The 66,357-nt window shown below is 44.8% G+C and overlaps 1 protein-coding gene across 2 annotated transcripts; it reads right to left on the reverse strand.

The window, feature by feature from the left end:
• Positions 1-5,551: 5,551 nt before the first annotated feature.
• Positions 5,552-60,201, reverse strand: HHATL (hedgehog acyltransferase like). Of its 2 annotated transcripts, XM_068238522.1 has the most exons (13): positions 59,974-60,201; positions 38,819-38,884; positions 28,096-28,231; positions 25,326-25,393; positions 25,093-25,206; positions 21,570-21,764; positions 17,025-17,234; positions 13,995-14,166; positions 13,165-13,309; positions 10,756-10,791; positions 8,653-8,854; positions 7,855-7,996; positions 5,552-5,811 (listed from the first exon to the last, which is right to left on the reverse strand). In XM_068238522.1, the coding sequence occupies exons 3-13, from the start codon at positions 28,199-28,201 to the stop codon at positions 5,690-5,692; spliced, it is 1,512 nt and encodes a 503-aa protein (XP_068094623.1). In that variant the 5' UTR covers positions 28,202-28,231; positions 38,819-38,884; positions 59,974-60,201; the 3' UTR covers positions 5,552-5,689. The 2 variants fall into 2 exon arrangements, with proteins under 2 accessions (XP_068094623.1, XP_068094624.1); XM_068238523.1 differs by lacking the exon at positions 38,819-38,884.
• Positions 60,202-66,357: the final 6,156 nt, after the last annotated feature.

Below are 66,357 nucleotides of genomic sequence, written 5' to 3' on the forward strand. Positions count from 1 at the left end.
AAACTGCAAAGGATTTGAAAATGACTGATGTCTGCAGTCTGCATATCAGTTCTACTGGAATTGTTCTTTGTAAATCAGCAGAGTGCCATCTAGTGGGAGAATTAGTTACTGCAATAAGTAAGCGCTGTTTTTAACTTAGAGTATACTGTAAGAGTACAGTATATGATATTCCTATATTACACTACACGTGACATCTCTTGGTATGAGTATCTGTGTGTTGAGGGAAACATTGTGCCTGGAATTTGCCTGTACTCGGTTGTATATACCTATCCAAATCTAATGAGATAGAGCGAGGCATTGTTATGAGTCTCTCCTGGAACATGAGGTGAGAAAAATATAAAGGCTGCCATATTTATTTACCAGTAGCCTGGCAGCCCTGCTGATCCTCTGCCTCTAATACTATTAGTACATAGCAAGGAAATGAGCAGCGCTACTTAAAAACAGACTAGTGCCTACCTGCAAAAGAGTGCAAGCCCCACTTGTGGGGTCGAATACACACCGAGCATACACATGACCTGTCTACCACTGGAGGAGGATGTTGGTTTCCATAAACAGCTTGCATGCAACCTATTAAGTACTCGTCCCTCCCACTGCGAAGAAGTCAATCCTCCATGGGAGGGGCCTAACACTAACTAAATCCTAACCTATGTATATGCATAGCCTGGGTGCGGCTAATCAAATAAGATCGAAAATTGAAAATTGCGCAAAAAGGTGGATCAGCGCAACACCAGGCCGCCTCCGAATGGCCTCCATCAGAGATGCGCTGAGCCCCCCCAGGAACTAGTACAAACGCACCTTGAACCCAAACAGAAGCTCTGCATATACACCAAAAGCATGGCTGTTAAGTGGGAGCAGCTGACAAAAAACGAATTACATTAGTACATAGCAAGGAAATGAGCAGCGCTACTTAAAAACAGACTAGTGCCTACCTGAAAAAGAGTGCAAGGCCCACTTGTGGGGTCGAATACACACCGAGCATACACATGACCTGTCTACCACTAGAGGAGGATGTTGGTTTCCATTAACAGCTTGCATGCAACCTATTAAGTACTCGTCCCTCCCACTGCTACTACAGCCAAATAGATCAGCAGGATAGCCAGGCAACTGGTATTGTTTAAGGCTACTTGCACACCAAGACGTTGCGTTAGGTGCCACGTTAAGGTCGCATAACGTGCACCTAACACAACGTATGGTGCTGCAAGATAGGACGGTAGTGTGAGGAGCCGCGTTAGGCGGCTCTATCCCTATAAGGTCTCCCAGAGTGGCGCTGATTGGCCGGCGGGACCACGTGATGCGGAGCGAGACACTCCGCATCACGTGGTCCCGCCGGCCAATCAGCTGCCGCCAGTGCAGTGAATATTAAGTAGCCATGTGCGCGGCTACTGTAGCGGCATCTCCCCGCCTCCTCTCTGCCCCCCACTGAGCATGTGCAAACAGTCTAACGCGGCTATAGCCGCTCTAACGCCGTAGCATGCTGCACTTTCGGCAGAACGTGCAGCGTTACATGTAACGCAACGTGGGCAGTGTGAACAGCCCACTTGTGTTACATTGCTGTGCGTTGGGGGAGCGTTACAGGCTGCACTAACGTGCGCCTGTAACGTCTTAGTATGTAAGCAGCCTTAAAGGAAATAATTATGGCAGCCCCCATATCCCTCTCACCTCACATTCACTTGAAAGTCATGGGAGAGTATAATGCTAGGTACACACCATACAATTTAATCCAGAGTAGATAGATTAACCCTTACAGTTAGGTGGAAGAAGTCTGCAACCTTCACCAAGTCATCATGTGACCACTGCAAAAACATTTTTTCTTTTTAATAGTTCCAGAACTGTTTTGGTTTATAAGAACAGAAACATTCTTTGTGTGGGTGCTGCAGGGGATGCAATTACACAGCCACTCAATACCATACCATACTCATTCAAAGAGAAAAACGATACATTTAAATGCCGGTCAATGACAGATCGTGGGAAATATTTCCCAGTAGTTAATAGCAAAGGCCCCTTACTTCCTAGCAACAACAAATTTGCAGGATATGTTAAAAAGATAGTGGGAAACAATATTTAAAACAAAAAAATTTGTATTTTGAGAGAATGTTCTGAGTGTGGGAAATCTGAAAAAAAAAATGGTGTGGGGCCCCCCCTCCTGAGCCTCTGTAACACCTTGCCCCCCATGCAGGCTGGGATAGCCAGAATGCGAAGCCCCAGCTGACTGGGGCTTCGCACCCTGAGCTATACCAGCCCGCATGGTCCATGGTATGAGGGGGCTCTGGGGGAAAGGGGCAGCCAAGCCTTCCCCTCTCTACCCCCCCATCCCCGGAGCCCTTATCCAATCCATGGACAAGGGGCTCTTCCCCACCTCCGGTGCCCCAGGAGGAGGTGGGGGCGACGACTCCCTGGGGTGTTCATGGTGGTGTCTAGGAGTCCCCTTTAAGAAGGGGATCCCAGATGCCCACCCCCCCTCCCAGGAAAATTGGGTACCCCTTACCCATTTCCACAAAGGGTTAAATGAAATAAAAACACAACCACGAAAAAAGTATTTTATTATTCTAAATTAACCATAAATACTTACCTGTACCTTTTTTTTAAAAAAATTCCCACGCCAATATATCCTCAGAAATAATCCAACGTATACAGTATCCTCCAATCTTGCGATCTTTAATTAAGTTGATTGAAGATCTCCCACGGCAATTACCTATACTATACCTTAGAATGCGTCTTGCTGACGCATAGCGCCGACTCCCGCTGTCCTTCCCACCTCCTCACCTGTCACCCTCACCTAGCCTGGCACCTGGTGCACCCATGGTTGCACCGGGTGCCAGCATAGGTAAGGGGTGACAGTTGCGGGCAGGTGGGGAGACAGCGGGAGCCGGCGCTATACTTCCGCACAGGATGCATCCTAAGGTATAGTAACTGGCTCATAAATGAGCCAGCTCTTTTTGTATTGAATCGAATGAACCGGCTCTGAATCGATTAATTGGATTCAATACAAAAAAGAACCCGCTCATTGATGAGCCGGTTACTATACCTTAGGATAGCACCGGCTCCCGCGATCTCTCCCCACCTGCCTGCACCTGTCAACCTCACCTAGGGTGGCACCCGGTGCACCCATGGGTGCACCAGGTGCCAGGCTAGGTGATGGTGACAGGTGAAGAGGCGGGGAGGACTGCGGGAGTCGGTGCTATGCGTCCCTATGCAGGACGCACTGTAAGGTATAGTATTGCTAATTGCCGTGGGAGATCTTCAATCAAGGTAATTGAAGATCGCAAGATAGAGGATACTTTATACGATGGATCATTTCCGAGGATATATTGGCGTGGGAACATTTTTTTTAAAGGTACAGGTAAGTATTTGTGGTTAATTAAGATTATTAAAATACTTTTCTCGTGGTTGTGTTTTTATTTCATTTAACCCTTTGTGGAAATGGGTAAGGGGTCTCATTTCTCCTGGGAGGGGGGTGGGCATCTGTGGTCCCCTTCTTAAAGGGGACTCCCAGATGCCACCATGAACCCCCCCAGGGAGTCGTTGCACCCACCTCCTCCTGGGGCACTTGAGGTGGGGAAGAGCCCCTTGTCCATGGATTGGACAAGGGCTTGGGGGGAGAGGGGAAGGCTTGGCCGCCCCTCTCCCATGGAGCCCCCCCATACCATGGACCACGCGGGCTGGTATAACTTAGGGTGCGAAGCCCCAGTCGGCCGGAGTTCCGCATTCTGGCTATCCGAGCCTGCATGGGGGGCAAGGGGTTACAGAGGCTCAAAAGGAGGACCCCACTTCATTTTTTTTTCAGATTTCCCACACTCAGAACATTTCCCAAAAATAAAAAAATATATATTTTTTTAAAAATATTGTTTCCCATTATCTTTTTAACATATCCTGCAAATTTGGTGTTGCTAGGATGTAAGGGGCCTTTGCTATTAACTGCTTGGGAAATATTTCCCACGATCTGTCATTGACCGGCATTTAAATGTATAGTTTTTTCGTTGATCTTTTAAAATCGATTTTCTCAAAAAGTAAAAGTCATAAGTCTTTTTGGAAAAAAAATTCCCCTTGCTCCCACTTTTCTTCTTAACATAACCTGCAAATTTGGTGATTCTGGCATTTAAGGGGGCTTTGCAATTAACCCTTAAAGTCGGCGGGTTTTGAATCACGACTTTGTGATCATGGCCGAATTTTTCCCTGACCCAGATTGGAATCCACCCGTATCGAATTCGAGTCCATTCGAACCGGCCGAATCCGACTTTTGACCCGGACCCAAATTCGAATGTACTCGAATCGAATTTGGGTACATTCGAGCATCCCTGTTCAGGACCTCTGGGATTCTTCCAGTGGCATAGTTAAGGAGTTGTGGGCCCCAATGCAATTTTTACAATGGGGCCCCCCAAGCACTCTATACATAACAATTGATACGGCACCCCAAAACATGCCAATGGCAACTACAGTGTCAGAGGTGCAAGAAGGGGATGGGGAACAGTTTGTTAATGATAATTACAATTCAAAGTATCTATAGAAGTGATTATGCGCACAGGACCAATAGAGAGCTGATACTGTAGTTGAGGGAGGGCCCCTTTGGCCCAAGGGCCCAGATGCAGTTGCAATCTCTGCAACCCCTATTGCTATGCCCCTGGTTTCTTCAACATAGCCTGGGGTTACCTCACACACCACAAAATACATTCTAGTAGGTCGTGGCAGTTTCCAGGCTAAATAGCTCCGAGAGGGAGGTGGTAAAAGTCCCTCCCCCACTCCTGTAGACTTGATCATGCTGTTGCCAGAGGTGCCCCATTAGGTAGCCCCCAGTATTAGGTAGCCATATGTAGCCCCCCCCCATGCCCTCCCCCCACTATAAGTGGCCTGGCCAGATCTAGCCCCACCCCACCCCAGTATAGGTAGCCAGACTTAGCTCACAAAGTACGAGTTGCCAGCTGTAGCAACCCCCCCTCTGCCACCCCAGTATAGGTACCCTGCATTATAGTTAGCTGGACCTAGCCTTGCCCATAGTATAGGGAGCCAGATCTAGCCCTCTTCCCTCCCCCAGTAAAGATAGCTAGATGCCCCTCCATCCCAGTATAGGTAGCAAGATGTCCTACAGTATAAGTGGCCAGATCTAGCCTCCCGCTCCCCCTGGTATATATAGCCAGACGTAGCCCCCAGTATAGGTAGCCAGACCTAGCTCCCCGATTATGGGTTGCCAGCTGTAGCACCCCCCCCCCCCTCCCTCCGCAGTATAGGTAGCCAGATGCACCCCCCTCTGCATAGATAACCAGGTGTTGCACCCCCAGTATTGGTAGCCAGATGGTCACCCATACTCTAATGCCCCTACCATAATCATACTCTAATGCCCCTACCATAGCATAGGGCCAGCTTGAGGGACGGCAAAGCCAATAAGCTACCAGGATGTTTTGGGGATGTGGGAGGAAACCAGAGGAAATCTCACACTAGTGCTGCAAGGTGAGAGAACTAACCACGTCGCAACAGCACAGCTCCTCAAGATAGAACTTACAGATATGAAAAGAAAACGCAGCTGGGATTTCCCATTGATAAAATAAGAAGTCGTGTGTCCTTATAGAAAATATTTATTAAATCTACACAGCTCTCTTTGATGGGTATTGTACATCAGGTTAAGTTGCAGCAGGGCTCTAGAGCAGGCTAGGCTGCAGGTCTCCAGCACAGGATGGCGGGAAGAAAGGCAGGTGGCTCAGGCGGCTTTCAGCTTCTGGCCCCTGTCCGCTTCGATGGCCAGGACTCTCTCGCGCTCTTTGATCAGCTGGATTCCGCAATACGTCACAAACCAGATAGACAGCGTGCTGATCGGGAAACCTACAAAGGCAGAAAGTGGTGATCAATGACCAGCGGAACAGAGGCCTGAAATTGGGCACTTTCCCACTAGAAAATGCGTTTCCTTCCATTTCCACTACCATGATTGTGCCACAATCACCCTCTATGCCCTCTTTCCCTGGATGTATGGAATAATTGGTAATGAGTCAGATAGGTACCCTATGCCTAAGCCCTCTTTCCATGGACATATGGAATAATTACTAAGGGGTCAGATGAATACCCTATGCTTATGTTCTCTATCCCTGGACATTTGGAATAATTAGTAAGTGATCAGACAAACACCCTTTACCTGGACATTTGGAATAATTGGTAAGGGATAGATACCCTATCCCTCTATCCCTGGACATATGGAATCATTGGTAAAGGGTCAGACAAATACCCTTTACCTATATTCTCTATCCCTGGACATTTGGGATCATTGGTATGGGGTCAGATAGAGACCCTATAATGCTCTCTATTACTGGACATATGAAATAATTAGTAAGGGGTCAAATTGATATCCTATGCTTATGTTCTCTATGCCTGGACACTTGGGATAATTGGCCGCCAGTATACATACAAGGATAAGTACATAATAAATCATTTGAAGAGACCAAAACGTTTTTCATAAAGATGAGCTTGAATTTTTAATATATCCAAAAAGTGCAAAAAATTATTCACAAATCTTCAAAAAAAAAAGGGACTCAGAGCTCAGGAAACTAAAAAGATTTATACATACCTGGGGCTTCGTCCAGGCCCATATGCTCCGATCGGTCCCACTCCATCGTCCTCAATCTTCTGCAGCGCCGGTACCGGGTCCCGTCACTTCCGTCATTCGCAGCCCGTCTACGCAGGAGAAGTGCGCTCTTTACGTATCTCGCCAGCAGCTGCTGGAGCGATACGTAGAGGGTGCATTTCTCTTACGCCAGACTGACTCAGACTGACGGAATGCAGGGACCAGGTACCGCAGCTGCAGAAGGCTGAGGACGGCGGCATGGGAGCGATCGGAGCAGATGGGGCTGGAGGAAGCCCCAGGTATGTATGAATCTTTTAGTTTCCTGAGCTCTGGTACACTTTAAGACACGACATCCTATAAAAAAAATGATGGGATGTTATGTCTTAAGATGAATTTCTTTTGATGTTTTGAGAGTCAATTTTTTTGCACTTTTTGGAAATATTAAAAATTCAAGCTCATCTTTATGAAAAAACTTTTTGGTCTCTTCAAATGATTTACTATGTAATTATCCTTGTATGTATACTGGTGAATAACTGGTGTGGTGGTGCACCGCTAAGAATACATTTTTTTCTGGTCTCCTAATTTACACAAATGCATTTGGGATAATTGGTAAGGGGTCAGACAGAGACTATATACCTATGTTTTCTATCCCTGGACATATGGAATAATTGGTAAGGGGTCATATGGAGACTCTGTGCTCTCTATCCCTGGACATATGGAATAATTGGTAAGGGGCCAGATGGAGACCCTATGCTTTCTATCCCTGGACATATGGAATAATTGGTAAGGGGTCAGATGGAGACCCTATGCTCTCTATCCCTGGACATATGGAATAATTGGTAAGGGGTCAGATGGAGACCCTATGCTTTCTATCCCTGGACATATGGAATAATTGGTAAGGGGTCAGATGGAGACCCTATGCTCTCTATCCCTGGACATATGGAATAATTGGTGAGGGGTCAGATGTAGACCCTATGCTCTCTATCCCTGGACATATGGAATAATTGGTGAGGGGTCAGATGGAGACCCTGTGCTCTCTATCCCTGGACATATGGAATAATTGGTGAGGGGTCAGATGGAGACCCTGTGCTCTCTATCCCTGGACATATGGAATAATTGGTAAGGGGTCAGATGGAGACCCTATGCTCTCTATCCCTGGACATATGGAATAATTGGTGAGGGGTCAGATGGAGACCCTATGCTCTCTATCCCTGGACATATGGAATAACTGGTAAGGGGTTGGATTGGTACCCTTAACCATTGTTTAGTGATAATAGTATTTTGGGCTGAAGAGTCGCCTCTCTGCCCACCTGTGATGATGATCCTCCTGGCCACAAGTATAGCAAAGTCCAGACTGTTCAGGGCTAATATATTGTACAGGATGATGGCCCAGAAATTAGCGGCACCGAATACTCCCCGGATCCTCCGCGACATGGACTCCGGTAAGGAAGCCTGATGGGAAGCAGAAGACAATGTTAGGTTAGTGTTACCTTCTTATTCCATGGATATAGATATAGATATAGATATATATTGTGTTTTTATCCCAGAGTAAAATGCACCAAAAATGACTTTTTTTCCTATGTAGCTGTCAATTACATTAGGTAGTAAAAATCTGTCAAATCTGAGTTAGGTTTTGGGATAGTTCAACTCCTCAGGGGGGATTTTCAGGATTGTATTTACTTTTAAAAGTGAGATGGATAATAAGATATAAATTATGAATTAAGGTAGATACGGTGGGATAATTCATGAGTTAAGCCTTTTATTTAACATTTTTAGATATTTCATGAACAGATAGAAGCCCCTATTCAATTCTTCTAAGTTTTCTCTCAGGAAATACATTTTCATCTTATCCAAAATAATTTTTAGCACTTGGCAATTGAAGAAATATTGAAAAGTGGGTAAAGGTCAAATCTATTTTTATCTTCTGTCTTTTCTGGCTTGCAGTGGATTTAGAAGATGTTTCATTAATAAGGTGTGAAAACATTTCTTGTGAGAAGACTGTAAAAAAAACTAATTCAATAACAGCAACAAAGAGATAAACCAGATAAGAAGAGAGATAAATCATGAGTTAAGTTAGATAACTTGTGGTTACCCTGAGTTCCTCTCACCTCCAGCTTGGCAAATGGCCCCAGCTCAAAAAATTTCTGTACCCAGAGTTCAAAGTTCAGACCAAAGCAGTTGAAAATGGACCAGATGTAGACGATGTCACAGGGGCCCAACCACAGCGTGGTGACCAGGAACGTGGAGATGGTGGCCAACAGCTCCTTCTTGATGTTGTCATGTCCCTCACCGAGGAAATCATAGACGTACCTGAGTTAGAAGGCAGAGGAGTTATAGTATGATAAACACGTGACCTCAGTAGTTATCAGAGAGCATCCCACCAGTACACAGACTATTCTGTACAAATCCGCCTCCCATATTTATGAGAACAGGACTTCTAGGGAGCTTCTCTCATCACCCCCCCCCCCCCCCCCGGCTCTCTTTATTTCCTGTTCGAAATGGTGTGCAGCCAGCCAATCACCATGCAGCTTCAGTCCTATGCATGGTGATTGGCTGTCTGCAAGCACTTGTAAACTGGAGAGGAAGTGAAGTGGGCCTGTATCATCTGCAGGGACCTCTGTGTACTGTGTCAGAGCTCAGATCAGGGTAACGTGCTTAGAGTTTGACCCCGGGATTTATACTTGCTGTGCACACTGATATTAAGTGCAAGAACGCACTGGCAGAGGATGGGTTAAAGGACTGGTAATATTTTTCAGAAAAACATCCAAATGAAAAAAAAAATGTTATGAATTAGAGGTCTATTTATAAAAACAGGTGCAGGAAATATTCTGCCTAGTTGGTGAAATGAGTTTGACCACTTCTCATTTATGGTTAGAGTTGGCAAATAATTCTAGCTTTCATGTAAATTGAATGCAAAATGTATGCAGCTCAGAACTGGTTATTTACTGGTTCGATTTAAAGCTGTAGATAATATGCATACAATTTGAAGACAATCCAGAATGATTATCATCTTATTGACAATCTCTGGTTATGAAAGCACGCACTCTTGTTGGGTTTGGCTATTTAGAAACATTCCAAATGGATTTAGAATAAATCTGAATTAATGTTAAATGAATTAGAACATGAAAGATGTGTTCCCTGAGGTACCGTACTATGATGCTCTTTATAAAGGTATAGTTAGCGTTAGTTATTCAGCTCCAATTTGACACAATTGGGAAAGCATTCTTTACACATTGTCTCCAGGAATGGAGGGGAAGTGACCTCTAGTCTCCACAAGTGATATCACAGCTTCATACAAAATATTTTTGTATAAAGTTCTAAATATTTGTTTTCTACATGGTTTGTGCATATGGCTGTTTGTGTTTGAATAGTCACTTGATTTGCATTTGAAAAACATTTGCTTTCATTTTCCTGTCCACCATTTGATTCCAAAATAATCGGGGAAGGAATTCAAAGCAGAATAAGACAGATTTACGTAACCGGAAAGTAAAACAAATGAAAAGTCAAACTGAATTCAAACACAAGTTTACACTGCTCCGGAAGATCTTATCCTATGTTTAAACTCCACTCACATACATGTGCACATGCACACTTTCAAATTAATAAAGCTATTGAAATATATTTAGGGAAGAGCTGTTTTTTCCCCCTAAACTGACCAAATAAATCCATTGTTGTTCCAGAAACACATAAAACTATGAGAAACGCACAATGCTGCACAATGCTTACAGATTCCCTTTATTCGGCCACTCCCCTTCTGAAGGACCTATATGTGGCCACTCCCATTTTGGAGGACCTATATGTGGCCACTGCCCTTTTGGAGGACCTATATGTGGCCACTCCCCTTTTGGAGGCTCTATATGTGGCCACTCCCATTTTTCAGGACCTATATGTGACCACTCCCCTTTTTGATGACCTATATGTGGCCACTCCCATTTTTGAGGACCTATTATGTGGTCACTCCCCTTTTTGAGCACCTATATTTGACCACTCACATTTTTGTTATCGTACTTGAGCTAGGCTCCATTTTGGTTCCGATAAACCAATAGAACTGTTCCTTCCCAGTGATAAGGATGCAAAAGTGCAACGAGAAAGGAGAGGTCGACTTCCTAGACCCCCAGCGATCTGACCGAACATCGCTGTCCAATATCACAGCACACCCCAAACCACACAGACAGCATGACAACATAGCAGCCACCAACACAGCTACTTACTTGCACAACCAGTCATTAATTCCTCTGTCAAAGTGCCTGAAACAGCAGAAGAGAGCGATTTTATTTATGATGAACTGTAGTGAAAATAATGTAATGCACTTATTTTTTTTAACAATATTACTTTATACATTTTTTAGTCAGTGTTTGCCCATTGTAAAATCTTTCCTCTCCCTGATTTACATTCTATAATTGATCATAGGTGGCGACTTTGTCCTCGATCTTTAGTCCTGTCAGGTGATTTCTCTGGAATTGTTATTTACTGAGAGTTCTAAAGCCAGAAGAAAATATACCTGGTCTCTATACCAGTTTGGAGAAAACCCTTTCTACTTCCATTTTTTTTCCTGATAAGATAAAAAAGACCAAACTGTTGGCTTTTTGCAAGGATCTGTAAAGCAAGGGGATTTCCTGCTGCATGCTAAAAGAATACTTATAAGTGTACCCGAGGCGCAGGGCCGGGCCGAGGCATAGGCTGGAGAGGCTCCAGCCTCAGGGCGCAGTGTAGGAGGGGGCGCAGAATTCATTCAGCTGTCATTCCTAATTGTGTTTGAAGCAGAAAGAAATAAGAAAAGGGGATACATAGCAGTGACTGCAAGCCAGATAACTAGATATTAAGGTGTTGGGGAGGTTGGGGGCCTTGTGGCCCTCTTAGTCTAATAGCAATCAGTGTGTGATGGCTGGGGTGGGAGGGATGGAGGAGGGGCCTCTTAGTCTAATAGCAATCAGTGTGTGATGGCTGGGGTGGCAGGGATGGAGGGGCGCACTTTGGTGTCTCAGCCTTGGGTGCTGGAGGACCTTGTCCCGCCTCTGCCGAGGCGACATGTGACATGATGAGATAAACGTGTATGTATAGTACAAAACATATCAATAACCAGGCTGGTTTACTTGTTTTATTTTGCTGCCTGAAAGAATTTATTTCTAGGCATGGAAGTGACAGCTTCTGTCTTGTCAGTACCTTGTCAGGAATACAGTAAACATCACTGATAAGCAAATTACAGTCATAAATGTTTTCCTGGCAGAATACAACATCTGAAAGCAGCGGGGGGTGGAAAAATGTCAATAGTTACTGTATTTTCATAGGAACACTTATTAGGCTGCCACTGAGCAGAGACAACAAAGCATTCAATCTACTTTGTAAATGTTTCAATGTAAAATAAAACCATGGGGTAACTTAAAAAAGGGTCATTTTTAGGAGTAGGAGGATAAATACAATTGTTTATCTCATCAATTTATTTTCACCTCGGGTTCACGTAAAGGAAATATATGTTAAATAGGAACTCTAACCTTCCCACTTGCCAAATTAAAGGCATCTGTATGTATTTGGCTAAAGTTAAGGCAGCACTTTGCCCAATGTGTGTGTTCTGTCTTTACAAAGCCTAACCTTCAAGCCACAATGTCAACCGAAAACCGATCTTCTTGAGCTAAAACCTTAAGTCTAACTCTAAACTCCAGCCTAACCCATAGAAGTTCTTGGCATCAAGCTAATTTCTCTAAACCTCAGCATGATCCAACATACTTAAAATACACCATAATTAAATTACACCACCCAAACAAAAACGTAAATATTAACTCTTCGGTACATAAAAGAACATTTTAAAGAATTCCCTGTGTGTAAAAGCTTTTACGCAAATGTAATAATTGCTGGCCAGGATAAGCTCTCTGCCTGGTCTCTTCACTCTGCTCCCCCTCCCTCCTCTGTTGAATAGATACATTGTCGTAGCAATGGCTGAGTCACTTTAGCAGAGTAGGGAGGGGGAGCAAAGTGAATAAACCAGAGCTTCTAGCTGGCGATGATTACATTTGCCAATGAACAATAAGCACAGCAGTATGAACTTTTACTTTACTCTGCATAGAAAGCAAACATTTTTACAAACAGGGCCAATTGCAATTAACTTTTTTTTCCAGAGTTATCTCCTAGGAGATACATTTCATCTTTTTAAAATAGTTTTTCAGCATTTTACATTTGAAAAAGTACCCTACAGTTTGTGAATAAGTACTATCAGCATTTGTTTGAGTATTTTCTTGCTTGCTAGTGGTTTAAAAGGCATTTTATGACAGGGTCTGAAAATATCACCTTGGAGAAAACGTAGAGAAAAAGTAAATTGCATATGGGTCAGGGAATGCTTACAAATGTTCTTTTATGTACCTAAGTTTAGGTACTTACATTTTAGTTTAGGGAGTTTAATCCCAGTTTAATCAAAGACCTAACTCTAAATCTTGACCCTCACGCCAACATCACCATCTCATTGATAATGTCTCTTTCCTATACGGAAACCTGAATGTTGCTGAGTGAAAAGGAGTGGAACCTAAAACACAACCTTTGCTAAACAACACACGCGCATATGCCAAAAACTTCAAACCTGAAAAAATTGCACCAAGTATGAAGATAATACCATACTAACAATGACTTACGTTTCGGCAAAGACATAAAGCATGGTGATACATTTTGGTGGCTGCGGCGGGTCGAAGTGGTCCAGCCTAGAGATGGTATTTATTACTCCGAACATCACAGCTGCCTTAACCCAGTCGTACACCAAGTTGGAGTAAGCCAGGCCCGCTGCCAGAGAAAACAAGCATTGTTTCATGAGTTTATAGGCTTCCGTCCATTAATTTACATATGCTAGAGATGTCTGGTATTTGACTAGTGATGTCTGAAGTGCCTACAGAAAGGTGCCACAGGAAGCCGAGAGGGTGTGTCCTTTACTGCAACACAGGAAGCTGAGAGGGTGTGTCCTTTACTACAACAGGAAGCTGCATGATTTTCATTTTGGTGGAGGTTTCTGATAGAAAATAAGTATTGCAAAACCTCTCAGTTCCACGTATTAGTATAAATTCCACATATGGATTACCTTTTATGAGTTGCTGCGTAGAATTATAAATAGTTGACCTGTTTCTCGGGACCAGAAATTTGCACTTCCCAATAGAAGGTCTCATTAATCACCAGAAAATTTTAGCTAACTTTATCTTTGTAGCAGCCAAACAGACCATTGCCAAAGCATGGAGGACCTAATGTATATCCTTTGAAAGTTAGAGTTACAAACGTTATGATTCATGAAGGAATCGCGGGAATTCTGGAGACTGCCCTGTCAAAGCAGCTCGAGTTTGGGACCCTTGGAGTCATCTGGTTGAAGGGGTAGGGGACAAGGCAGGGTGGGCAAGATAGTGTCAACTGTGGAACCCCATGTCTGAGGCTTTGTCCTCTTTCTCTACCCCCTGGCGGGGGAAGATAATAATTGGCTTACCCAGGGACCAGTCCGAGAGTTTCTTCACACACTTCAGGTCGGACGGGATGGTAAGGATGTAGAGGAAGTGGAAGAGAACATTCACAAGCAGGATGATCAAGACATTGACCAGCGCTTGGACCCGAATGTTCCACATCTCGTTCTCCTTACGGCTCAGTGCTTTGGTGTTTACCTGTGACATGGGCATAAAATGGAAGAGAGCACATTAACAATTACCGGATATATAAGAGCAGCTCCTCCAGCCGCAAAGGTACCTTATAATTTTTTTTATTTTGGGGGGAGGGGGCAAGAGCCCCATGATTTCTAGCTATACCCCTGCTTATCATCTATTCTATCCAATCTATCATCTAATCTATACACCCTATATTATCAGCTTCAATGGTCTCCCTTTGCAGGCAGAGCCTTATTTCCCAGTGATATAGCGTCCTCCCTTCATGCTGTAGGGTTGAATCCTTGTAAAAGGCAAGCTTAGGGTGTGGCTGGGTGTGCTAAATATCTGTACAGCAGTCTTTCACTGTGGCATGATAATTTGTGCTGCATTTTGTCACAATGATGGGTGGATAGGTAATTTTGCTAGTAACAATAAATCCATGACATCCTAAAAAAACAACATGAAAAATCAGGGTTTCTCTAGCTGGTCTCTAGGTTTACAAAATTTAAACAAACTACTAGCCCCACGGTTGTTTCTCCCTCCTCTCCAGGCTGTGTGTTCACAGACCAGCAAACCCCACCCACTTAGAGGCAGAAGCCAGTGATGTCGCTTTGTACCCTCCCCTTAGAACAAGACAGTTAGGAGTGTTACTGACTGTATAAGCTTCCAGAAGGCTGAATTGTAGTCAGAGAGAACAGTCATGTAATTAATGTCATTTAGACGGAGAATCCATAAGGAAGATATTAAAGAGAAACTCCAACCTAGAATTGAACTTTATCCCAATCAGTAGCTGATACCCCCTTTTACATGATAAATATAATGATTACAGACCATCAGACCATCAGGGGGCGCTGTATGACTGATTTTGTGCTGAAACCCCTCCCACAAGAAGCTCTGAGTACCGCGGTACTCTGGGCAAACTGCCACAATGTAACAATGTTCACAGACAGGAATTAGCTGTTTACAGCTGTCTCTAACAGCCAAAACAGCTAGGAGCAGCTACATAACCTACCCACAGTAAAAATGTCACCATGTAATAAATGTCAGAATGTAAATCGGGGAGAGGAAAGATTTTACAATGAGCAAACACTGACTAAATCATTTATACATAATTATGGTAAAAAATGAAGCACTTTTTTTACTACATTATTTTCACTGGAGTTCCTCTTTAAGCACTTCTAACAGTCATGGCCAGGCTATTACTATTCTAGAATATACATCAAAATCATTAACATGAGTAACTCTTCAAAAGGGCACTTTGGCGAAAAATTGTAAAATTTAAAATATGTGCAAACATAGACAAATACGAAGTACGTTTTTTTCTAGAGTAAAATGAGCCATAAATTACTTTTCTCCTATGTTGCTGTCACTTACAGTAGGTAGTAGAAATCAGACAGAAGTGACAGGTTTTGGACTAGTCCATCTCTTCATAGGGGATTCTCAACAAGGCTTTTATTCGTTATAAAAATATTCCCTAAAAAGGATTTAAACAATGATGCTGGCCAGCCTCCCTGCTCGCTACACAGTTTTTTGGCAGTTGGACAGAGCAACTGCCATTCACTAAGTGCTTTTGAAAATAAATAAATCCCTGAGGATCCCCTATGAAGAGTAGAGTTGGGCCGAACGGTTCGCCGGCGAACGTGGTTCGCGCGAACTTAGGTGGTTCGCGTGCGGGTGTCGCACGCGAACGTTTTGCGGCAAAAGTTCGCAAAAATCGGTTCGCCCCATAATGCACCTGAGGGTCAACTTTGACCCTCTACATCACAGTCAGCAGGCCCAGTGTAGCCAATTAGGCTACACTAGCCCCTGGAGCCCCACCCCCCCTTATATAAGGCAGGCAGCGGCGGCCGTTATGGCCACTCGTGTGCCTGCATTAGTGAGAGTAGGGCGAGCTGCTGCAGTCTCTCATAGGGAAAGATTAGTTAGGCTTAACTTCTTCCTGGCTGCATACCTGTTCTGTTCAGTGAGCCCTCAGCCCACTGCATACCTGTACTGTGATCCTGCCACTGCATACCTGTTCAGTGATCCTGCCACTGCATACCTGTTCATTGATCCTGCCACTGCATACCTGTTCAGTGATCCTGCCAGTGCATACCTGTTCATTGATCCTGCCACTGCATACCTGTTCATTGATCCTGCCACTGCATACCTGTTCAGTGAACCCGCCACTGCATACCTGTTCTGTTCAGTGAACAGTTTGGTGTGTCAGTGTGAAGCAGTACCTTAATTACACTACCTGATTGATGTATACACATGCAAGATGTTTTAAAGCACTTTAGGCCTGTCATTTAGCATTCAATGTGATTTCTGCCCTTAAAACGCTGCTTTGCGTCAAATCCAGATTTTTCCCGGGGACTTTTGGCATCTATCCCACTCCGCCATGCCCCCCTCCAGGTGTTAGACCCCTTGAAACATCTTTTCCATCACTTTTGTGGCCATCATAATTTTTTTTTTTTTTCAAAGTTCGCATCCCCATTGAAGTCTATTGCGGTTCGCGAACTTTAACGCGAACCGAACCTTCCGCGAAAGTTCGCGAACCCGGTTTGCGAACCTAAAATCGGAGGTTCGGCCCAACTCTAATGAAGAGATGGACTAGTCCAAAACCTGTCGCTTCTGTCAGATTTCTACTACCTACTGTAAGTGACAGCAACATAGGAGAAAAGTAATTTATGGCTCATTTTACTCTGGAAACAACGTACTTCTTATTTGTATATGTTTGCATATATTTTAAATTTTACATTTTTTGCCATAGTTCCCCTTTAAGTACTTTTCTTAAAGATCATTTGCGCTCTAGGCTTATGGTTTCTTCCAGATAACATGGCTGGAAGGTTGGAGGTTTAGCTGTCAGGTGGTGCTCACGTGATGGTCCTTGAACTGACCTGTTGGTAGAATTGGTCGAAGGTCATGATTGGGCCAAAGAAGAAAAAGGGGAGGTAGAAGTTGTACTTGAGGAGGTCGATGGGGGAGTAGAAGCCCTCTGACCTCTCGCAGGTCTCCAGCGCAAAACTCATACAACGTAAAATGGTGAAACCACATCCGCCATAGAAGAGGATCTCTTGTAGGTTGAAAGATCCCGTGACGAAGCCATTCTAGAGCCAAAGAACACAGAAGAACCACAATGAGCCAATGTCTAAGATCTCCAAAGTACTCAAACTAAAGGATACTGTCCAATGAGAATGTTCCTTCCTCACCTCCTTTTCATGCCAAGTTTTCCCAACTTCGTTTTCTTTCTCTCGCTTCCATTGACTCTTCTTTTTTTGCATTTTATTTTTTATTTCTTGCTACTCTTTTTTTCCCCCTTCCCCCTCTTTTCCTTCCCTCCCTTTAACTTCCTTTCCTTCCCCCCTCTCTTCTTTCCTTCCTTTAATCTGGACCTGAACTCTTACACAGGACAGAAAGAAAACAGAAAGAAATGCATCCTGTATGTATTTAGAGAGCTTAGCCTGTCTAATTCCCCCCTTATCTTATCTGTGACTAATCACAAGTATATTTTGGTCAATCAGCTGTGTCAGCTCAGGAATCCCTTCTGCCACTCATTTGTAAACACAGGATGTTAACCTTATGTCTGCTTCCATGAAAGCAGGAAGTGGACACACTACAGATACTGCAGGATTTGTATCAGATGTAACAAAGACATGTTTTTCTATAAAGGTTATTATGCTGTTGCTTATCTCTTTGAGCAGAGAATAAGTTCTGAGTTCAGGTCTGCTTTCCTTCCCCCTCTCTTTCTTCCTCCCTGCCTTCCTCCTATTTCCTCTCTACTCTTGCCATTCCCTCCATTTCTTTCTGTCTCTCTTTCTTCCATTCCCTTTTTTCTTCCACTTCTCTCTTTTTCTTCCCTGCCCTCACTTTCCTGCCTTACTTCTTTACTTATCTTACCCCTTCTCTTCCTCCAATCCTCATATATTTCCTCCTTTTATCTCCTTCCTCCTTACTCCGTTCCTTCATCCCTCCTTCCCCTCCTCCCTGCCTCTTCTGTCCTGTCTGTTGTTTTCCGTCACTTCCCCCGTTGGGGTATAGTCATGAAACCGCTGTAAAGTTTCCATACACATGAAGTGTAACAAGCAATGTAGAAGCAACACATCTCGGCATACATAACGCAAGTTGTGCTATGTGTGCAACTCATGTTACGCTACCTGCGCAAACACTGGTACAATATTACTGCTTTTTTGTGAATATACCTCTTTGCTCTTTCCTTCATTCATTACATTATTCACTAATCTCTCTCTGTCCTCCTTCCCTTGTCTCTCATAGTACTTTCTCCTCCCCTGCCCATTAATAGTGGTGCAGCATGACATGTCGCTAACTGTCACTCCATTTGCGCACACCTGACAGTTACTCATCTTACACGCAAAAGCTTTATAACTCAACTTAAAGGGAACCAGAGACGAAGCACCCTCAGGTATTTTACCATATATATCAGTAAGAACATTAGAGAAAACACTTACCATGCTCTCTGTTTCATCCTCACTGCTAAAAGTGTCTGTTATCAGTTGTGATATGAATCCCGGACTGATGATTCAGTCTGGCTTTGCAGGGAATAATTATAGCTGAGTCATTATAGCAGAGCCACAAGGGGGCAGACTTGGGCTTGAAAAGACACCAGAGAAGACAGACTCAGCTATAATCTTTCCGTAGCAAAGCTAGACTGAATGCTCAGTCGGGGATTCTTATCAGAGGTGATAACAGTCAGATTAAACAGAGAACAATGAAACAAAGAGCAGATTAGGTGTTTACTGTCATGTTCCCGCTGATTTATAAGGTAAGATACAAGAGGGTGCTTCATCTCTGGTTCTCTTTTAAAAAAAGACTGAAGCAGCTTACTCTAGAATGTATTAAAAATAGAAATAAATCTAGAAATAAAAATAGACAGAGTAATCTTCCTTAGAAGTAGCAAGAATGTTATTTTGGAGAGAAGTTAAAGAAAATAGGTTTGCAGGTTGAATTTCTTTTTAAAATCTCTACAACATCAATGACAGTCACTGGTAAGCTAAGAGGAGCCCAATATACAAACAGGTTAAAAAGGAAGTAAGTGTTGGCTTCCCTCCGACACAATTGTATGTTTATAGGGCCGCTATTGCGAAAAATTGTAAAATTTAAAACGCATACTTATAAGATGTACATCTCTCGCAGAGGTAAATGCACTATAAATTACTTTTGTCCTACGCTGCTGTCACTTACAGTAGGTAGTACAGATAGGACAGATCTGACAGATTTTGGACTAGTCCGCCTCCTCATGGGGGTTTTCAGGGATTTCTTTGTTGTTTGCAAAAACATTCCCTGCAAAGGATCTATACAAATATGCCTTCCAGCCTCCATGCTTGCTTGCACACTATTTTGGCAGTTGGATGGAGCAACTGCCATTCAGTAAGTGTCTTTGAAAATAAAGATACCCCCTTGAGGAGATGGGCCAGTCCTAAATCTGTCAGATCTGTCAGAGGTTTGCAACCCTGGGGCACAGGAAAAAATAAATTTATGGTGCATTTTACTCTGGGACAAATGGTCATCTTTTACATATACATTCATTATACATTTTGCAATTTTCCCTGATAGTAGCCCTTTAAAGGGAAGGTCCAGGCACAAAAAAAAAAAAGAGTTTCACTTACCTGGGGCTTACACACTCCGCTGTGTCCGCTGCGTTGTACCGCGATGGGCAATATGATTGCCTTGCAACACGATGCAATGATATTATCAATGGGACTTTACACAATCGGGCTCTACACATTGAGTTCTGATGCAGTGATGCAGTAATACCCAGGATTTACCTTAAGGCACTGTAGGCACGAGCCTACAGGCGGCTGAAGATGGAAAGTTGGCTCACGCCCCTCCCACAGTGCCTTCCTCCCTCCTTCCCTATGCAGAGTCCTGATGAAAGTGTAAAGGAGAAATTACTCACCTGGGTCTTGGACTCTCAGCATTCCACTGACCAGATCGCCCTTCAGTCAGGGGGAACCTCTAGCTAGTTAATACTGAGGTTCCTCTGGCTACCTAATAATTGGGGACACCTCGAGCTACTTAATATTGACAGTACTTCTGGCTACCTAATGCTAAGGGGCACCTGTAGTTTCCTATGACGGGTAAGGGAGAAGTCACAGCTGGGCCAGCAAGCACACTTTTGGTGCAGTTTGGGGCTTGTAGGTTCATGGAGATGACAGGACATCTGTGCCTGCAGGCTCCTATGAGGTAAATCCAGGCCTGGTAATGACCAACATATTGCGCAGCGCATTTACCGGGCAACACGTGCGTTTACAGTGGGAGTGAGGAATACCTTCCTTGCACTGTATGGTTACACCAAAACGCAACCACACGTTGTGACTTTTCCACCAAGTTGTGCTGCGATATAACTGCCTCTATTGGGAGGTCGAGTTGATCTTTTTCACAAATATCTTTTTGAAGAGTAACCAAAGCTCTGTGTCTATGCCCTGCGTTTAATCTATGTTGCCTTGCTTTTAATGCTTCTCTGTTTGTAGCCATTGCGCTCTGAACCACTGTCAGGGAAGCGCAGTGCAGGAACATTCGGGGAATCTGCATTAGAGCTTAAAGAGAACCAGAGATGAAGCACCCTCTTGTATTTTACCTTATAAATCAGTGGGAACATGACAGTAAACACCTGTTTTTTGTTTCATTGTTCTCTGTTTAATATGACTGTTTCACCTCTGATAAGAATCCCCGACTGAGCACTCAGTCTAGCTTTGCTACGGAAAGATTATAGCTGAGTCTGTCTTCTCTGGTGTCTTTTCAAGCCCAAGCCTGCCCCCTTGTGGCTCTGCTATAATGACTCAGCTATAATTATTCCCTGCAAAGCCAGACTGAATGCTCAGTCCGGGATTCTTATCACAGCTGCTAACAGACACTTTTAGCAGTGAGGATGAAACAGAGAGCATGGTAAGTGTTTTCGCTAATGTTCTTACTGATATATATGGTAAAATACGCAAGGGTGCTTCGTCTCTGGTTCCCTTTAAGCTCTGTGTCTGTGCCCTGAGTCCCACTGACATTATTGTCACCATGCTTCCTGACACCCTGCTCCTACTCTCCATTCAGAAGGTCAATAGAACCATTTATTAGTCTTCTTTATAGGGCCCCCTTCTCACACCAGGGCCCCAGGCAATTGTCTACGTAGCCTTGCCTTTAATCCGCCTCTGACCTCACAGGCAGAACCAACAAAAGCCGAGTATAGACGGTACCTCCCCACATATGCAACTGGTGTTTGCTTTTTTAGGCAACCTTGGTTTGAGAGACCAATTTGTCACATCTACTGTATATTCATTAAATAGAACACTACCCTATATTGGACTCATGGAGCCCCTGTGCGTTTTTTTAGGCCTCTCATATCTCACTGTATCAATGACAAGTAGGCTTTTGTGCCTGTAATCAATTATTTGAGCAGTTCTGTCATCTTCTCTGGAAGAGCCCAGAAAACATACTTGCCAGGAGATGAACGGTTCCACCTTGAAGGATGCGAGGCTACACAGGCCAGCCACCCAGCACAGCCACTTGCTCTTCACCAAGGAGACAGTATAAAGAAGTAGGCAGTGGGACATCACCAGCATCAAGTAGTTTCCACCCATGATGGTCAGGACGGTCAGGATGCCGTACAGCATGTAGATCCAGGACCTGTACTGTGAGGAGGAAAACTCAGTCACTCAGAGCAGGTTCATGGCAACATGATGAGAACTTAGCAACGGCTAACCACGGACTAAAAGCTGGTTCAAGAAGACACTTGTTAAAGAGAAACTCCGACCAAGAATTGAACTTTATCCCAATCAGTCGCTGATACCCCCTTTTACATGAGAACTCTATTCCTTTTCACAAACAGACCATCGGGGGGCGCTGTATGGCTGATATTGTGGTGATACCCCTCCCACAAGAAACTCTGAGGACCGTGGTACTCCTGGCAGTTTCCTGTCTGTGAACCTTGTTGCATTGTGGGAAATAGCTGTTTACAAGTGTTTCCAACTGCCAAAAACCATGCAGCAGCTACATCACCTGCCAACAGTAAAATGTTCACTGGAGTTCCTCGTTAAAGGATATCCCACCCCAAATGTATAAATCTGCGACTGGCCGAGGCTGGAGAAATAAGCCATCTGAGCATGGCCACAATTCCCTAAAGGGGCCCATGCACTGGTCGATTTCAGCCATTGACTGCCGATTCGACCGCTCTGATCGAATAGGCTAGAAATCGATGCAGCAGGAAGCATGATCGATTGGCTGATCGATTTCTGGACGATTTCTATCGATTTACTCAATCGGTCCGGATGGAAAATTTAGGACGATTGGCTACTGGCAGCAGATCGATGGCCCATAATGTTGCATTGGATCGAATGGTGCATTTGCTTCTGCATTTTATTCTGAAATCTATTGGAAATCTGTTCCTAGTGTGTGGCACACATCAGACAGGAATCTATCTGATGGTCGAATCTGCTGCAAATCTATAAGTGTATGGCCACCCTTAGCGGCGTTCGAATTGGGCGGCGACTGACGCAGCAATACATCACCTGTGCGCCAGTGCGAGTCCCCGGGTCTGTGCTGTCCCCGTCTCCGGGTGGTCTTCTTCTGCATCTCCTCTTCACTTCCTGTCCCATCCTGTGAGAAAGGGAAGTTCAAACAATAGAGCGCCCTCTACTATTTGAACTTCTGTTTGGGACAGGAAGTGGAGAGAAGATGAAGAAGAAGGCCAGCCAGAGAAAGGGACAGCACGGAGCCGGGGACTCGCGCCGGCGCACAGGTGATATATTGCTGCTGGCTGGGGGAACAGGGGCGACGAGGCAGGCAGAGGCAGCTCCACAGGTTGTGAATCGATTTCATGCTGAAAATCTGAAGTTATTCTCACATGCAGTAGATAGGGAGGGGAGAAGCACATGCAGGCAGGATGTAGCTCCGCCTCTCCTGCTGCCAGGACAATTACAGCTAGCCTGTGTAGGACAGCCAGGGAAGGAGAGAGAGAGAGGCTGTGGCTGTGTGTGTGGGGCTGGCTAGGTGTCTCTCTCTTCCTCCCTCGCTGTGTTCCTGCTGTGTATATTTCTTTCTATACAGAGTCCCCTTCTGCATTAACTAGTAAAAAATAAATCAGACAGCTCATAATGCTTCACTTTACATTGCAGTCTGTAGTAACACTTCACTAAGGCCCGGTTCACATTAGCGTTCCCTGTCCGGATTTTCCTGATCTGATCCGGACCGTATACTGTACAAACGGAACGTACGTTCCGCATAGCAATGCAAAGTCTATGCGGACTTTCACACGTGTCCGTTCCGTACAGTACGGAGCCGGACCGGATCCGGACTCCGGACACTTGTCCAACATGCGCTATTTTTTGGGTCCGGATCTCCAGCCCACGCACCCGGACCGGAGCCGGACCTGAGCCTGACAGCACCATCCGGAACACAGAAACCAATGGGGAACGGAAGGCACAGAACACACTGCCTACAAAAACCTGACGTTCTACCCCACTTCCTATGCGTATCCAAGCGGCCATTTCGGATGGGGACACATGGGCCAAGCATGTCTGGAGTGGAGCAGCATTGACAGACGTGCTGGAGCTGTTTGGCAGAAAGTCGGAGGTGGAGGTGAGGCCTACAGCGGAGGGACCTGATTCTACAGGTGCACCAGGTGCACCTTCTGCTGACCCCAACATTTTTTTATTTAAATTTCACTATTTTTTGCCCACGGATCCGGATGGCAGCCTGATGCATGCCTGATACAAATGGATCTGGATCGGATCCGGATCGGAACCGTACGGTTCTGATCAGGATCAGGTCCTGATCCGATCAGGATCCGATCAGGATCCGGTCCGTTTACGGAAGTGTGAACGGGGCCTTAACCACTTGCCGACCGCACGCTTATACCGTGCGTCGGCAAAGCGGCAGCTGCAGGACCAGCGACGCAGTACTGCGTCGCCAGCTGCAGGCTAATTAATCAGGAAGCAGCCGCTCGCGCGGCTGCTTCCTGTCAATTCACGGCGGGGGGCTCCGTGAATAGCCTGCGGGCCGCCGATGGCGGCTCGCAGGCTAAATGTAAACACAAGCGGAAATAATCCGCTTTGTTTACATTTGTACGGCGCTGCTGCGCAGCAGCGCCGTAAAGCAGATCGGCGATCCCCGGCCAATCAGCGGCCGGGGATCGCCTCCATGTGACAGGGGACGTCCTGTCACTGGCTGCACAGGACGGATAGCGTCCTGTGCAGCCTCGATCGCCGGGGGGGGCAGCAGGTAGGAGAGGGAGGAGGGAATTTTGCCGCGGAGGGGGGCTTTGAGGTGCCCCCCCCGCAACACCCAGCAGGCAGAAGAGATCAGACCCCCCCAGCACATCATCCCCATAGGGGGGAAAAAAGGGGGGCAATCTGATCTCTCTGCCTGCTACCTGATCTGTGCTGGGGGCTGCAGAGCCCACCCAGCACAGATCAGTAAAAACAGCGCTGGTCCTTAAGGGGGGGGGTAAAGGGTGGGTCATCAAGTGGTTAATGACAGCTCAGGCCAGGTGATAACTCCTCACACATGTTACACTTGCATTCCTCTCTGTGAATTTCCATTCTGTCTTTAGAATTCTGTTGTAATTATAAGGATCGAAACCTTTACTTTAGAAATCACTTCTTAACTTAAGGACAGAATCCTTATTTTAAGGTTTGCCTGAGGTAAATTGCTTAGTGAATACTAATTGCTTTATCACCATGGTGATAACAGTAAAGCGGCACAGAATTATTATTAAAACTGGACATGAGCTTAGTGATTGTGACCATCTTCTGCCTCCCGGGAACTCTGGTGGTGAGATCCCTGTGCTGACCTCTTTTCACCGTTACCAGGAGCTCCGCCCTCCCCTTGCTGGACTTTCATTTAATATTGTACTGAGGAGACTACAAGACAAGGCAGTGGAAGCTCCCAGCATGGGTGGGAACATGGGAAACTCCAAGGTGAGAAGGAGCAGAGTCTTCGAGAAGACTTAAGAGGACATACCTGTGGGATGAGAAGGGAGAAGATTTTGGCGAAGATCACATGACCCGAAAGGGCAAAAATGATGTAATTCCTGAAGGTTGTAAACCACATGACCCACTCGAAGTCCGCCACGTCCTGCAGAGGAAACGCATTGTTATTTCAATGTAGAGACAGAGGAGGTGCTCTTAAGGGGTGCAGTCACTGGCACCACCAGGGGGTGCTCTCATCACGGGTTTAAGTCATTTTTTTCCTACCATTTTCCGTCCAAAGTAATACCAGCCGGACTTGACGTTTTCTCTGAAGGACTTTCTGTTCACGTTATCTGTAAAACACACATACAGGACACCGCCATTAGGAAATATAGTAATAGAAAACTAATTGGGGGAAGGGGGGGGGGCAGGTTCTCTGCAAAAGAATGAGTGTTGAAGCCTCTAATGCTGGGAGCAGGGGTTATGTTTTTCCGTTAGATAGATGTGATAGATTGATAAATTCCGTCATGTCCAATATTCCTCTGGATCGTTTTACCGCTTGAAAATTGAACGTGAAAAACGTATCGTGTGTTTCCAGCATTATAGTTAAAGGAATACTATCGATACCCAAGTGTTCTAAAATGACAGTGTGCAAATAATGTCTAAGTAGCTGTGTAAACATTTTCCTACTTTTCATGTTAAATATCAGAGGCAAAAGCTGTAATTTATTGAGGGTAGGATTTAGCTATATTGGGACAAATCAATTGCAGAAGGGGTGTCTGCTTCAATGCACAGCCAGAGTTGCATATCAGACTACAGAAAGCAAATATCAAACATATCAAACTCTGAAAGCAAAAACAATATGAAAAGCTGTGACAATTGGTTACATTTCCTCTGCTCTCTTCAGACACGTCAGTCAGAAACAGAGCTCCCAACAGCTGCAGCTCCTGTGTCCTGTCTCTCTCTGTCACACAGAGCTACGCATAGAGTTAACTGATCAAGTGTGAGGGTAATTTCGCCTCTCCTCATGGCTCAGTCAGCCCTCAGTTTTGGCTTCAGTAAACTTTGAATGTATTTTGCTAACAGTAAACAAAGAAGTTGCTACTAAAATGTATACACCAGTACTTAGCAGCACTTCCTAAACAATTCCTGTGTCAATTGAAAAAAATATGTGAATCGATAGTATTCCTTTAAGCCCTTCACTCCCCCCCCCCCCCAAAAAAAAAAATCTCCAGAACAGTCCACTTTTGAAGGTTTTTAAGGTATTTTGAAAAGCAGAAAAAAGACCTCATGTCCTGCACCAAATATATATTACTTATAATCGCTATATTTTGGTATTGCTTTCATTGCAGTTTATTGATTTATCTTTTTTTTTTTTTTTTTTGCTTTGTGCTGGAAAGGCCAGCAAAAGAGCTTCTCTAAGCTCTTTGACGCACTGGGTGGAATACAGTCCTGTTTTCTGAACAGCCTGTTGTATTGGTCCGAGCCCTATCCCATACAGCCATATCAATCCCTGCCATGTACTGATGAGGTCCAAAAGTCCGAAACAGGCTGTCAACATGTGGGGTTGATGTGGTTGTGTAATATTTAAAGCTACAGGCTTGCTATACACCAGCGGTTCTGGATGCTTGCCTGGCTTACAGGGGCGAAAAGGGATCATTTGCATATTCAGCAGTGGTGCGTTGTGGGTAACCACAGATGTTTACTTATAGCTTAATTATTGCAAGTTTACTTCTGTTTTAAAAAGGCAAATGTCACCAAGCATTGCTTATTAGTAGGAGGGCTTTTCGGTCTCTTTTATCCCCCTATACATTCCTAGTGGTTTGGGTCACCCTGAGCTGCTTGGTTACTGCTGAACAGCCAAGAAACAGTGAGCGACATTGTGAGATAAGGTTTTACTGCAGGAAAGTTCAAAGGATCATATTTCTGCTTTTTTTTTTTTTATAAAGCTTAAATGACAGAGTGTGGTTTTAAAACTGCAAATGTGACAGAATAATGCAATGTTATAAAAAAAAGTTATATTCATTCTCTGTACTACACATACAATGTATTCATTTATAAGCTTATTATAAGGTTTCTTTTAAAGCTGAATATAGTTAGCATTAAATATGCACTTGAGCCAGAATTAGTAAGCTTCGTACACACAGCCAATTTTGATTGGACAATCACTGGCCAATTTTACTTCCATGTTTAATCGAAAATAAAACAGTGTCTTATATCAATTTTTGCACTAAAAGATATGCTAGGGCTTATTTTCAGGGGATGTCTTATATTTCTATGAACACACAAGTTCCTGTGCTGTGTGCCCTCCTGCCTTCCTCCCCACTGTGCTGCCCCTTCCTCTGCTGGATCCACTTCTTGTGTACCCGTGTCCCCCTAGTACCTTTTGTGTCCTCCTGGTGTTCCCTCTGTGTTCTCCTCTATCCCCTCTCCTCTTGTGTCTCCCTCTGTCCCCATGTCCTCCTCTAACCCTGTCCTCCTGTATCCCCCTTGTCCTCCATGTCCTTCTCGTGTCCCCCTACAACCACCGCTTACCCCCAGCTCTATGCCACACTGTCCCCCATGTCCTCCAATGCCCCCCTGCATCCTCTTCTTTCCCCCAGCTCCATGCTGCTGTGTCCCCAAGCTTCAGCCTATGGGGAAGAAGTACGGCAACTAGTGTTTCTACTGGACCCGATGGTCTCACAGGCGGGACCATGCCTCCGTTATTGGGCCAGTCCCTGCACTTGCTGAGTAGCACTGAGTGATTGGCCCAATAACGGAGACATGGTCCTGCCCACGAGACCACGGGCTCCTGTAATAAGTTTACAAGTTGCCGTACTTTTTCCCCTTGCTGCTGCTAGGACTTATTTTCAGGGTAGGGCTTATATTTCAAACATGCTTAAAATTCCTCCTGGGGCTTACTTTGCGGGGGATGTCTTAATTTTGGGGAAACAGAGCATCTTATCTCTATAGAATATCTCTAATAGATCCCAAAGTCCTCCATTAGGCAAAGAATAACTACCAGCATCGGGCACATTGTTTGGTAAACGACTTGCAAGCATTGGACATGTACCTCGTGATGCCTCGAATATCCCGTTCATGGAATAGACCAAGGCGCAGGTCAGGACGAGGGCGTAGAAGCCCAGCTCATAGTGGGGTAACGCTGTCTTTATCCCCATGGCAGCGGCGTGTCAGCCCCCTGACGGTATCTGCGGAGGAAGATGGTGAGAAATTGTATCAATCAGTAAGATCAGACTCACAGACAAAGGAGCAAAGAATAGCAGCCAAACATGACTTTCTTTAATTTTGTGTCCAGTAATGTTCATAACTGTTTTAGGAACTCCTAGCTGGCTGTATTTAAATGTGGAGGTGACAAGTATGGAATTGGGGAGGGAGGTACGGTAATAATTATAATGCTACTAGCTAATTGCCCGGCGTTGCCCGGGTATGTATTTGGCTGGTGTTGGCTCCGCCTATTTTTTGTAACCCTAACACACAATTACTCACTGACCAAGTTTGTGAGCTTTGCGGTCTTTGGTATCAATAATCTGCATTGAAATGAAACAAATCTGATTGAGTGTGTGTGGCTCCACTCCCTTTTCTGAATTTGAACCCCAGTCACCCAATAACCAACTGTACCAGGTTTGAGGCCTGTGCCATTAACAGTTCAAGAATGGTAGCAATTAAATATTCCCCTTGAAAAGCAACAGGTGAAGTTTGATTTACTTTTGTAGGCTCCACCCACCTTTCTGAATATTAATCCCAGTCACCCAGTGACCAACTGTGCAAAGTTTAAAAACCCTGGCATTAACAGTGTAAGAATGGCTGCAGTGTACATTTTCCCGGTGAAATTTGTATTTGTCTCCACCCACTGATGACCCGGCGTTGCCCGTGTATGTATTTGACTGGTGTTGGCTCCGCCCACTTTCTAACCCTAACACACAAACATTCAATGACCAAGTTTGTGAGTTTTGGAGTTCTTGGCATCAATCATTTGTATATTCCCATAGAAATTAAACATTGATAGGCTGCTTGTGGCTCCACCCCTCTCCAGCATTTGAACCCCAGTCACCCAATGACCAACTGTAGCAGGTTTGAGGCATCTGCTATTAACAGTGTAAAAATGGCAGCAATTTAAATATTCCACTTGAAAATCAACAGGTGAATTTTGATTGGCTATTATAGGCTCCACCCACTTCCCTGAATATCTCAGTCAGTCAGTGACCATCTGGGCAAATATTGGGAACCCTGAAATAAATAGTGTAAGAAGGGCTGCAGTTTACACTTTCCCAGTGAAATGTGTTTTTGGCTCCGCCCACTTTTTGTAACCTTGACACAAAGTCACTACTCAATGCCCAAGTTTGTGAGTTTTGGGGTCCTTGGCATCAATAATTTGTATTTTCCCATGAAATGAAACAAATCTGATTAACTGTTTGTGGCTCTGTCCCCTTTTCTGAATTTGAACCTCAGTGACCCAATGACCAACTGTACCAGGTTTGAGGCTTGTGCCATTAACAGTGCAAGAATGGCAGCAATTTTAATATTCTCCTTGAAAAGCGACATGTGATTTTTGATTGGCATTTTTAGGCTCCACCCACTTTTCTGATTATTAATCCCAGTCACCCAGTAACCAGCTATGCTAAGTTTGAGAACCCTGCCATTAACAGTGAAGAAGGGCTGCAGTTTACAATTTCCCAGAAAAATCTGTTTTTAACTCCACCCACTTTTTGTAACCTTGACACACAGTCACTACTCAATGACCAAGTTTGTGAGCTTTTGGGTTCCTGGCATCAAAATTGTGCTAATGGTAGCAGTTTATCCAGCAAAGAAATCTGGCTGGTTTTGGCTCCGCACCTTTACTGCATTTGAACCCCAAACACTTAACGACCGACTGTAGCATGTTTGAGGCCTCTGCTATTAACAGTGTGAGAATGGCTGCAGTTTCAATATTCCCCTTGAAAATCAATAGGTGAATTTTGATTGGCTCTTGTAGGCTCCACCTACTTTTCCGAATATTAATCCTAGTCACCCAGTGACCAACTGTGTGAAGTTTGAGAACCCTGCAATTAACAGTGTAAGAAAAGCTGCAGTTTACATTTCCCCATGTAAAAAGTTAGTTGTTTTGGCTCTGCCCACTATTTCTAATTTTGACATACAGTCACTTAATGACCAAGTTTATGAGCTTTGGGGTCTTTGGCATCAATAAGTTGCATTTTACCATTGAAATTAAACAAATCTGATTGGCTGTTGTTGGCCCGCTCCCTTCAGAATTTAAATTTCAGTCTCCCAGTGACTGACTGTAGCAGATGTTAGGCCTCTGCCATTAAGAGTGCATGAATGGCAGCAAAGTAAATATTCCCCTTGAAATTCAAAAGGTGAATTTTGATTGGCTGCTGTAGGCTCCACCCACTTTTCTGAATATTAGTCACAGTCACCCAGTGGCCAACTGTGTCATGTTTGAGAACCCTGGCGATAACAGAATGGCTGAAATCAATCTAACAAATCTGATTGGCTGTTTGTGGCTCCACCCCTTTGGTGAATTTGGATCCCAGTCACCCAATGACTGACTGTATCAGGTTTGAGGCCTCTGCCACTAACAGTGTAAGAATGGTAGCAATGTGAATATTCCCCTTAAAATTAATAGGTACATTTTGATTGGCTGTTGTAGGCTCTACCCACATTTCTGAATATTCATCCCAGTCACCCAGTGGCCAATTGTGTAAAGTTTGGGAACCCTGCAATGTAAAAAATGAAGTTGTTGGCACCGCCCACTTTTTCTAACCTTGACATACAGTCACTCAATTATCAAGTTTATCAGCTTTGGGATCCTTGGTATCAATACTTTGTATATTCCCATTGAAAAATAAACAAATCTGGCTGTTTGTGGCTCCACCCCCTTCCTGAATTTGGACCCTAGTCACCCAGTGACCAACTGTACCAGGTTTGAGGCATCTGCTCTTACCAGTATAAGAGAATGGTAGCAGATGAAATATTCCCTTTGAAAATCAAAAGGGGAATTTTTATTGGCTGTTGTAGGCTCCACCCACCTTCCAAAATCTTAATCTGTGACCCAATGACCAACTGTGCAAAGTTTGAGAACCCTGCCATTCACGGTGTAAGAATGGCTGCCGTTTATATTTTCCCAGTAAAAGTTGTTTTGGCACCGCCCACTTTTTGTAACCTTGACACACAGTCACTCAATGACCAAGTTTGTGAGCTGTCAGGTTCTAGGCATCAAAAATGTGTGAATGGAAGCAGTTTATCCACCAAGGAAATCTGATTGGCTGTATGTGGCCCCGCCCCTTTAGTGAACTTTGACCCCAGTCACCCAATGAACGACTGTAGCAAGTTTGAAGCCTCTGCCATTAAAAGTGTAAGAATAGCAGCAGTTTAAATATTTCCCTTGAAAATCAATAGGTGAATTTTGATTGGCTGTTGTAGGCTCCACCCACTTTCTTGAATCTTAATCTCATTCACCCAGTGACCAACTGTGGCAAGTTTGAGAACCCTGCGATTAACAGTCTAAGAATGGCTGCAGTTTACATTTTCCCATTTAAAATGAACAGCTGAAATTTGATTGGCTGTTTTATGCTCCGCCCACTTTTCCTGGATTTGTAACCTCGGTCACCAAGTGACCAACTGTGCAAAGTGTGGGGACTGTGGCTCAATTACTGTGAGAATGGCAGCCTTTTACATTTTTTCCATTGACTTGAATGGGTGGAATCTGATTTGCTGTTTGTAGCTCCGCCCAGGTATGCAGGGGGGCCGCGAGACCCCCAGAACATATCATCCCAGGTAGTAAGGTATCTGCATACCAAGTTTCGTTCAAATCGGTCAAGCCGTTTTCGCGTGATCGCGGCACACACACACACACACGCACGCACGCACGCACGCACGCACGCACGCACACACACACACACACACACACTTTTATATATATATAGATAGGGCTTTTAAAGCACATCTGACCCGAGGAAAGGTTACCTAAGGTAAGCACAGAGGTACATCGTACATTCCTGCTGGACAGACATACCTCTGTGCGTTGTCCATTCCTTTCCTCCCTCCCCCCAGCCCCCCGTAATCACTCCTTATAAAATTGTATTTTTCAAATTTTTATACAGGAAGAGGCGGGCTTGTGGCAATGTTCCCTCCTACCACCATGCCATTTCCTCCTCTTTCCCACCCATTCACTTCCCCTGAGGCAGAATGGGAGGGTGATAGGCGGGATTATCACTGCAAGCCGCCTCTTCCTGTCTGAAAATTTGACTTTAGCCAAAAGTCAATTTTTTCAAATAGTGATTACGGGAACCGGGGGGGGGGGGGGGGGGGAAATGAAGAGAGGAACGGACAACGCACTGAGGTGTGTGGATCCAGCATGAGCACACCTCTGTGTTTATCTTAGGTAGCTTTGCTTTGAGTAAGACAGAGGCGTTGTACTTGGCTACACAACTTCTGAGTAACTCCTGTCTGTATTATTGCCTGAGGAAGCGGGCTAGAGACCAGCGAAACGCATTGCATTGGTTCTGCAGTATGAATAAAATCTTGTTTAAACCATACATAGTGGTTGTGTTTGGTTTTGGGGAGGTAAGTCCACCCTTGCTTCCCAACTTTTATCTGTTTTTACCGATGATCACATTTTTACTCTGCTGGCGCCTCTGTTTCCATTGCAATTATTGTTATCCACCTGGTGGATGGGTGAACACCCCTTCTTTTCTTCTACAGAGAGCGACTTTTTAGCCTGAGTGGGGACAGGCCTAATATCTCCATAAGTGCTTTAATTGGTTTACTGAACCTGGCAACCCATACTTGTGAGTATATTTTTATTTGCCTTGGCTATTGACTATTTCTATAGCTTGGCATTCCGTTATCATCAATAATACACTATTGGGGGCTCTCCACTGTGTTTTTCTTTTCGTCGTTTAGAGTTGGATCCCCCACAAGGCAACATAGACAGATGCCTAGGGCTTTGATTGCGCTGGTTACTAACTCCACTCTTTTCCTTACTAAAAAGTCCAGGTGACAAGCAGGGGTAGCCTAACCTGCCTACCTTGCCTAGGGCACAGGGTGACCTTCTTCTTTTGGGTCCCCTCATATGTAAGAAAAAGGGATGGTTTAGGAAATGCTCATTTTTCTAGCTTGTGTGCAACTGTACTGAAAACGACGTGCCCCTTGGAATTGGCCCAATCAAATGCAACCTACAGACAATTTAGTTTGGCCTAATTCCAATCAGCATGTAATTTACATCTAATTTGCATGTGAGGTGACATTATCATCATCTCACTGGCTGTCCTTAGTAAGAACTCCTTTGATTGGCTTAAAGGACAACTGTAGGGAGGCTGCCATGTTTATTTTTCCTTTTGTGCATTACCAGTTGCCTGGCAGCCCTGCTGATCTATGTGGATGCAGTAGTGTCTGAATAACACCAGAAACAAGCATGCAACTAATCTTGTCAGTTCTGACATTAATGTCGGAAACACCTGATCTGCTGCATGCTTGTTCAGGGGCTATGGCTAAAAGTATTAGAGACAGAGAATGAGCAGGAAAGCCAGGCAACTGGTATTGCACAAAAGGAAAAAAAGCATGGCAGCCTCACTACAATTGTCCTTTAACATGTCCGTTGGATTACCCCTCGATCAGGGTGTGTGTTACGTGTGTAAGAATTAACAGATACTGGCTGATATCAAAGCTGGACAAAGAAATAAAGAGGATCTGTAATGAAAATAACATAATGAATACATTTGCTTATTTATGTAATTTTTTTTTTTTTACAATATTCATATATAGATTATTTAGTCAGTGTTTGCCCATTGTAAAATCTTTCCTCTCCTTGATTTACATTCTGACATTTATCACAGTTTTATGTTATGTTTATAAACTTAAAGTGAACCTCCAGACTAAAAATCAACTCAGCAGCACTGAAAAGACTTGGTGTTTCTTTAACAGTTTCACAGCATCAGAACTTTGTTTTTCTTACGAAGCCATAATTTTTAGCTGCACAGGAGCTAAGCTCCGCCCTATCAAAAAAACTGCTGAGGCATTTCTTCCCCTGATGCTGTGCAAAGCATGATGGAATATCTGATGTTGTTGTTCTCGTTGCTTAGCAACTGGGAGATGTGATCAGGACATAGGACAGTTGGAACTGTGTCTCATGCTCCCTGTCACCTCCTTTCAACCAAAAAGATGGCTGCCCTCATGAAATCACAAACATTTGCCTGTTCTTTTAAAACAGGGTGGGTAAGAGATTATATTACCTATCTATTTTAATTAACATAACTAATGTAACTTATTGACAGTTTGTTTGTTTAGGCTGGAGTTCCTCTTTAAAAAAAGAAACAAATTTACAAATCTATGAACTATTGCCCTTGTTTTTATCTATCCTCTCCTGGTAGATAGCTGGGCTTCCTAGAGCAAACTATATATGGCTGTAATTCCTTATCAGTTGCATAGCTGAATATTAACCCTTTCAGGCGGAGAAGGTAGAAAAGCAACACAGCATATTTTGTAGGCTATGCATTGTACATACACATGTCTATCTCATCATGTCACATGTAACTTAATCATGTCACATGTCACTTAAAGAGAGTCTGAAGCCTAAAATAAAATAAAAAAACAGATACTTACCTGGTGCACTCACACGTGCGCAGTACAGAACCGCCGGTCTTCAGAAACCCAAATGCTTCCGAAGATTTGCCGAAGTCTCCCGCGGCGGGACATTCAAACCGTAAGCCTGCGGGGGAACGAGGAGACCGGCAGAATGAGAAGACTCTGTAGAACCCAGAGCCTCCAGTCTCCTTAGGTAAGTATCTGTTTTTTATATTAGGCTTCAGATTCACTTTAAGGTTCTCTTTAAGCTACAGTATGTGCACATGCTAGATTAAACTCGACTGGATGGTGTAATGGTTAAGGGCTCTGCCTCTGACATGGGAGATCTGGGTTCGAATCTCGGCTCTGTCTGTTCAGTAAGCCAGCACCTAATTAGTAGGAGACCTTAGGCAAGTCTCCCTAACACTGCTACTGCCTATAGAGTGCATCCTAGTGGCTGCTGCTCTGGTGCTTTGAGTCCGCCAGGAGAAAAGCGCGATATAAATGTTATTTGTCCTGTCTTGTTTTGTCTGAGGCGGTCGTTTAAGAGAATACACAGTCTAGTGTGTGTACAGCGAGTATTCCTGTTAGAGTATTCAGGCAGTGTGTCTGTTGCTGGATTTAGAGAGTCTGTCGTGGGGATATCACTTGGAATGGGATTATCCAAGGACATCTTCTCATGAGCATTCTCAGACTATGCCAAGTGCCTGTTGGTGGGAGGAATGGAATAAGTGTGACACACGGTGCAGTATCAGTCTCTGGCAGCCGTACAATCAGCGGGAATGAGAATCCTCCGCATTAACTCTTCCTTGGGACCTGAAATGAATTAGTCGGTAGGATGTTCCTCCGGTAGAGGACGTGACAGGATGTAATTATAGCTGTAACACACAATGCAATTGCTCTGGGGCCCGGCATGGATGGGCCAGTGACCACACAGCACAGTTCCCGGTGGACGGACCGTCCTGTGTCGGAAACACCCCCCCCCCTTCCACTATTCTTCCTCAGTTGTTTGTCTTTTAATCCAGGTTTCTGATGCAAAAAATTAATCTAAATAAATGTATGCTTTGACCTAATAAGCTTAAATTGTGCTGAACTTTATGTCCAACTACTAATAAATTATTATGTACTCCAGCCATTCTTACACTGTTAATGGCAGGGTTCTCAAACTTTGCACAGTTGGTCACTGGGTGACTGGGATTAATATTCAGAAAAGTGGGTGGAGCCTAAAACAGCCAATCAAAATTCACCTGTTGCTTTTCAAGGGGAATATTTAATTGCTGTCATTCTTGCACTGTTAATGGCACAGGCCTCAAACCTGGTACAGTTGGTCATTGGCTGACTGGGGTTCAAATTCAGAAAAAGGGGTGGAGCCACAAACAGCCAATCAGATTTGTTTCATTTCAATGCAAATGATTGATGCCAAAGACCGCAAAGCTCACAAACTAGGTAATTGAGTAATTGTGTGTTAGGGTTAGAAAAAGTGGGCGGAGCCGACACCAGCCAAATACATACCCGGGCAACGCCGGGTCATCAGCTAGTATATATATATATATATATATATATATATATATATATATATATATATATATATATATATAAATAATATTTATGTAGCGCTGACATCTTCCACAGCAATGTACAGAGTGTATATAGGCACGTGTCACTAACTGTCCTTCAGAGGAGCTCACAATCATTACTACAGTCATACGTCCATTGTAGTCTAGGGCTAATTTTTAGATGGAAGCCTATTAACTTATCTGTTTTTGGGGTGTGGGAGGAAACCGGAGTGCCCGGGGGAACACACGCAGACACTGCAGACCATACAATCTCCTTGCAGATAGTGTCCTTAACCATTAAAGTCGGCACAAAATTATGCGAAAATTACACAAAATTATGAATGGATTACAAAAAAATAAATTGACTGTCCAAAGCATAATTACATGTGGCTGTTAGCTGTTAGCATGCTGGGTGATTTCCTGTCTGATGAGCCTCAGTTTCTGCTAAAAATGCTGCATATACACTGACCGCAGCATCTGAACCCCAAACTGCGAGTTTTAGGCCTCTCACACCGCCAATGTGATCTTATGTCTGCATTTTCCTGAACGCGTGCGTGTTATTTTTCGTAGAGCACACAATTTGTGTGTATTCACATTTTTGGCCTACTCATAATGTTAAAATGTGAGTTTCCCTGAAAAATGCAACTTCATTCACTTGTGAAAACGCAAGACTGAAAGCTATTTTTATGGAAAACAACACGCAATGTGGTTTTTTTTTTTTTTTCAAAAGTTCCAAAAAAACTTGCAAAAATGTGCAAAAGGTACAGCGTGAAAGAACTCCAAGAATTTTGGTTTTACCAAAATGAGTTTGATAATACACAGGCGCCATCTTGTGGCTAAAAAGCTAAATGCATAGACAATAAGAGTTAGGGCCCGTTTCCACTAGTGCGGTGCGAATCGCTGGGATTCCACCGCTGACAAAATCGATTCCGCATGCGATTTTTGCCACGATTTCGCATGCGATTTCGCATAGGCAGGCTATCAGCGATTTTAACCATGTCACTGCCTGGCTCAATGTACATTAGTTTTAGTGCGAATTTGCACGCGAAATCGCGGCAAAAAACGCATGTGCGATTTCCCCTATTAAATACATTGCCTGCGAATTGCCTGCATTCCACACGCAGGCGAATTCTGCAGGCCCTACCGTGCAGAAAAATCCTGCACAGAAAAACGCACCAAAAAACTGACAAGTGGAAACAGTCTCATCCACTTGTATTGGTTATGCGAATCCACATGCAGACAACGCATGCGGATTCACTCTAGTGGAAACGGGCCCTTACGGTTATAGTAAATCCTCCATCAACAGCCGGATAAAAAAGTAAAGATGACCAGCACTTGCCAATTCTTAAAAAGCAGAATATTTTTCACAAAAAAGAGTGAATAAAAATAGCCATGACATCCAGACTCCCAGAATGTAACTATAGCTCTTGGTAGTAAGTATAGCTCTTAGCTGCATACAATGGCATGAGGACTTCCTCCAGAATAGGTTACGCCTCCATTGCAGCCCAATTCTAGTCACAACGGACTGTCGCCGTTTAGAACGGATAAACCGCTCTTTGTCAAGTCAGCTAAGAGCTATACTTACTACCAAGAGCTATAGTTACATTCTGGGAGTCCGGATGTCATGGCTGTTTTTATTCACTCTTTTTTTGTGAATAAATATTCTGCTTTTTAAGAATTGGCAAGTGCTGGTCATCTTTACTTTTTTGCTTGCATCAAGTCTGTATCAGCCACACAGTCTAGACCTGGCACAGCCGTTGAAGCAAGATAGATGTGCTGTCCAAGAAGTACGAAACATCAACAGCCGGATACATATAAAATCGGCGCGGGAGACTTGGGCGCAGGATACAGCCTATATATGGCTGCTCCTGCTGCTGCACAAGTCCGGGCCGTGTTAATTACTATTCCCCTCCAGGCCGCCATGGATGGTGGGGAATGAAATAATTTGGCTTCCAGGTATTGCTGGCGGCCGAATTACAGTGTTTTAAAAGTAACTTCAGCTCTGTCTTCTGACAGTGCCGGAGTTACTCCCTGTGCGCTGCTATAGCCTATTACGGCCTATGATGGCACCGGCTGCGCCCAAATCTACCTGCGCTGTAGTTAAACCGCTCTCAACAGCCATTCCTGTAGTATGCAATACTCTGGCTGTGAACTTCTCCATACTCTTCCTGTTTAGAATTACATAAGCTGGGCAGGGGTGTAACTAGAAGTCCCCGGGCCCCCCTGCAAGAATTTGCATTTATCTAAGTGTCAGCAGCGGCGGCGGCAGCTATAAGTACCTCCATTCACCACCGGAGGTCTCCAATCTGCAAGGGCTTCACATTACTTCCTGTTTTAACAGGAAGTAATGTGAAGCCCTTGCAGATCGGAGACCTCCGGTGGTGAATGGAGGTAATTATAGCTGCTGCTGCCGCTGCTGTCACTTAGATAGGTGCAGGAGGGGAGCGCAGAGGGGAGAGGGAGAGGTGAGGGGGGGGGGGGACTGTCCCCCCTCCTTGCTTATGTGCAAAGCTCTCCCCTCATGCTGCGACCCCTCTTGCCCCCCCAAAATGGCCGTGAGCCCCCCCTACGGGGGCAGGGGCTGCTTCCCCTATTGTTACGCCAGTTAAGCCGGGGGACCCACTGCCCCATATTTAATAGAAAGTTAGTGGCACTTGCCTTATTGCGTAATCCCCGTTGGTTCCACGTGCTTGCTCTATAGATGGGAGAACTCTGATAGGGAATCTGAAGTGAAAATCAACTCATGAGATAATGAACTGTATGTGTAGTACAGCTAAGAAACAGAACATTAGGAGCACAGAAATGAGTCTCATATTGTTTCTACTACAGGAAGAGTTAAGAAAGTTTATTTGTTATCTATGCAAAAGAGCTTCTCTGAGCTCTCCGACTAATTTAGCCAGAGTGCAATGCTATTTTCTGAAGCAATTATACATCAAAGAAACAGAGAAAGACGCAACACTACAACTCCACATACAAGCGCAACATGCATGTGCCGAATCCCTGATGAGTAAGGAGATGCCAATTCAAGCTATACCCTTCCTTTGAAGGGCTTTCCTTCTGAGCAGGGGCATAACTTCAGGGGGCAGCCCTTGTGCCCGCAGTGGGGCCCGAGCTGTAAGGGGTCCCCAACTACAACTTCACTCCCTCTGATAAAAAGGGTTCATCCTTCAAATCAGGTGTTTTTGTGGCTGTGAAGATGATGATGACCACACATTTGCGACCCTTGCCAGGTGGGCGGCTGTGAGGGTCACCAGGAGAAGGCAAGGGAAAGAGTGTTAACATTGGCGGACCTCAGTTTTGCTGAGTGCCCCTTGATTTGTAGTTGCGCCTTTGCTTCTGCGGTAGACAGGCTGTGGACTATTGTAGTGGAGTCCACCAGAGGCAATTCCTCTGGTATTACTTTCCCAAGTTTCCCCAGAGAGTTATCTATGCAGATTACATCTACATCTCCTGAGGAAGTGAAGCTATCCATGAAACACCTCAAGCTGTGTGCTCAGCCCCAATTACCTATTGGTACATACAGATGTTATATATATATACATTGAGCTACCCAAAAAATAAAGACACCCTCCAATAACGCATTGGTCCACCTTTAGCTCTGATCACAGGCGATTTTCTTCTAGGCATGGACTCAACAAGATGATGATACTGTTGCTGAGGAATGTTGGCCCATGCTGACATAATGGCAGCTCACAGTTGGGTCAGATTGGATGGTGGCGTTTCCAAACTTTGAAGCAATTTCGTCCCACAAATGCTCAATAGGCTTGAGGTCAGGGGACTGATCTGATCAGGGAAGCAGGTTAAACTCAGATTGAGGTCCCTCAAACTAATTTGAGACCAATCGAGCAGTGGCAAGGGTCCACAACAGGCGTCTTTTCCTATTTTTCTGTGATATAAAAGGCACTCTTGATGGTCTCCTGCTGCTCGCAGGGTCTTCCCTGCGCACGCCCGCCGCCGGCTGTTAGCCCAGCGATCAATGAAAGGGATTATAGATCCCTTTCATTGATCGAAGCCCCCCGCAGATTTCATTGATCGAAGCCCCCCGCAGAAAAGCCGACAGCGTCTCATCAGACGCTGCGGTTTTTCTGGGTTCAAAAAGTTCCCCATCTTCACTCTTCTTCCTGGGAGCGAGATCGATCGCTTCCAGGACTTTTTGACTGTGGCCATCTTGTGGCAAAATAGTAAAACTACACCAAGATCCACTTTTTATTAAATAAATACATTTTTAACATTTAAAATTAGCTGTTTACCTCCCACACCAAAAATTACCCACATACAATTTTTAATGAAAAAAATAAATAAAAAATTACAATAATAAAAAAAAAAAACATAAATAGTTACCTAAGGATCTGAACTTTTTAAATATGCATGTCAAAGGAGTATATTAATATTTTTTTTTTAATTATGGGCTTGTAAATAGTGATGGACGCAAATTGAAAAAATGCACCTTTATTTCCACATAAAATATCGGCGCCATACATTGTGATAGGGACATAATTTAAATGGTGTAATAAGTGGGACAAATGGGCAAATACAATACATGGGTTTTAATTATAGTAGCATGTATTAATTTCAAACTATAATGGCTAAAAGCTGAGAAATAATGATTTTTTCTTTGTTAATATTCCTGTTAAAATGGATTTAGAATAAATTAATTTTCAGCAAAATGTATCACCCAAAGAAAGTCTAATTGGTGGCGGAGAAAACAAGCTATAGACCAATTCATTGTGATGAGTGGTGATAAAGTTATTGGCAAATAGATGGGAGGGGAAAGTTACTCAGATGCAAAAAATAAACGACCCTTCGGGCTTAAGTGGTTAAAGGGCCACTATGGTGAAACATTTAACATTTAAAATATGTGCAAACATAGACAAATAAGAAGTATGTTTTTTCCTGAGTAAAATGAGCTATAAATTACTTTTCTCCTATGTTGCTGTCACTTAGTAAGTAGTAGAAATCTGACAGAAGCGACAGGTTTTGGACTAGTCCATCTCTTCATGGGGGATTTATTTATTTTCAAAAGCACTTAGTGAATGGCAGTTGCTCTGTCCAACTGCCAAAAAACTGTGTACTGAGCAGGGAAGCTGACCAGCATCATTGTTTAAATCCTTTTTAGGGAATCTATATATATAAAATTGTATGTATGTATGTATGTATGTGTGTGTGTGTGTGTGTGTGTATGTGCCGCGATCACGCGAAAACGGCTTGACCGATTTGAACGAAACTTGGTATACAGATCCCTTATTACCTGGGATGATATGTTCTGGGGGTCTCGTGGCCCCCCTGCACACGTGGGCGGAGCTACAAACAGCCAATCAGATTCCACCCATTGAAGTCAATGGAAAAAATGTAAAAGGCTGTCATTCTCACAGTAATCGAGCCACAGTCCCCACACTTTGCACAGTTGGTCACTTGGTGACCGAGGTTACAAATCCAGGAAAAGTGGGCGGAGCATAAAACAGCCAATCAAATTTCAGCCGTTCATTTTAAATGGGAAAATGTAAACTGCAGCCATTCTTAGACTGTTAATCGCAGAGTTCTCAAACTTGCCACAGTTGGTCACTGGGTGAATGAGATTAAGATTCAAGAAAGTGGGTGGAGCCTACAACAGCCAATCAAAATTCACCTATTGATTTTCAAGGGGAATATTTAAACTGCTGCTATTCTTACACTTTTAATGGCAGAGGCTTCAAACTTGCTACAGTCAGTCATTGGGTGACTGGGGTCAAAGTTCACTAAAGGGGCGGGGCCACATACAGCCAATCAGATTTCCTTAGTGGATAAACTGCTTCCATTCACACATTTTTGATGCCTAGAACCTGACAGCTCACAAACTTGGTCATTGAGTGACTGTGTGTCAAGGTTACAAAAAGTGGGCGGTGCCAAAACAACTTTTACTGGGAAAATATAAACGGCAGCCATTCTTACACCGTGAATGGCAGGGTTCTCAAACTTTGCACAGTTGGTCATTGGGTCACAGATTAAGATTTTGGAAGGTGGGTGGAGCCTACAACAGCCAATAAAAATTCCCCTTTTGATTTTCAAAGGGAATATTTCATCTGCTACCATTCTCTTATACTGGTAAAAGCAGATGCCTCAAACCTGGTACAGTTGGTCACTGGGTGACTAGGGTCCAAATTCAGGAAGGGGGCGGAGCCACAAACAGACAGATTTGTTTATTTTTCAATGGGAATATACAAAGTATTCATACCAAGGATCCCAAAGCTGATAAACTTGATAATTGAGTGACTGTATGTCAAGGTTAGAAAAAGTGGGCGGTGCCAACAACTTCATTTTTTACATTGCAGGGTTCCCAAACTTTACACAATTGGCCACTGGGTGACTGGGATGAATATTCAGAAATGTGGGTAGAGCCTACAACAGCCAATCAAAATGTACCTATTAATTTTCAAGGGGAATATTCACATTGCTACCATTCTTACACTGTTAGTGGCAGAGGCCTCAAACCTGATACAGTCAGTCATTGGGTGACTGGGATCCAAATTCACTAAAGGGGTGGAGCCACAAACAGCCAGTCAGATTTGTTAGATTGATTTCAGCCATTCTGTTATTGCCAGGGTTCTCAAACATGACACAGTTGGCCACTGGGTGACTGTGACTAATATTCAGTGGGTGGAGCCTACAGCAGCCAATCAAAATTCACCTTTTGAATTTCAAGGGGAATATTTACTTTGCTGCCATTCATGCACTCTTAATGGCAGAGGCCTAACATCTGCTACAGTCAGTCACTGGGAGACTGAAATTTAAATTCTGAAGGGAGCGGGCCAAAAACAGCCAATCAGATTTGTTTAATTTCAATGGTAAAATGCAACTTATTGATGCCAAAGACCCCAAAGCTCATAAACTTGGTCATTAAATGACTGTATGTCAAAATTAGAAATAGTGGGCAGAGCCAAAAACAACTACGGTAACTTTTTACATGGGGAAATGTAAACTGCAGATTTTCTTACACTGTTAATTGCAGGGTTCTCAAACTTCACACAGTTGGTCACTGGGTGACTAGGATTCATATTCGGAAAAGTAGGTGGAGCCTACAAGAGCCAATCAAAATTCACCTATTGATTTTCAAGGGGAATATTGAAACTGCAGCCATTCTCACACTGTTAATAGCAGAGGCCTCAAACCTGCTACAGTCAGTCGTTAAGTGTTTGGGGTTCAAATTCAGTAAAGGGGCGGAGCCAAAAACAGCCAGATTTCTTTGTTGGATAAACTGCTTCCATTAGCACAATTTTGATGCCAGGAACCCAAAAGCTCACAAACTTGGTCATTGAGTAGTGACTGTGTGTCAAGGTTACAAAAAGTGGGTGGAGTTAAAAACAGATTTTTCTGGGAAATTGTAAACTGCAGCCCTTCTTCACTGTTAATGGCAGGGTTCTCAAACTTAGCATAGCTGGTTACTGGGTGACTGGGATTAATAATCAGAAAAGTGGGTGGAGCCTAAAAATGCCAATCAAAAATCACATGTCGCTTTTCAAGGAGAATATTAAAATTGCTCCCATTCTTGCACTGTTAATGGCACAAGCCTCAAACCTGGCACAGTTGGTCATTGGGTCACTGAGGTTCAAATTCAGAAAAGGGGACAGAGCCACAAACAGTTAATCAGATTTGTTTCATTTCATGGGAAAATACAAATTATTGATGCCATGGACCCCAAAACTCACAAACTTGGGCATTGAGTAGTGACTTTGTGTCAAGGTTACAAAAAGTGGGCGGAGCCAAAAACACATTTCACTGGGAAAGTGTAAACTGCAGCCCTTCTTACACTATTTATTTCAGGGTTCCCGATCTTTGCCCAGATGGTCACTGAGTGACTGAGATATTCAGGGAAGTGGGTGGAGCCTATAATAGCCAATCAAAATTCACCTGTTGATTTTCAAGTGGAATATTTAAATTGCTGCCATTTTTACACTGTTAATAGCAGATGCCTCAAACCTGCTACAGTTGGTCATTGGGTGACTGGGGTTCAAATGCTGGAGAGGGGTGGAGCCACAAACAGCCTATCTGATTTGTTTAATTTCTATGGGAATATACAAATTATTGATGCCAAGGACTCCAAAGCTCACAAACTTGGTCATTGAGTGTTTGTGTGTTAGGGTTAGAAAGTGGGCGGAGCCAACACCAGTCAAATACATACCCGGGCAACGCCGGGTCATCAGTGGGTGGAGACAAATACAAATTTCACTGGGAAAATGTACACTGCAGCCATTCTTACACTGTTAATGGCAGGGTTTTTAAACTTTGCACAGTTGGTCACTGGGTGACTGGGATTAATATTCAGAAAAGTGGGTGGAGCCTACAAAAGTAAATCAAACTTCACCTGTTGCTTTTCAAGGGGAATATTTAATTGCTACCATTCTTGAACTGTTAATGGCACAGGCCTCAAACCTGGTACAGTTGGTTATTGGGTGACTGGGGTTCAAATTCAGAAAAGGGAGTGGAGCCACACACACTCAATCAGATTTGTTTCATTTCAATGCAGATTATTGATACCAAAGACGGCAAAGCTCACAAACTTGGTCAGTGAGTAATTGTGTGTTAGGGTTAGAAAAAATAGGCGGAGCCAACACCAGCCAAATACATACCCGGGCAACGCCGGGCAATTAGCTAGTAGCATTATAATTATTACCGTACCTCCCTCCCCAATTCCATACTTGTCACCTCCACATTTCAATACAGCCAGCTAGGAGTTCCTAAAACAGTTATGAACATTACTGGACAACACCGGGCAATTAGCTAGTATCTTTATAAAGAATAAAAGCCTTGCTGAGAATCCCCTATGAAGAGAGGGACTAGTCCAAAACCTGTCACTTCTGTCAGATTTCTACTACCTACTGTGAGTGACAGCAACATAGGAGAAAAGTAATTTATGGCTCATTTTACTCTGGAAAAAATGTACTTCTTATTTGTCTATGTTTGCACATATTTTAAATTGTAATTTTTTTATCGCCATAGTGCCCCTTTAAATCTTTCTTCTTATCCATGTTGACATTAACTTTGGTGATAACAACGTTGTCTGATTCTGAGCGCTCCTCATATGAGCATGCAAGTGGCTGGATAGTGCAATGGTTAAGGGCTCTGCCTCTGACACAGGAGACCAGGGTTCAAATCTCAGCTCCTCCTATTCAGTAAGCCAGCAACCATTCAGTAAGGAGTTCTTGGGCAAGACATTCTAATGCTGCTATCGCCTACTGAGTGTGCTCTAGTGGCTGCCTTGCAACTGCTTTAAGACCGACAGGAGAAAAGTGCTATAGAAATATAGGATTTATTAACCTCTTGAGCGTTACGCCACTCAGGAGGTTTTGCTACTTTGTGTCTCCAGCTTAATTAACTTGATCCAATGGCTGCAAAACCTTTAGCTAGCACTAGGCTAGCTAGTATAGGTGGCCGGCACCCCCCAATCACCCGGGATCCCCCCCTTTATACATTACCCCGTCTGGATCCAGCGATCGGCGCAGCCTCCCCGGACAGCTCCGGTCTTCACTATGGGGAGGATTGCACATGACGTCATATGCAAACCCGATCCTCCCCATAGAGAGACCGGGGCTGTGCGGGGAGACTGCAGCGATTGCTGGATACAGGGGGGTAATGTATAAACGGGGGGATCGGGGGGCAGGATTGGGGGCGATCGGGGGGTGCCGGCCACCTGTACTAGCTAGCCTAGTGCTAGCTATAGGCTTTACAGTCATTGTATTAAATGAATTAAGCATGGGGGACTCCTGAGGCCAGCGAGCGGTACGCCCGACACAGTGTCGGTTAATATATAAGACAATCTGCAGTTTTATGTCACTCTACTTCACTGTTGGACTGGTTTACTTTCAAATAAGGGGTGTCTCTATTTGTTTGGCCACTCATTGGGCTTGATTCACTAAGTGGTGATAACTCAGTTATCACGCCTAAAAGACTTTAGGCGTGATAACCTTTGCACCACTGAGTTATCACCGATTTTTGCTCTAACTCGCGCGAAGTTTCCGCGCGTACGCGCATACGCGCGTACGTGCGCGCGCAAAGTCCCATAGGGTTTAATGGGAGCTTTGCGCGAAGCAGGGACGCTGCGCGCGCGCGTGCGCTGTTGCGCGCACAAAACTTTGCGCGCGGAAAATTCGCGCAAGTTGCTTCTTATCATGCCTAAAGTGAGTTTAGGCGTGATAAGGGGCTTTTCACTGGCGTGCAAACACTTTGCACCGCTTTGTGAATCAAGCCCCTTGTATGTTAATAATAATATTAAATGACTATGGAGGCCGGTCAGGAGGAGCTGCAGTTACCTAAGTGTAGATAGAGGCTTGTATTGTATTGCTTGTATTTTGGCATTATTTTTTCAGGTCATCCTTCAGTTTCCCTCCTTGGCCGTATAAACTGAGCAGCAGACCAGCGTCTGTTCCCAGAGATAAGGGGGCGGGGCCACACTGCACCGACACCGCTACACACTGCCAAAGTCAGACGACGCCTCCCATTAGAGAGTGCAGATAGCTATGATTGTGGCCAAAATGAGGTAACGGCGAGTTGAGCTGAAATTTTCGTAATTTCGCATTACTATAATTACGCATGCGAAATTTGCGATTACGATGCGAAATTAGCGTAGCGAAATTGCCATTAAAGGGAAGGTCCAAGCAAAAAAAAAAAAATGAGATTAACTTACCTGGGCCTTCTACCAGCCCCATGCAGCCATCCTGTGCCCTCGTAGTCACTCACTGCTGTTCCAGTCCCCCGCTGGCAGCTTTCTGACCTCGGAGGTCAGGGCCAAATTGCGTACATTTTTACACATTCCCACTAGTGCAGGATCATTAACACATACATTTTTACGCGTTAGTGGTGAAACGCGTAAATTTTTGTTCCTGCACTAGCTGGAATGCGTAAAAATGTATGCAATGTGGCCCTGACCTCCGAGGTCAGAAAGCTGCCAGCGGGGGACTGGAGCAGCAGTGAGTGACTACAAGGGCACAGGATGGCTACATGGGGCTGGTAGAAGCCCCAGGTAAGTGAATCTCATTTTTTTTTTTTGCTTGAACCTTCCCTTTAAAATCGTAATTGAAAATACCGTAAGCGTATTTTTCAACGCGAAATTTCGCGTTTCGTTCATGCCGTAATTTCGCATTAAACGCTACCGTAATTTCGCGTTAAACCGTAACGCTCCGTATAATATAAAAAAGCCGTCGACTTTAAGGGTTAATAGCAAAGCCCCCTTAAATGCTAAGAGCCTCAAATTTGGAGAATATATTAAGGAGATCAGGAGGAATAAGAGGAAAAATTTTTTTTTTCAAAAAGACCTTATAGTTTTTGAGAAAATCGATGTTAAAGTTTCAAAGGAAAAATGTAAACATTTAAAAACCCGCCGACTTTAACGGTTAATAGCAAAGCCTGCTTAAAGTTTAGGAACACCAAATTCCCAGGGTATATTAAGGGGATCAGTGGGAATAAGAGGAAAAAATTTTTTTTCAAAAAGACCTTATAGTTTTTGAGAAAATCGATTTTTAAGTTTCAAGGGCGAAAATGTCTTTTAAATGCGGAAAATGTCAGTTTTTTTTGCACAGGTAACAATAGTGTATTATTTTCATAGATTCCCCCAAGTGGGAAGAGTTTTACTTACTTCGTTCTGAGTGTGGGAAATATAAAAAAAAAACGACGTGGGGTCCCCCCTCCCAGACCTCTTTAACCCCTTGTCCCCCATGCAGGCTGGGATAGCCAGAATGCGGAGCACCGGCCGCGTGGGGCTCCGCACCCTGACTATACCAGCCCGCATGGTCCATGGATTGGGGGGTCTCGGAAGGGGAGGGGCAGCCAAGCTTTCCCCTCCCCCTCCGAGCCCTTGTCCAATCCAAGGACAAGGGGCTCTTCTCCACCTCCGATGGGCATAGGGTTTAATGGGAGCTTTGCGCGAAGCAGGGACGCTGCGCGCGCGCGTGCGCTGTTGCGCGCACAAAACTTTGCGCGCGGAAAATTTGCGCGAGTTGCTTCTTATCATGCCTAAAGTGAGTTTAGGTGTGATAAGGGGCTTTTCACTGGCGTGCAAACACTTTGCACCGCTTTGTGAATCAAGCCCCTTGTATGTTAATAATAATATTAAATGACTATGGAGGCCGGTCAGGAGGAGCTGCAGTTACCTAAGTGTAGATAGAGGCTTGTATTGTATTGCTTGTATTTTGGCATTATTTTTTCAGGTCATCCTTCAGTTTCCCTCCTTGGCCGTATAAACTGAGCAGCAGACCAGCGTCTGTTCCCAGAGATAAGGGGGCGGGGCCACACTGCACCGACACCGCTACACACTGCCAAAGTCAGACGACGCCTCCCATTAGAGAGTGCAGATAGCTATGATTGTGGCCAAAATGAGGTAACGGCGAGTTGAGCTGAAATTTTCGTAATTTCGCATTACTATAATTACGCATGCGAAATTTGCGATTACGATGCGAAATTAGCGTAGCGAAATTGCCATTAAAGGGAAGGTCCAAGCAAAAAAAAAAAAATGAGATTAACTTACCTGGGGCTTCTACCAGCCCCATGCAGCCATCCTGTGCCCTCGTAGTCACTCACTGCTGTTCCAGTCCCCCGCTGGCAGCTTTCTGACCTCGGAGGTCAGGGCCAAATTGCGTACATTTTTACACATTCCCACTAGTGCAGGATCATTAACACATACATTTTTACGCGTTAGTGGTGAAACGCGTAAATTTTTGTTCCTGCACTAGCTGGAATGCGTAAAAATGTATGCAATGTGGCCCTGACCTCCGAGGTCAGAAAGCTGCCAGCGGGGGACTGGAGCAGCAGTGAGTGACTACAAGGGCACAGGATGGCTACATGGGGCTGGTAGAAGCCCCAGGTAAGTGAATCTCATTTTTTTTTTTTGCTTGAACCTTCCCTTTAAAATCGTAATTGAAAATACCGTAAGCGTATTTTTCAACGCGAAATTTCGCGTTTCGTTCATGCCGTAATTTCGCATTAAACGCTACCGTAATTTCGCGTTAAACCGTAACGCTCCGTATAATATAAAAAAGCCGTCGATTTTAAGGGTTAATAGCAAAGCCCCCTTAAATGCTAAGAGCCTCAAATTTGGAGAATATATTAAGGAGATCAGGAGGAATAAGAGGAAAAATTTTTTTTTTCAAAAAGACCTTATAGTTTTTGAGAAAATCGATGTTAAAGTTTCAAAGGAAAAATGTAAACATTTAAAAACCCGCCGACTTTAACGGTTAATAGCAAAGCCTGCTTAAAGTTTAGGAACACCAAATTCCCAGGGTATATTAAGGGGATCAGTGGGAATAAGAGGAAAAATTTTTTTTTCAAAAAGACCTTATAGTTTTTGAGAAAATCGATTTTTAAGTTTCAAGGGCGAAAATGTCTTTTAAATGCGGAAAATGTCAGTTTTTTTTGCACAGGTAACAATAGTGTATTATTTTCATAGATTCCCCCAAGTGGGAAGAGTTTTACTTACTTCGTTCTGAGTGTGGGAAATATAAAAAAAAAACGACGTGGGGTCCCCCCTCCCAGACCTCTTTAACCCCTTGTCCCCCATGCAGGCTGGGATAGCCAGAATGCGGAGCACCGGCCGCGTGGGGCTCCGCACCCTGACTATACCAGCCCGCATGGTCCATGGATTGGGGGGTCTCGGAAGGGGAGGGGCAGCCAAGCTTTCCCCTCCCCCTCCGAGCCCTTGTCCAATCCAAGGACAAGGGGCTCTTCTCCACCTCCGATGGGCGGTGGAGGTGGAGGCCGCGATTTCCTGGGTGGGGGGTTCATGGTGGAATCTGGGAGTCCCCTTTAAAAAGGGGTCCCCCAGATGCCCACCCCCCTCCCAGGAGAAATGAGTATAGAGGTACTTGTAGTACCCCTTACCCATTTCCTTTAAGAGTTAAAAGTAAATAAACACACAAACACATAGAAAAAGTATTTTAATTGAACAAAAAACATAACCACGAAAAAAGTCCTTTAATATTCTTAATTAACCATTAATACTTACCTGTCCCTTTAAATAAATGATCCCACGCAATATCCTCGGAAATGTTCTATCAGTTACAATGTAACAAAGTTATTATGTAACAACTTTGTTACATTGTAACTACGCCGCACCCGACGCCACTCGCCGCTCAGCCGCCGCATACGCGTCCGTGCAGGACGCTAAGTCCCCGCAGCTCCCGCTGTCCACCCCGCCCACATCTGTCACCCACATGTGGGTGACATGTGGGTGACATGTGGGAGAGGCGGGGAGGGCAGCGGAGCCGGCGGGGACTTAGCGTCCTGCACGGGCCCGACAGAGCTCTGAGCTATATAGCTCAGAGCTCTGAGAAGCATCTTTGTATTTGGGCTCCAAGGAGCCCCATTGGTCCTTAGCAGACCAATGGGGTTCCTTCAAATCAGAAGGAACCCCATTGGTCTGCTAAGGACCAATGGGGCTCCTTGGAGCCCAAATACAAAGATGCTTTCGAGAGCTCTGAGCTATAGCTCAGAGCTCTGTCGGGTCCTGCAGCGCAGACGCGGCGGCGGCGGCGGCGGTGAGTGACGTCGGGTGCGGCGTAGTTACAATGTAACAAAGTTGTTATATTGTAATAACTTTGTTACATTGTAACTGATAGAACATTTCCGAGGATATTGCGTGGGATCATTTATTTAAAGGGACAGGTAAGTATTAATGGTTAATTAAGAATATTAAAGGACTTTTTTCGTGGTTATGTTTTTTGTTCAATTAAAATACTTTTTCTATGTGTTTGTGTGTTTATTTACTTTTAACTCTTAAAGGAAATGGGTAAGGGGTACTACAAGTACCTCTATACTCATTTCTCCTGGGAGGGGGGTGGGCATCTGGGGGACCCCTTTTTAAAGGGGACTCCCAGATTCCACCATGAACCCCCCACCCAGGAAATCGCGGCCTCCACCTCCACCGCCCATCGGAGGTGGAGAAAAGCCCCTTGTCCTTGGATTGGACAAGGGCTCGGAGGGGGAGGGGAAAGCTTGGCTGCCCCTCCCCTTCCGAGACCCCCCAATCCATGGACCATGCGGGCTGGTATAGTCAGGGTGCGGAGCCCCACGCGGCCGGTGCTCCGCATTCTGGCTATCCCAGCCTGCATGGGGGACAAGGGGTTAAAGAGGTCTGGGAGGGGGGACCCCACGTCGTTTTTTTTTTATATTTCCCACACTCAGAACGAAGTAAGTAAAACTCTTCCCACTTGGGGGAATCTATGAAAATAATACACTATTGTTACCTGTGCAAAAAAACTGACATTTTCCGCATTTAAAAGACATTTTCGCCCTTGAAACTTAAAAATCGATTTTCTCAAAAACTATAAGGTCTTTTTGAAAAAAATGTTTTTCCTCTTATTCCCACTGATCCCCTTAATATACCCTGGGAATTTGGTGTTCCTAAACTTTAAGCAGGCTTTGCTATTAACCGTTAAAGTCAGCGGGTTTTTAAATGTTTACATTTTTCCTTTGAAACTTTAACATCGATTTTCTCAAAAACTATAAGGTCTTTTTGAAAAAAAAATTTTTTCCTCTTATTCCTCCTGATCTCCTTAATATATTCTCCAAATTTGAGGCTCTTAGCATTTAAGGGGGCTTTGCTATTAACCCTTAAAGTCGGCGGCTTTTTTATATTATACGGAGCGTTACGGTTTAACGCGAAATTACGGTAGCGTTTAATGCGAAATTACGGCATGATACGACTGTAATGCGAAAATTACGCGAAAATTACGCTTACGCGAAATTTCGCGAAATCCTTCTTCATTACGATTATGTACTTACGGCCATAATCGTAATTACACTAATTACGCGAAATTTCGCAAAATCGTAATTAGGTCATTACGCTCATCTAAACGCTACAACCAATGAAAATGGTTCCTTAAAGTGTACCCGAGGTGAACTAAGAGTACGAAAGCGCATACTCTAGATTGTAAGCTCCCAAGGGCAGGGACATCCTCCTAGTGTTTCTTATTCTGCTGTAATTTATATGAACATGTGCCAGTATTGGTGCTGTATTTGTATTGCTGGATGTTTTGACTGTACAGAGTTTTGAACTTCTCATGTATCTGTGCTCACTAATATTTATTTTGTGCACAGTACAGCGCTACGGAAGACGTTGGTGCCATATAAATAAAAAATAGTATATACTTATCTACAGTCTGGATCCTATAGAGTAGAGTTGTGATGGTAGAGCCAGGACAAGGTCCTTCAGCACCCAAGGCTAAGACACCAAAGTGCACCCCTCCATCCCTCCCACCCCAGCCGTCACACACTGATTGGTATTAGACTAAGAGGCCCCCCAGGCCCCCCCCCAACACCTTAATCTCTAGTTATCTGGCTTGCAGTCACTGCCATATATCCCCTGTTCTTATTTCTCTCTGCTAATAGCTCAGTTGTGTGCCCCCTCCTACACTGCGCCCTGAGGCTGGAGCCTCTCTCGCCTCTGCCTCGACCCAGCCCTGTGGTGGGTCTCTATACCACAACACTGTAGTGCCCGCTTGAGGCTATATAGAGAACAGCATGTTAAGGGGCCGGTGTTTTTAGACAAATGCTGTTTCATAGGGAGCGTATCAGGCGGTCAGCATTTTGTGCACAGCAGGGACTAGCCATGTGTGAAGACAGGAGGAGAGACGATTCAGGTTTCTCATAGAATGCTGCAATGCCAGCAATGTGGGTGGGTAGAGGGAGAATTCTACATCTCTCTCCAATAATAGCTCAGCTGGGAGGCTGACTGCAGTGCTGCGCTGTGTGTCTGCCAGAACTGTGAACAGAAATCAGCATGTGACAGCAGAGCGTCAGAGGAGTCAGTGTCACTGTATCCGTACTGAACACTGGCTGTGTGTGTCTGAATGGATCTCTGTACAGCGCCGTGCTATATGTCAGAGCTATATAAATGTGTAATAATAATAATAGTGTGTGACAGTGGTGAGGACATTAGAGTGTAAGCTCCTCTGGTGCAGAGACTGATGGGAATGGATCAGTGATCTCTGTACAGCGCTGTGGAATATGTCAGAGCTATATAAATCTCATCTCACTAATATTATACAGTGGCTTGCAAAAGTATTTGGCCCCCTTGAAGTTTTCCACATTTTGTCACATTACTGCCACAAACATGAATCGGTTTTATCGGAATGCCACGTGATAGACCAACACAAAGTGGTGTACACGTGAGAAGTGGAACGGAAATCATACATCATTCCAAACATTTTTTACAAATCAATAACTGCAAAGTGGGGTGTGCGTAATTATTCGGCCCCCTTTGGTCTGAGTGCAGTCAGTTGTCCATAGACATTGCCTGATGAGTGCTAATGACTAAATGGAGTGCACCTTTGTGTAATCTAATGTCAGTACAAATACAGCTGCTCTGTGAGGGCCTCAGAGGTTGTCTAGAGAATCTTGGGAGCAACAACGCCATGAAGTCCAAAGAACACACCAGACAGGTCAGGGATAAAGTTATTGAGAAATTTAAAGCAGGGTTAGGCTACAAAAAGATTTTCAAAGCCTTGAACATCCCACGGAGCACTGTTCAAGCGATCATTCAGAAATGGAAGGAGTATGGCACAACTGTAAACCTACTAAGACAAGGCTGTCCACCTAAACTCACAGGCCAAACAAGGAGAGTGCTGATCAGAGATGCAGTCAAGAGGCCCATGGTGACTCTGGATGAGCTGCAGAGATCTACAGCTCAGGTGGGAGACTCTGTCCATAGGACAACTATTAGTCATGCACTGTACAAAGTTGGCCTTTATGGAGTGGCAAGAAGAAAGCCACTGTTAACAGAAAAGCATAAGAAGTCCCGTTTGCAGTTTGCCACAAGCCACGTGGGGGACACAGCAACCATGTGGAAGAAGGTGCTGTGGTCAGATGAGACCAAAATTGAACTTTTTGGCCAAAATGCAAAACGCTATGTGTGGCGGAAAACTAACACTGCACATCACTCTGACACATCATCCCCACTGTCAAATATGGTGGTGGCAGCATCATGCTCTGGAGGTGCTTCTCTTCAGCAGGGACAGGGAAGCTGGTCAGAGTTGATGGGAAGATGGATGGAGCCAAATACAGGGCAAACTTGGAAGAAAACCTCTTGGAGACTGCAAAATACTTGAGACTGGGGCGGAGGTTCACCTTCCAGCAGGACAATGACCCTAAACATAAAGCCAGGGCAACAATGGAATGGTTTAAAACAAAACATATCCATGTCCATATCCATATCCAAATCTAAATCCAATCGAGAATCGGTGGCAAGATCTGAAAACTGCTGTTCACAAACGCTGTCCATCTAATCTGACTGAGCTGGAGCTGTTTTGCAAAGAAGAATGGGCAAGGATTTCAGTCTCTAGATGTGCAAAGCTGGTAGAGACATACCTTAAACGACTGGCAGCTGTAATTGCAGCAAAAGGTGGTTCTACAAAGTATTGACTCAGGGGGCCGAATAATTATTCACACCCCACTTTGCAGTTATTGATTTGTAAAAAATGTTTGGAATCATGTATGATTTTCATTCCACTTCTCACATGTACACCACTTTGTGTTGGTCTTTTACGTGGAATTCCAATAAAATTGATTCATGTTTGTGGCAGTAATGTGACAAAATGTGGAAAACTTCAAGGGGGCCAAATACTTTTGCAAGCCACTGTAAATGTAAAAGTTTGGATGTTTGTTGCTCGATCACGCAGCAATGGCTGGTCGGATTTGAATGAAATTTGGCACACACATAGTACATTACCTGGAATAACATATAGGATACTTTTTATCCTCTTAACCAAAAAGTGGGCGGAGATAAATACAAATTTCACTGGGAAAATGTAAAGCCAATCAAAATTCACCTATTGGTTTTCAAGGGGAATATTTAATTGCTGCCATTATTGTTCTGTCAATGGCACAAGCCTTAAACCTGGTACAGGTGGTCATTGGGTGACTGGGGCTCAAATTCAGGAAAGGGGGTGGAGCCACAAACAGCCAATCAGATTTGTTTCATTTCAATGCAAATTGGTGATACCAAAGACCACAAAGCTCACAAACTAGGTCATTGAGTAATTGAGTGTAATGGCCCATACTCACGGGCTACAAATGTCGCCCGTGAGTATGCGGCGTTGCACGGGCGCGCACCCCGAACTGTCGCCCGTCGCTGATGTCGCCAGGCGATTGAACCGCTCAATCGCCTGGCGACAGTCGCCGCCGCAACTCCGACGCAACTGTCGCTAGTCCGCGTGAGTACGCGGACTAGCGACAGCAACATACATAAAGGAATACGGAGCTTACGGCGGGGGGAGGAGGAACGTCGGCGACAGCTTCCGTCGCACCGCTGGTCTCTCTTCCGCGTGTGTACGCGGAGGGACCTGGCGAGGAGCTGTCGCCGGCCTGTCGCGCACACGCTCACGTGTGCTGGCGACAGGCCAAAAAGTTGCCCGTGAGTATGGTCCATTAGGGTTAGAAAGTGGGCGGAACCAACACCAGCCAAATACAAACCCGGGCAACGGCGGGTCATCGGTGGGCAGAGGAAAATACAAATTTCACTGAGAAAATATAAACTGCAGCCATTCTTACACTGTTAATGGTAGGGTTCTCAAACTTTGAGCAGTTGGTCACAGGGTGACTGGGATCAATATTCATAAAAGTGGGGGGAGCCTACAAAAAGCAGATGAGGATTCACTTATTGATTTTCAAGGGGAAAATTCAATTGCTGCCATTCTTGCGCTGTTAATGGCACAAGCCTAAAACCTGGTACAGTCAGTCATTGGGTGACTGGGGTTCAAATTCAGAAAAGGGGGTGGAGCCACAGCCAATCAGATTTGTTTCATTTCATTGCAAATTATTGATGTCAAAGCTCACAAACTAGGTCATTGAGTAATTGAGTAATTGTGTGTTAGGGTTAGAAAAAGTGGGCAGAGCCAACACCAGTCAAATACATACCCGGGTAACGCCAGGCCATCAGCTAGTGTATAATAATAATAATATAATATAATAATAATAGTGTGTGACTGTGGTGAGGACATTAGAGTGTAAGCTCCTCTGGTGAAGAGACTGAGGGGAATGAGAACCATACAGTGTTCTGCAATATTAACTCAATAGTAATTATACAAGTTTATATAATTACTACTGTCCAGGTCGCTGAGTGGGAGATTTTAGATTGTAAGCTTCTGTGGCACACAAACTGATGACTCAGAGTTCTAAGTACACAAGTGTGGACAATGTCAGTGACATATTTATGTGTGAAGGTAAATATAGACTGTCAGCTGCTCTTACAAAGAGATGAATGTGAATAGTAAAATACTATTAATAATGATATAAATTAGAATTGGTTTGTAAGGTCTTGGGCATAGTTATGTGTTCAGAATAATACCATAAAACATGGCAAATAATTTACTGTTAGTTTCTGAATTATCTTTATTACTATACTATGTGTATTTGAATAGGCTGGTATACACTATGCAATTTTACAATAATTATCCAATCGAGAAAAGGAAAGGGAAAAAAAATACACAGACTGCAGTTTGCCGGTGACCAATTCCTAGTCCGAAATCGATCCCTTTCTCAATGAAAAGCAGATTGGATATGCTGAAAAGCATCAATTGAAATATTGGCTATTGTTCCATGTGTACGTCCTTACGAACCATTTTCAGTCGATATCCATTCGGAAAAATGGTCAGAAATCTGATGTGTATGTTAACTCTCTTCTATTTCAATCTATGTCAGATCTGAATATCGATTGGAAGCAGAATTTGAAGCAAAATTGCATTGTGGGCCTTAAAGGATACCCGAAGTGATATGTGACATGATGAGATAGACATGAATATGTACAGTGCCTAGCACACAAATAACTATGCTGTGTTCCTTTTTTCTTTCTCTGTCTGAAAGAGTTAAATATCAGGTATGTAAGTGGCTGACTCAGTCCTGACTCAGACAGGAAGTGACTACAGTGTGACCCTCACTGATAAGAAATTCCAGCCATAAAACACTTTCCTAGCAGAAAATGGCTTCTAAGAGCAAGAAAGAGATAAAAAGGGGAATTTCTTATCAGTGAGGGTCACACTGTAGTCACTTCCTGTCTGAGTCAGGACTTAGTCAGCCACTTACATACCTGATATTTAACTCTTTCAGGCAGAGAAAGGAAAAAAAGGAATACAGACTAGTTATTTGTGTGCTAGGCACAGTACATACACATGTCTATCTCATCATGTCTCATGTCACTTCGGGTATCCTTTAAGTTGGTCATACATTTAGGAACCATTCGTACTGGGGACTGCAAAATGCTAGCAATTATCACTAACGTTTTGCAGCCGTGATTTTTTTTGCGGTAAAAGCATATTTTTAAGTGTACATTTTTGCAATTTTTAACAATCACGATTAGCACTTTTTTAGCATTGCAACTGCAATCGCTCAAAAATTGTGAAAAAGCGCTGCATGCATCGCACTTGCATTTAACGCAAATCGCCCGGCGATCGCGGCAGTGAGATCACTGCTATATACTTTACATTACACTAGCGCTGTTAAAAGCACTAACGATCAGGGATTTGGAGATCCGCAGTAAACGCCTGCGAATCGCCCCATTGTGAATGAGCCCTTTAAAGATTTCCATCCAATGTTCCAAAAGATCCAATCCTTTCTGAAGCCCACTGCACATCAATTCCCAGTAGATTCCGGTAAGGAAAATCAATTGAACTGCAGTGTTGCACTGATTGATACAATGTAACGCTCTGGGCTAACGATCTGCCAATGCTATTGCCCTGCCCTCAATTGTCCTAAAAATTACCTGTCCTGTCTGTTCGATACTTTCAGTCAATCGATCAACCTGACATTTTGGGGAATTGATTCCCAGCAGATGGATCGAATCTGAGGGGAATTGAATGGGAAAATTGTTGTGTGTATTGGCACCTTCAATGGCAGCAGCTAGTGTTAAGGTAGCCATACATTTGTCGATTTTGCTTGAACTTTATTGGGTGATCAACTTCAGTGTGGTGTATGGAAAGTCGATCAACTAGTGCCCCACACACTACAAGCGAGATCCAATGCGGTTCTCCTTCACATTCAATCTGAACAAGGTTGTGCCTTCATGCTCAGAATCCAAACATCGATTCCTTGTCGAAGACTAGCCGATTCCTATACGATCCACCAATATCTTCCATCCTACTCGAGCAACGAAACTGGTCAGTTTGGCATGGTATCGGCCAGTTTTCGGCAATCGAGCACACAGGGACACGCTTGAATGGTTGATCATACAGCAGAATCGCTACATGTATGGCCACCTTTAGATTGCAAGCTCTTCTGGAGCAGACTGAAGGGAAGCAGGAAATTTGGGGGCTCAGCGGATAATGGAAGATTTGGGGATCCCGTAGGCGCTACTACAAATATCGGCTATGAGGAGCCCAAAGCAGAAATTTGGGCACGTGATAATTATTATTTTGAAAATTACTGTATCGTTTTTGAAAAATGTTATTGTTTTGAAAACTAAAATGTTTTAGTTTTTGACATTTTTATTGTTTTGTATTTACAAATTATTCATTTTTGGAAATTATCATTTAGAAATGTATCCTTTAGGGGGGATTTAGGGTTAGGCGTCGGGAAGGGGAGATTTAGGGTTAGGAATCAGGAAGGGGGGTTTTAGGGTTAGGCGTCAGGAAGGGAGGGATATCCAGCGCTGTGCAGTGACATCCAGCACTGATATTCAGCACGTGCAGTGACATCCAGCATGTTGCAGTGAGATTTGGCACTGTGCAGTGAGTGACATCCTGCACTGATATCCAGCACTGTGCAGTGACATCCAGCACTGATATCCAGCGCTGCGCAGTGACATCCAGCACTGATATCCAGCACTGTGCAGTGAGTGATATCCAGCACTGATATCCAGCTCTGTGCAGTGACATCCAGCACTGATATCCAGCGCTGCGCAGTGACATCCAGCTCTGTGCAGTGACATCCAGCACTGATATCCAGCGCTGCGCAGTGACATCCAGCACTGATATCCACCACTGTGCAGTGTCATCCAGCACTGATATCCAGTGCTGTGTAGTGACATCCAGCGCTGTGCAGTGACATCCAGCACTGATATCCAGCACTGTGCAGTGACATCCAGCAGTGTGCAGTAACATCCAGCACTGATATCCAGCACTGTACAGTGACATTCAGCACTGATATCCAGCACTGTGCAGTGACAAATTCAGCACCGATATCCAGCACTGTGCAGTGACATCCAGCGCTGTGCAGTGACATCCAACACTCATATCCAGCACTGTACAGTGACATTCAGCATTGATATCCAGCACTGTGCAGTGACATTCAGCACTGATATCCAGCACTGTGCAGTGACATCCAGCACTGATATCCAGCACTGTGCAGTGACATCCAGCACTGATATCCAGCACTGTGCAGTGACATCCAGCACTGATATCCAGAGCTGTGCAGTGACATCCAGCACTGATATCCAGCACTGTGCAGTGACATCCAGCACTGACATTCAGCACTGTGCAGTGACATCCAGCACTGATATCCACCACTGTGCAGTGACATCCAGCACTGATATCCAGCACTGTGCAGTGACATCCAGCACTGTGCAGTGACATCCAGTACTGTGAAGTGACATCCAGCACTGTGCAGTGATATCAGCTCTCTGGGCTCAGGACAGAACAGTCACACTGCTGCCTCTGCAGTCTGCCCCATTAGTATTCCATCCCAGTATAGGGGAAAGTACAGTATATGGACTATGTGTGGGCAATGCTGAGTCCCAGCCTGCGCCTTCCCTGCTGCCAGGCTTTGCAATGCAAATGAAGCAGCACACAATGATGCATTATATTGGGGGGTATCATAGCTCTGATTGGCATCACCCCCTCCCTCCCTTCCCCTCAGTCACTGACCTTGAGCTGCAGTCTATAGGAGTGCGCTGGAGAGATGTATAGGTCCTGGTGCAGGAGGCTCTGGTGTCACTGTCCAGCTGGAGTACAGCAGGGGGCAGGTGGGAGACCCATGTGTGCGCAGGGAGGACACAGCCTGGCCACTCAGGAGATGTGTGGAGTAAGTTTACATGAGGCTGCAGGCTGGGAGGGAGCGCTGCAGATATGTGCTGCCTGTCACTGCAGACTGAGCCACTCACAGGCAGAATATCCAGAGGAGAGGGGGGACAGGTACTCACAGGGAGGACACACAGAGGAGGGGGACAGGTACTCACAGGGAGGACACAGAGGAGGGGGGACAGGTACTCACAGGGAGGACACAGAGGAGGGGGTGGGACAGGTACTCACATGGAGGACACAGAGGAGGGGGGGCAGGTACTCACAGGGAGGACACAGGGGGGGGGGGGACAGGTACTCACAGGGAGGACACAGAGGAGGGGGGACAGGTACTCACAGGGAGGACACGGGGGGGGGACAGGTACTCACAGGGAGGACACAGAGGAGGGGGGGGCAGGTACTCACAGGGAGGACACAGATGAGGGGGGGCAGGTACTCACAGAGAGGACACAGAGGAGGGAGGGCGGACACAGGGAGAGGACACAGGGAGGACACAGAGGAGGGGAGGGACAGGTACTCACAGGGTGGGCACAGAGGAGCGAAGGACAGGTACTCACAGGGAGGACACAGAGGAGAGGGGACAGGTACTCACAGGGAGAACACAGAGGAGGGGAGGGACAAGTACTCACAGGGTGGGCACAGAGGAGCGAGGACAGGTACTCACAGGGAGGACACAGAGGAGGGAGGACAGGTACTCACAGGGAAGACACAGAGGAGGGAGGACAGGTACTCACAGGGAGGACACCGAGGAGAGGGGGACAGGTACTCACAGGGAGGGCACAGAGGAGGGAGGACAGGTACTCACAGGGAGGACACAGAGGAGAGAGGGACAGGTACCCACAGGGAGGAGATAGAGGAAGGGGGGCAGGTACTCACAGGGAGGACACAGAGGAGGGGGGACAGGTACTCCAGAGGAGGAGGGGACAGGTACTCACAGGGAAGACACAGAGGGAAGGGTGTGACAGGTACTCACAGGGAGGACACAGAAGGGAGGAGGGCATGTACTAACGGGGGGGGGGCAGGTACTCACAGGGAGGACACAGAGGAGAGGAGGACAGGTATTCACCGGGAGGACACACAGACGAGAGGGGACAGGTAGTCACAGGGGGGGGGGGCACAGAAGAGGGGGGACAGGTACTCACAGAGAGGACACAGAGGAGAAGAGGGACAGGTAGTCACAGAGAAGGGAGGGGACAGGTAGTCACAGGGAGGACACAGAGGAAAGGGGGGACAGGTAGTCACAGAGGAGGGAGGGGACAGGTAGTCACAGGGAGGACACAGAGGAAAGGGGGGACAGGTAGTCACAGAGGAGGGAGGGGACAGGTACTCACAGGGAGGACACAGAGAAGGGGGGAACAGGTACTCATAAGGACACACAGAGCAGAGTGTGTGTATGGGGGGGGGGGTGTCAGGTACTCACAGAGTGGATTCAGCTGAGAGGGGGACAGGTAGTCACAGGGAGGCGGGAGGACACACAGAGAAGAGGGGGACAGGCAGTCACAGGGAGGAGGGAGGATACACAGAGGAGAGGGGGACAGGTAGTCACATGGAGGAGGGAGGATACACAGAGGAGAGGGGGGCAGGTAGTCAAAGGGGGGTACACAGAGGGGAGGGGGGGCAGGTAGTCACAGGGAGGAGGGAGGATACACAGAGAAGAGGGGGAAAGGTAGTCACAGGGAGGAGGGAGGATACACAGAGGAGAGGGGGACAGGTAGTCACAGGGAGGAGGGAGGATACACAGAGGGGAGGGGGGGGAGCAGGTAGTCACAGGGAGGACACAGAGGAGGGGGGAACAGGTAGTCACAGGGAGGAAACATGGGGGGGGGAGCAATTAGTCACAGGGAGGATATACAGACTAGAGGAGGGGGGAGCAGGTAGTCACAGGGAGGACCCTGGGGGGGGGGGCAAGTAGTCACAGGGAGGACACACAGAGGAAAGTGGGGGTCAGGTAGTCACAGGGAGGATACACAGAGGATTGGGGGGACAGGTAGTCACAGAGAGGATACACAGAGGAGGGGGAGGACAGGTAGTCACTGGGAGGACACTCAGAGGAGGAGGGGGGCAGGTAGTCCCAGGGAGGAAACACAGAGGAGAGGAAGGGACACGTAGTCACAGAGAGGATACACAGAGGGGAAAGGTAGTCACAGGGAGAACAGGCAGAGGAGAAGAGGTGGGAGGAGCAGGTCATCACAGGAGGACACACAGAGGGGAAGACACATGGGGGGAGGTGACAGGTAGCCACAGGCAGGACACACAGAGGAGAGGGGGCAGCAGGTAGTCACATGGAGGACACATGCCTGTGTCTGTTTGGAGGGGGTAAGACCACCGCTGCCTACTCTGTTTAACCAGTTGGTTTTTTAAGTTCATTTAATTACCTTTTATTCTTTTGGCGCCTCTGTATCTTGTACACTACATACAAGACAAATTGCAGCAGTACAATGTGCTCTACATGCTGATATATTTACATATACCTAATCCATCCCCATTTACATATTGCTTTTATTACCTTCTTACTGAATGGAGGGAAGTTGCAGTATTAATGTAAATTAGAAATGCCTAGAAAACAACAATGTATTTGCATATTTGTGAATTTTATGGCTTGACGGGAAAATAACTTACAAGTATGTTCTGGTGCTGCTCATTCATATATTTAACTTTTAAAGTTATCTCTCCACTTAAAGTGTACCTATCAGGCATAAAATCAAAAATCATTTCTTTATTTGTATCCGGTAAACAATTAATAAGGGATGCTAACAAGCAAATCCAAAAGTTAAAAATCACTCCTATGGTGCCATACACGGTACAATAAAAACGTTAGATTATCCCATTTATTCGATCTAAATGATCGAATCGAATGAAAGTTGAAAATGTTTTTTTTTTCGATCAAGAAATTCAAACGATTATCCAGTTTTTTCGAGAAAAATCAGATCGGACATGCTGGAAAAAATCTTTATATTCGATCTAACGGAATAATCAAACTAAATTATCTAATAGAAAAAAATGTAAAATTGTACCATGTATGGCCACCCTGGGAGGAGGACGGGCAATGCCTACACAATGAGGAAGAGGAGAGTAAGGGAGGAAATGACATCAGGATTGGCTTCAAGATAGACATAGTTAACCCTCCTGGCGGTTAATTTTTTTTGCCAAAATGGCAAAAATCCTTTTTTTTTTAATTTTTTTTTTTTGTGTTTCATGTAAAGCTACCAGAGTGGTAGCTACATGAAACACCACTAGAGGGCGCATGTGTCCCTCTAGTGCGATCGTCGCCGGCATCAATAGCAAACAGGGGAACGCGTATATAACGCGCTCCCCTGTTTGGCTTCTCCTGTCGCCATGGCGACGATCAGAATGACGTCATGGACGTCAGCCGACGTCCTGACGTCAGACACCTCCGATCCAGCCCATAGCGCTGCCCGGAACTCATTGGTCCGGGCAGCGCAGGGCTCTGGCGGGGGGGGGGCCCTCTTGCGCCGCTGCGTACGGGCGATCGCCGCAGAGCGGCGGCGATCAAGCTGTACGCGCGGCTAGCAAAGTGCTAGCTGCACGTACAGCATTTTAAATGGAGCAAATCGCTCCACCAGGGGCTGAGATATCTTCCTGCGCGGCATAGCCCGAGCTCAGCTCGGGCTTACCGCCAGGAAGGTTAAAATGGAGAATCCTAAGAAGGATTTTGTCTTTTTTTACTATAGAAAAATCACTAAAATCAAAACGTGGACAGTGCAATACATGTTATGTAAGTAGAGCAAGTATTTATCTACTTATATATGTGTTTATTTTCTGAAATAGTATGGCTGACAGCTCCACTTTAATTTGCAGCCAGCTGTGAACTTCTAAGGCCTCTTTTCCTCGGACTGTTGATAGGCAGTGAAATGCCTCTCAAACTCTCACAACTGCTCACTACTGCCTGGTAACTGCTTGTTACTGCCTGGTAACTGCTCGCTGCTGCCTGGTTACTGCTTGTTGAGCACACAGCTCAACAGTCCGTGGAAAAGAGACCTAAAACTAACAGCTTAGACTGCTCACCTTTACAGACAACACATTAGTGCAATGCTGGGAGTACAGACCACTCCTCTTTCCGCGTGAATAAGTGCTGCACAGAGCAGGAGCCCTTGCTACTTCCTTTGCACACCACAACCAGCCATGTGATAGAAAGCAGCAAGGTTGGCTGCATCCATCTGACAGTCTCTGTTATGGTGGAATAGCTTTGTATTTTGTCATAGCTCCCAACTGTCTCCCAACTGTGCGAGAAATGTGTGCAATCTACGAGAGACAGATTGGATCTGTCCTCTTACTCCTAAAAATGATATCTCAAGGCTTTATTTTGTGTATAAACATTTACAAGGCGGATTTAATGTTTTATAGTCTCTGCCCAATTGCAGTGTCTCGAAAATGCCAGCGTGGAAATACATGAACCATTGATCTATGACTTTTTATCCCTTGCAGTCAGAAGCCCGGTTATCAGTTTAGGAAAGTATGTTATAGCTGTAGACTAGCAGTCAGCTCCATAGCTGAACATTAACTCTTTCAGGCAGGTAAAAAAAAAAGGAGCACAGCATAATAGTTTGTATTCCTGCCACTGGATATACACATGTCTATCTCATTATGTCACTTGTCATCTCGGGTACGCTTTAAAGTGAACCTCCGGACTAAAAATCTACTCAGCAGCACTGAAAAGGCTTGGTGTTTCTTTAACAGTTTCACAGCATCAGAACTTTGTTTTTCTTACTCAAGCCTCATTTTTAGCTGCACAGAAGCTAAGCTCCACCCCATCAAAGAAATCTGCCTGGGCATTTTCCCCCTGATGCTGTGCAAAGCATGATGGGATTTCTGATGTTGTTGTTCTCATTCTGCTCTTTTGGCGCAAATTTGTTTTTTTTTAATTTTGAATTTGAGATTTGAAGCCTAGCGTGCACAGCTGGGAGGGGTGATCAGGACACAGGACAGTTGGAACTGTGTCTCATGCTCCCTGCCACCTCCTTTCAACCAAAAAGATGGCTGCCCCCATGAAATCACCAACATTTGCATGTGCTTTTAAAACAGGGTGGGTAAGAGATTATATTATCTATTTTCATTAACATAATTAATGTAACTTAATGACAGTATGTTTGTTTAGGCTGAAGTTCCTCTTTTAGTTCATCATTGAGGTCCTGCCCCCCCCCCCCCCCCACTTGAGAAGAAGTAAGTTTACCTTTACCTTATTTTTAAACAGTTTTTCATCATTTTATTTCACTTTGGTACCTCTAAACCACGTACATAGATAAAAGCAGCTCTTCTACTGATAGTTGCCTGGGACTAGGAAAAATCTGTGTGTATAGGCCGTACTGAGCTAGCCGAGACACCAGAGACACCTGTCACAGCAAGGGGACACAGCAGCTATCACAGGTCCAGGCCAGCAGTAATGACCCCCCTCTGCGGATAATCTCGTCTCAGTAGCTCGCTAAGTATTGGGACATTCAGTCATTATGGGCTCAGGTTCCCTGTATGAATGGAAACTTGCTTCATTTCTGCCCCCCTCCTTCACCCGCTCACCTCCTGGCACCCCTTCTAGGGGGCATCTTGGCAGCAGAGGACTCTGGGTAGACAGGGGCAGAATTGTGCACCAAACAGAAGACAATGTAGAGGACAGTCCTCGGCCAGCTCAGCGTGGGATCTTGTGTTTCCGAGACATAAAAGCCAACCCGGAGTCATTGTAATGCAGGTCAGAGGATGTGAACGAGGAGCAAACAGACGCGATATTGTGCTGTGGAGGAAACCCAGATCTGATTGTTCAAACAGGAGGAGGTGCTATACACAGCCCGATTCATAATCCATCCATCACTGACGATAATTTCACTGCAATTATACGTCCCTTCCAGGAGGACAGCAAAGTACCGTCTAATAATAATAGTGTGTGACTGTGGTGAGGACTGTTGTGGAATATGTCGCAGCTATATAAATGTACCAGCTGATGACCCAGTGTTGTTCGGTATGTATTTGGCTGGTGTTGGCTTCGCCCACTTTTCTAACCCTAACACACAATTACTCAATGACCTATTTTGTCTTTGGCATCAATAATTTGCATTGAAAATAAAGCAAATCTGATTGGATGTGGCTCCACCACCTTTTCTGAATTTGAATCCCAGTCACCCAATGACCAACTGTACCGGGCTTGAGGCTTGCGCCATTAACAGAGCAAGAATGGTAGCAATTAAATATTCCCCTTGAAAATCAATAGGTGAATTTTGATTG

Source organism: Hyperolius riggenbachi, chromosome 5 (genome assembly GCF_040937935.1).
Source record: "Hyperolius riggenbachi isolate aHypRig1 chromosome 5, aHypRig1.pri, whole genome shotgun sequence".
NCBI lineage: Eukaryota > Metazoa > Chordata > Amphibia > Anura > Hyperoliidae > Hyperolius > Hyperolius riggenbachi.

What these genes read in the sequence shown, in the direction of transcription:
- HHATL (XM_068238523.1), bottom strand. Translation starts at nt 28,201, where the DNA reads ATGGGGATAAAGACAGCGTTACCCCACTATGAGCTGGGCTTCTACGCC. An exon ending in TCTCCCTTCTCATCCCACAG is followed by an intron (nt 21,765 to 25,092) that starts GTATGTCCTCTT and finishes TCCTCCTCACAG; the next exon opens with TACAGGTCCTGGATCTACAT. An exon ending in CTTTATGTCTTTGCCGAAAC is followed by an intron (nt 10,792 to 13,164) that starts GTAAGTCATTGT and finishes CTGCTGTTTCAG; the next exon opens with GCACTTTGACAGAGGAATTA.